The 72089-nt window shown below is 43.5% G+C and overlaps 1 protein-coding gene across 3 annotated transcripts; it reads left to right on the forward strand.

Annotated features, from left to right (window-relative positions):
- Window positions 1-8265: 8265 nt before the first annotated feature.
- On the forward strand, window positions 8266-60024 carry tmem168b (transmembrane protein 168b). Of its 3 annotated transcripts, none has more exons than XM_070900378.1 (6): window positions 8266-8498; window positions 13660-13743; window positions 30667-31921; window positions 34241-34383; window positions 45005-45279; window positions 58131-60024. In XM_070900378.1, coding segments are annotated over exons 2-6 (2223 nt in total). In that variant the 5' UTR covers window positions 8266-8498; window positions 13660-13741; the 3' UTR covers window positions 58679-60024. The 3 variants fall into 3 exon arrangements, with proteins under 3 accessions (XP_070756479.1, XP_070756481.1, XP_070756480.1); XM_070900380.1 differs by lacking the exon at window positions 13660-13743 and adding an exon at window positions 29697-29881; XM_070900379.1 differs by lacking the exon at window positions 13660-13743.
- Window positions 60025-72089: the final 12065 nt, after the last annotated feature.

Raw genomic sequence — 72089 nt, forward strand, 5'->3', positions numbered from 1 at the left:
ATCTCCTTGCCACGCATTGAGCCTTGTAGCTCTCCCAGCTCTTCATGGGGTCATCTCAGATCATTCTACTAGCCCACCGCATCACCCACTCAGATATTATTAGATGGGAGGATAAAGGACGGCACAGCGAGCAGTGCTGGTGATTCCTTAACATCAAAGGGTATAATCACACTTAACTTCAATCAACTTAAACTTTAACTGTCACGAAGGTGATGCCCACCATTGATGTATGACCTGCACACCCAGCAGTGTGTCAGCCTTGTAAATAACACCAACGTTCTTTCAGGCAAAGCGATCATTGATGAGCTCCTGACGTAAGGCTCTTGCAGCTATCATGCCACCATGGGCCCTTTCATATCGTTTACAGGAGGACGGGGGCATGGCTTCAGCGTCAGCCTGATTGTCTGGCCTGATGTCAGCATCCGCCTCCTCGTCCTCCTCTTCCTCTCTGGTGAGGTAGACTGTCAGACTTGTGTCCTTAGATGCTCTAGTAATGTGTTGTACTTGAACTGTAGTGACCGTAGTCCTTTATTTGTTAACTCCAGAGTGAGGATTACACCTGGTGGCCTGCCTTTTATGCTAAGCCAGACACACCTATACAGGTAACCTACAAGTCTCCCACTGCTGCGCCCTCTGGTGGCACACCAACAGTAGCCATGTAGGATACATGACATCACTCTCCCCTGAGCCTTTAGTGCAAATCGCCTCTGCATTGACTGTGCTCTGGGCTTAGCTCTATGTGGACTCTATCTTGTTGACCCTTGGCAGATCATTTCAATCTTGGGTGAGTGGTTGGTGCAGTAGAGTGCTGGTAGTTGCTGTTTGTGTGTGTCCCTTAACACTCTTCTCGCGTCCCCCCCCCACACCCACATACAGATTATGCCGGAGGCTCATAGCATTCATATACATTCAAGTATTTCAGTTCAGGAAAACATTGCATTTGTGGTTCTGTTGTGAGACAAGTACATTAGACTGGTGAGATGCCTTATTGATGCAGTAACCGGTGCATTGAGGACAGCCTAGTTCCAGAGCTGCTGCATTGAGTCCCTGAAGTCTGGTGGCGGCTCAGTGCCCAGTGCTGGCAGTGGGAACCCGGTTGGCTCGAGTTGCCTGCTCTTGAGGCTGTTGCCATCGTCCCTAGCGTCGGACAGGTTCACAGATGCCTGTGACCTCCCTGTCCTTTCGTTGCATCCTGGGTCGCTGCTGCTTCCTGAGGAGCTGTCGCCTGGCAGTGTACAGGGGAGTGCTGAATCACTGGCCTGGGTATTGTTTGGTTTAGGATCCTGGCTGGTCCCGGTCCCCTTTGAGGGAACTGTGGCAGGTGACCCTTCGTTTACAGGTATGGCCTTGGTGGTGATGAGGTCTGGGGACTGCGCCTTAGCAGAGTCTGCTCCTTCAGGTTCATTGCAGTTGGTGCCATCGGGTGCGTGAGAGGTGGAGCCAATCAGGGGCATGGTGTCTGTTGTGCATCTGTAAAGCATGCACTCCTATGTTCTGCCACCAGGGAGCTCATCCCCTGAAGTCACAAGAGATCCCAGCATCCCTTGGGAGCACTGTATATAAGTCAGCCCCTTAGGCCTGTTCCTCACTCGGGAGTGTCTTATTAAAGACTGAGGTCACTGTTACTTTAACCTCCCTGTGTGCAGCCTCATCTGTGTTAGGAACACAATAGTATCGATACCAGTGCCGTTGCCCTGCTGAGCTCGTTTGCTCTGCAGCTCGTGTGGGTTGGCTGCTTGTGGCCACACTCCATGGTGCATGACTCTGGTCCCCGGGATGCAGGCTACAGCATTGGGTAGCTCGCTGGACCTGTGTGCTCCCGATGGGTGTCTGCCCACTGCATTGGCTGCGTGCAGTTGAAATCCTGCATTGCACAACTTTTCATTACTTATGATGGACACTCTGTGGGTCCGATTGCGATCGTGCGACTTTTCCTCGTTGGTTGTATGTGCACAATTCAGATCATCAATTACACATTTTACATAATCACGTGACTTTTCCTCGCTGGTTGCATGTACACAATTCAGATTATCAGTTATACATTTTACATGATCACTTACACATTTTGTCTCTGACTTACAATTACTATTACATTGCTTGAGTGTGTGGAACTGTCTCTTTAATTATAGTGGGTTGCAGGCCTCCTTTAAGAGAGCCTTGCTTTCTTTACCCCAATCCCCGCTTCTCCGTTTGGTGCCACATGTTGCTCCATTAGCGCTGCACCTTGTGATCTGGCCGCGGTCGTCTTTTTCTTCAGTGCCTCACCTCGTGGTTTGGATGCTATCTTTCCTCCATCCACAATGTTGACTGCGGTGATCCTCTTCTCCCAGGATTCTACCACCGAAGCTGGGAAGTCGCCTCTGGATCCGATTTTCTTCCTCCAGAGTCCTGCCACTGGAGCCTGGAAGATGTGTTCGGGTCATCTCAGCTGGATCACCTCCATGCAGTCATGCTGAGTGGTCTGTGCCTTGGGTGCCGTGCCGGTCTGCTCGCCGGGGCTGGGTCCACCCTCAGGTGAGGGCTTGCTGGAGGGTAAAGTCTTCCCACTTCCAATGGATCTTCTCCATCTACCTTCTGCCGAGCTGCGTGGTCCATCACCTGCAACAATCCACAGAGGTAACTTGTGCACCGCGCCATCATGGAGTACCTTTACATTCGCGCTACTAATGACTGGGATGATTTCATCGGTGTAGGTGCACAACTTTGCCTGAACCGGGACCAACTTGGGTCGTTCAGCTTGATTGTCCCATAGCCTCTCAAAGGCTTCTTGATTCATCACTGACTAGCTCATCCCCATGTCCACTTCCACGAAGACAAGAACGCCATCTATCTCGACTTCCATCTTCAGCGCGGCACACTCGGTGGTGCAGGTGAACATGCTATGTACCTCCCCGTGGGGCTGGGCTGCCTCTCTGCCTATCGATTCATAATCCGCACTGGATTCCTGGTGATCTGCAGACTCTTCATCGACACAGTGAGTCATATTTCTCTTACACATTCGCCCTTTGTGTTGCAGCCTTTGCATACATAGTCTTTAAAGCGGCACTGGTGAGCCCTGTGATTCCCTCTGCAACGCCAGCATAGTGCTACTCGATTAGCCCCCTCGGCAGACTCCGAGTTAAGGGACTCGTGGGCCTGTTCTCTCTTCCCTGAGAGGGTTCGCGCTCTACAGTCTAGCCTCTAAACGGCGCCACTCTGTGCACAGTACCTGCCGGGTTTGAGTCCTGAGAGTGAATCATCTGCCAAGAGCCGCAGGTCAAAGTCATGAATGCCTGGCTCACAGAGATGGCCGTCTGCAGTGTGACTGTGGTATCTGCCGACAGTAGCTTATGAAGAAGGCCCTCATGGCCAATTCCAATGACAAATGTCCTGCAGCGCTTCGTTGAGGTGGATGCCGCCAGCCTCCTGAGGTCTGCGGCGTACTTCGCCATTTCCTGGCCTTCGGGCCGTCGGTGGGTATAGAACCGGTGTCTGACTGTGAAGATGCTCTCCTTGGGCTTGAGTTACTCATGGATCAGGGTTAGGAGCTTCTTGTCGTTTTCTTCCTCCGGAGTCCTGCCACTGGAGTCTAGAAGAGGCATTTTAATTGGCCAGAAAAAGAAGCAAACCTGAGGACTGGGAGAAATTTAGAATTCAGCAGAGGATGACAAAGGTATTAATCAGAGGGGAAAAATAGAGTATGAGAGGAAGCTTGCTGGGAACATCATAACAAACTGCAAAAGCTTCTATAGATATGTGAAGAGAAAAAGATTAGTGAAGACAAACGTAGGTCCCTTGCAGTCAGATTCAGGTGAAATTATAATGGGGAACAAAGCAATGGCAGACCAGTTGAACAAATACTTTGGTTCTGTCTTCACGAAGGAAGACACAAATAACCTTCCGGAAATACTAGGGGACCGAGGGTCTCGTGAGGGGGAACTGAAGAAAATCCTTATTAGATGGGAAATTGTGTTAGGGAAATTGATGGGATTGAAGGCCGATAAATCCCTGGGGCCTGATAGTCTGCATCCCAGAGTACTTAAGGAAGTGGCCCTAGAAATAGTGGATGCATTGGTGATCATTTTCCAACGGTCTATCAACTCTGGATCAGTTCCTATGGACCGGAGAGTAGCTAATGTAACACCACTTTTTAAAAAAGATGGGAGAGAGAAAATGGGTAATTATAGACCGGTTAGCCTGACATCAATAGTGGGGAAAATGTTGAAATCAATTATTAAAGATGAAATAGCAGCGCATTTGGAAAGCAGTGACAGGATTGGTCCAAGTCAGCATGGATTTCTGAAAGGGAAATCCATGCTTGATTAATTTTCTAGAATTTTTTGAGGATGTAACTAGTAGAGTGGACGAGGGAGAACCAGTGGATGTGGTGTATTTAGACTTTCAAAAGGCTTTTGACAAGGTCCCATACAAGAGATTGGCACAAAATTAATGCACATGGTATTGGGGGTAATGTACTGACGTGGATAGAGAACTGGTTGGCAGACAGGAAACAGAGAGTCGAGATAAACAGGTCCTTTTTAGAATGGCAGGCAGTGACTAGTGGGGAGCCGCAGGGTTCTGTGCTGGGACCCCAGCTATTTACAATATACATTAATGATTTAGATGAAGGAATTGTGTGTAATATCTGCAAGTTTGTGGATGACACTAAGCTGGGTGGCGGTGTGAGCTGTGAGGAGGACGCTAAGAGGTTGCAGAATGACTTGGACAGGTTAGGTGAGTGGGCAAATGCATGGCAAATGCAGTATAATGTGGATAAATGTGAGATTATCCACTTTGGTGGCAAAAACACAAAGGCAGAATATTATCTGAATGGCGGCAGATTAGGAAAAGGGGAGGTGCAACGAGACCTGGGTGTCATGGTACATCAATCATTGAAAGTTGGCATGCAGGTACAGCAGGCGGTGAAGAAGGCAAATGGTATGTTGGCTTTCATAGCTAGGGGATTTGAGTATAGGAGCAGGGAGGTCTTACTGCAGTTGTACAAGGCCTTGGTGAGGCCTCACCTGGAATATTGTGTTCAGTTTTGGTCTCCTAATCTGAGGAACGACATTCTTGCTATTGAGGGAGTGCAGTGAAGGTTCACCAGAATGATTCCCGGGATGGCAGGACTGACATATGAGGAGAGACTGGATCGACTGGGCCTCTATTCACTGGAGTTTAGAAGGATGAGAGGGGATCTCATAGAAACATATAGAATTCTGATGGGACTGGACAAGTTAGATGCTGGAAGAATGTTCCCGATGTTGGGGAAATCCAGAGCCAGGGGACACAGTCTAAGGATAAGGGGTGAACCATTTAGGACTGAGATGAGGAGAAACTTCTTCACTCAGAGTTGTTAACCTGTGGAATTCTCTACCGCAGAGAGTTGTTGATGCCAGTTCATTGGATATATTCAAGAGGGAGTTAGATATGGCCCTTACGGCTAAAGGGATCATGGGGTATGGAGAGGAAACGGGTACTGAGGTGAATGATCAGCCATGATCTTATTGAATGGTGGTGCAGGATCGAAGGGCCGAATGGCCTACTCCTGGCACCTATTTTCTATGTTTCTATGTTTTGCTGGTGCCAGCAAGTCCCTGATGCGGCCATAGACGGTGGGCCCACAACTGGTTCGCAGGTTAGCTCTGCGCTTATCAGCCAGTGTGGCTGGGTCGTCTCCTGCCAGGTCGTTTGCTGTGAAGAAATGTTCGAGCCTCTCCACAAAGGCATCCCAACCATCACCATCGGCGAACTGCTGCAATGTACTAAGGGTAGCCATTTTCGCGTGAAAGTTCGTAATCTCGTCGTCAGTTGTGTCCTTAGATGCTCTAGTAATGACTCCACGAGGCAATGTGTTGTACTTGAACTGTAGTGACCGTAGTCCTTTATTTGTTAACTCCAGAGTGAGGATCACACCTGGTGGCCTGCCTTTTACACTAGGCCAGGCACACCTATACAGGTAACCTACAAGTCTCCCACTGCTGTGCCCTCTGGTGGCACACCTTGTGATAGTACCAACAGTAGCCATGTAGGATACATGACGAGACTCATCAGGCAATTCTTGTCTCCTCCTGATAGCCAAGTTGTGTAGCATGGAGCACACCACCACGAATTGAGCTACCTGTTCAGGGTTGTATTAGAGCTTGCCTCCTGAGTGATCCAGGCATCTAAAGCGCTGTTTCAGCACTCCAAAGATTTTTTGATAATATTGCGAGTTGCTCTTTGGCTCTCATTGTATCGCCTCTCTGCCTCGGTGTGGGTATCACGCAGGGGAGTCATCAGCTACAAGGCAAGTGTTATGTATGCAACATTATGTAACCAGCATTCTACCGCCACCCAGAGGGTGTATCTGTTGGAGTCCCAAGGGATCCCAGCATCCCTTGGGAGCACTGTATATAAGCAGACCTCCCATGCTTGCACCAGCACTCTGGAGTTAGAATAAAGAGACTAAGGTCACGCTTACTCATGTCTACAGTACTAAATTACATTGCTTTATTCGAGACCTAACAGCAAGGCCATATCCTTTGTCCCCAAGCATCCAGCATTGACCTTGTGACTCATTGTTAAACAAGTCAGATAGAGTGCTCTCACACAGGATGTGAGCATTATGGATGCTGCCCTGAAATTGAGCATTCACTGCCAGTATAATTTGCTGGTGGTCGACAACCAGTTGGACATTCAGGGAGTGGAATCCCTTGCGGTTCCTGAAAACCTCAGCATTCTGAAAAGGTGCCCGCATCGCGATGTGCGTACAGTCTATTGCTCCCTGCACCATGGGGAAGTTTGCAATTCTGGAGAATCCTAGAGCCATCTCAGTCGGAACCTCCCTGGTCATAGGGAAGCTGATCAAGTCCCTCCTGTGTGCATATAGTGCTTCAGTGACCTGTCTAATGCAGCGATGTGTGGCTTGCTGAGAAAGTCTGCAAATGGTGCCAGCTGTGGCCTGAAAAGAACCAGAGGCATGGAACGACAGTGCCACAGTGACTTTGACCTCGATGGACAGTGCAGTTCTGATGGTGCTGGCAGGCTGCAGATCTCCCCTTATCAGCTGGCATACCTCAGTGATAATCTCTTTGCGGCAGCGCAGTCTCCAAAGACAGGTGGTGTCAGGCAAGTCGAGGTAAGAATGCTTCTCCTATTTGCGGGGGGGTGTAACGTCTGGTCCTTCTCATCTGTCTGTCACTTCGTACATTGGGCACATAATGCCGTGGAGCGTTCCTTCGTCGATGTCCAGTCTGCTGCATGAATTTGGTCCCCAAGAGAGGGTGAAAAAGGACAGGCCCCATTGCAGTAGCTCTATTTTCCACCGATTGCTCACAAACAAGGAATGTCCTGACTAACACATCTCTTCAATTCCAATCAGTCAAAGTGTGGTCAAGATGTTTTAAAAGATGTTCACATCAATTCCAACGTCCTGCAGAGTACATCCAAACTCCGTCGCGGTTGAAGCACAGCAACCTTTTAAAGGATGCAACATGTGATCTACAACATGGCATCCATAATGCTGTGATTCGTCCCAGTTAGTTCCACTTTTTGTGGATGTTTGAGAGTGATATTGTGGGCGATATGTGTGTGAGGTGATAAAATTGACGATGAGCGATCTCCATGGCTGCTAGTTTGGGTAAATATGCCCTTTACGACAAAAAACAGTGGGCGGGCGTTAATATTAAATCTCGCCGTTAATTCTGTGCAGAAAGTAACGCTGGGCGATAATTATGGGCTTTGAATTTGCCCATTCTGCTGATTCCGCCCCAAAAAAGTGGACGAGTGATAATATTTTTTCATGGCGTTAAGCACATGGGGAAAGTAACGCTCGGCGATAAGTTTCCGAAAAATGTATGTCAATTTCCATTTTGTGCCAAAATGGGGGATGTATGGGCGTTAACACCCATTTGATGTGCAAGTGGGCGTTAAGCAGGCAAAAAAAAGTGGAAGTTCTAGCCCACAGATTTTTACTACTCGCTTGGATTGCATAATAAGAGAAAAGTTGCATTGATATAGCGCTTTTCATGTCTGAAAGCGCTTTACCCGCAATTAAAGGGTATTTTGACGGAAAGAGAAGTTAAATCAGCGGCGCAACAGTAGCGGAGACCAGTTGCGCAACAGGTTAGCAGAGAGAAACAACTGCGGGCTAATCGGCAGTTTTAAATAATTGTAACTCAGCCATGAAAAATGCAAACATTCTTTTGCTGTGTGAGTGGTGAATGATTTGCTGTGCAAGGTTTGAAAGGCGCCCCACCCACGGTGGAGACACCAGGAGTCGATGTAGGCAGCTGCCGGACTCGCGCTTCCCTCGCTCGCTGGTGCGTCGTGTCCTGTGGCGGGAGCCGTACGCTGCGCCGGGCTCGGGCTGCGAAGATGGCGGCGGGCGCGGACTGAAGCGCTTTTTCAATCCCCTGCCGCTCAGTCCTCCGTATCGCGGGGGTGTCTCTGCCGGCACCGCCATAACCATTCCGGGGACAGGCACACCCTTGGGCCCGAGAGACGGCGAAGCCGGTGCGGGAGCAGCGCCGCGACAGGTAACCCGGGTGGTGGGAGGAGAGGCCGAGGGGAAAATCTCCCCGAGACTGGGCCCGGGTGCTGGCCGTCGCTGTAAATGGAGACCCAGCGCTGCCCGGCTGATTCGCCACTTGTTGGAGGAAATATTCCGTCGGGCGTCCCCTCAGCTGCTGCGTGTGTTGCTCCACTCATTCCAGCCGCCGTTTCCGCTTCTCAACCCAGGCTAATTACCCCCCCTCCCTTCCTCTTCATTAAAAAGTTGTGCGTGGACCTGCAATCGTGTCCGACAGCTGCACTTTCTGGAATTCAAACACCTTTCTCAACTCCAAATGAAGTTTTGGTTTTCCTTCCCCTCCCCGATTTTGTTTTGCAATCTGATGTCAGTAGCGTTTTAAAACAGGAAGGGACAGGAAATAAGATTTGAACGACTCGTCCGGATTGCATATAAGGAAGAGAAAACTTACATTTAGATACCGTTTTTCATGTCCTAAAACGCTTTACCGCCAATTAAATACTTGTAAAGTATAGTCACTATTGTAATGTAGGAAACGTGGCAGCCGATTTGCGCACAAGATCCCAAGACAGCAGTGATCAGATAATGTGTTTTGGTGATCATAGAATCATGAAGACATTTACGGCACAGATGGAGATCATTCGGCCTATCGTGTCTATACCTACTGAAAAGAGCTATTCAGCCTAATCCCACTTTCCAGCTCGTAGTTTACAGCACTCTGCATATCCAAGTACTTTTTAAATGTAATGAGGGTTTCTGCCTCTACCACCCTTTCAGGCAGTGAGTTCCAGACCCACATTACCCTCTGGGTGAAACCTCCATTCGCCTTTATCCTTCTACCAGTGAACAGGAGGTCCTGTTCAGGCCGCTCACCAACTTTCCACTGGAAATAGATGCCATGGCGTGGCCGCAGAGAAAATTTAAAGGAACCGAACACCTAAAATTAAAATTAGAGGGAACATTGGTTCCTCTGAGCTTCCCCCTGCTCTAGCCCTGAACTCTCATCATTCTCCAGTTTCACTCTGATCTCCCCTCTTGACCTCTCCATGTTCATCTTGTCCATGAGACCCACTTTCTGCTCCCTTGATCCTATTCTCACCAAATTACTGACAACCCAACTTCCTTTTCTGGCTCCCATGTTAGCTGACATTGTTAACGGTTCTCTTTCCTCAGGTACTGTCCCCCCTCTCCTTCAAATCTGCCGTCATCACCCCTCAAAAAAAAAAACAACCCTTGACACCACTGTGCTTGCAAGCTACCGCCCCATCTCCAACCTCCCCTTCCTCTCCAACGTCCTTGAACGTGTTGTCGCTTCCCAAATCCATGCCCATCTTTTCTGGAACTACATGTTTGAATCCCTTCAATCTGGTTTCCACCCATGCTACAGTACCAAAATGGCTCTCATCAAAGTCAGAAATGACATCCTTTGTGACTGTGACAAAGGTAAACTATCCCTCCTCATCCTTCTCAACCTGTCGGCAGCCTTTGACACAGTTGATCACTCCATTCTCCTCCAACGCCTCGCCACCGTTGTCCAGCTGGGCGACATTGTCCGAAAACACATGTACGCTGACAACACCCAGCTCTACCTCATCACCACTTCACTCGACTCTGCCACGGTCTCTAAATTGTCGGACAGCTTGTCTGATATCCAATGCTGGATGAGCAGAAATTTTCTCCAATTAAATATTGAGAAGACTGAAGCCATATTCACTATATTTCTGCTAATTAAAGCTCGGACTTCAAAGTTTCAAATAAATAGTTTGATATTTTAACAATTATTAATTGCACAGAATTGTCTAACATTAAGGCTACCCTTTTGCTTATATCTGGCCCTTCCAAGTTGGGATAATGGGACTGTAATTAGTTTCTCTGTGTCTGTGGGTGTACATCTGCCATGAGTTGCACATATAGCTTTGACATCCAGGCTGCCATTTAAGTTTATGAAAGTTTCTATTGTGTATAGTTTTACTTTCCGCTGCTTAAGTAGACACTTAATTCTTTGGCTTAGTGATAATTCACCGTGCATCGGAAGGCTGTAGGTTCAAGGTCCGCTGCAGGATTTGAGCATGCACTAAACTCGCGCTTTAGTGCAATACTGAGGGAGTGCTGCGTTGTTGGATGTTAAACTGAAGAGGCCCTGTCCGCCTGCACGGGTGGATGTCAAAAATTCCATTGAACCGTTCAGAGGCGAGCAGGGGAATTCTCCCAGTGTCCAGGCCAACATTCCCTGAACCAACATCACCAAGACAGATCAACTGGATAGTTAACTAATACAAAAGCAAAATACTGTGGATGCTGGAATTTGGAATAAAAACAGAAAATGCTGGGAACCTCAGCGGGTCAGGCAGCATCTGTGGAGAGAAAGCAGAGTTAACGCTTCGGGTCGATGACCCTGCGTCATGGATAGTTAACTACTTGCTATTTGTCAGACCTTGCAGTGAACAGATTGGTTGCTGCTTTTGCCTACATAACAACAGTGTCTGCACCTCAGAAGTAACTCAATGGCTGTAAATTTCTTTGGCACATCCCATGGATGTGAAAGGTGCTATAAATGTATGTTCTTTTGAAGGGCCGAATGGCCTATTACTGCTTCTGTTTTCTATGTTTCTGCCTTTTACAGGTGTTCATTGAAATCCAGTTCATTTTCACTTGCCTGATTGTCGTGGCCTTAACACATGTTGACTTATTTCAGAATGATTGTAAATAAGCAATGAACCTGTAATTGAAGCACCTCAAACCAATTCTAAATGCATTGTCTGGAGGGACTTTTCGTATTATGTATACAGTTTGAATAAAGTTCGAGTAGCAAGGTTAAAATGTTGGTATGATTCCTTGAACCATAGAGAAACACAAATGTAGGAACTTCCTTCTTTCTCTACCCCCAAGCAAAAAAACTTGTTCTGAATTTTTAATTCTTAATTAACTTCATAGAATGGAATCATGGAATGGTCACAGCACAGAAGAAGGCCCGTGCCGACTCTACGAGTCCCACTCCCCTGCCTGTCCCCGTAGCCCTGTAATTTTGTTTCCTTCAGATACTTATCCAACTCCCTTTTGAAAGATAAAATTGAGTCTGCCTCCTCCACCCTTTCCGGCAGTGCATTCCAGATCTTAACTACTCGCTGCGTAAATTTTTTTTTTCTTGCATCGCCTTTGGTTATTTTGCCAATCACCTTAAATCTATGCCCTCTGGTTCTCGACCCTTCTGCCAATGGGAACAGTTTTTTCTCTATCTACCCTGTCCAGATCCCTCATGATTTTGAACACACTTATCTTTGAAAATGTTATTTTGATGCGTTCTGTTGATCAAATTGTGATTTTAGTACGTTACTTAATGGAAGATTATAGTTCTTAAAGCACAGCAGTGTTGAGTTATTGTAAAAGTAGTTTCATTTTAATTTCCATGTGGAACTTCATGAGTTACTGCACTGAATATGATAAGGCTACCCTTTTACTTGCATCTGGTCCCTTTAAAATAGGGGGAGGGTAAAGGGAACACAGCTGTACAATCCCTCTGTGTCTGTCATGACCTTTAGCTTTGAGATCCAGGCATTATACATGCACAGTTGTAGACTGAGACTGAGGGATGGAATATCAGTGACATTGCCAATTTTTTTGCGATTTCAGCTGAACATGAAATAGTTTTTTTTGAAGCCAGTGACCCAGTCTGGGAGCAGGAAATAAGGTTTCTCCATTCAATAGGCAGTTATTAGTGCTCACTGTTATTAAAGTGTAAATCGGACTGCAACTTCTAGTGACCACACGTGCGCTGAAACCAGGAAGTTGTTGTCCCGAGTTGCCCTACTTCACCAAAAGCTGGTTAAGACTTGTCCATTCCAGTGTAAATAATGTTTTAATAGTGTGATAAGTCTTAATTACTGGCAAACAACCTCTCGGACACTAAAAATGAACTTTAATAAGTGTGGTGTCTCATTCCTTCAGATTTTAATTATTGTTTGGAATTTAGAAAAAAAAAGATTTACATTTACATTTAAAAACTTTTCCTTTTCCTTTTTGTCTCTCTCCTCTTTCTCTCTCTCTCTCAATCCCATATTTCTTTCCTTCTCTTTATTTTGCTTTCTGCACCTGACTTTGACATTGAATTAAATATTCTAACACTTCCTGATTCCAACTGTGCTGCTCATTAACGATTCTTCAATCTGATTGGTTAAGGAGATACACAATTGCTTAGGCTGTTCACATAAGCCCCAGATCTCCTGTAGAGGGCGCCGTACAACATCCCGTAGAAAGTCTGTGGGCAAGTACTAGTGGAATGAATGGTTGATGCCATTCGTTTGCCACTGTGAGCAAAATCCGGCCCATTGTCTTCAGCCCACGCCACAAACTCTGTTCCCTAGCCACTGATTTCATCCTCCCAGGCCACAGTCTCCATTGAACCAGACTGTTTGCATCCTCAGTATTCTATTTGATGTGGAACTGAGCTTCCGATCCCATATCCTATATATCACAAAGACCGCCTACTTTCACCTCAAATATCACCCGTCTCTGTCCCTGCCTCGGCCTTTGCTGAAAACTTCAGCCATGCTTTTGTTACATGTAGACTTGACTATTCTTATGCTCTTTTGCCTGATCTCCTATCTTTCACCCTCCATAAACTGAAGCTCAACCAAAACTCCGCTGCCCATACTCTAACTTGCACCAAGCCCTGTTCACCCATCACTCCTGTGCTTGCTGAACTGAATTGGCTCCTGGTCCACCAATACCTCAATTTTAAAATTCTTGTTCTCGTGTTCAACTCCCTCCATGGCCTCACCCCTTCCTCCCTCTGTAACCTCCTTCAGCCCTACAATCCATTGATACTGCATTCTTCCAACTCTGGCCTAATGTTCATCCCCCACTCCCTTCACCCACCATTGGTGACCGTGCTTTCAGCCGTCTAGGTCCCAAGGTCTGGAATTCCCTCCTTAAACCTCACTGCCGTTCCACCTCTCACTGCTTCTTTAAGTCACTTCTTAAAACCTATCTCTTTGAGTAAGCATTTAGTCACCTGACCTAATGTCTCCTTTGGCTTGGTGTCAGTTTTTATCTGACTGCACTCCTGTAAATGCCTTGGGATGTTTTACTACGAATATAAATGCAAGTTGTTGTTGTATATTACTAAGTCTGTACACCTGCTCATATTACTAACTATATATTCTTCTCAGCCAGTGTTAATGTAAAGGTGGCTTATTGATATATCCTGATTTCTGGTTGGGAAGGAAGGCATGGAGATCCTGCAGACATAAGATGTAGGTGTTTATAATCAGAAAACATTTCTTTAAAAATATATGTATAAAAATGAGAAATAAAAAATTTTAATACTACAGATTTCATTGTTGCACTAATGTGACAAAATGCAGAGTAATGCCATAGAGGTGCTGGTATTCTTGCAGTGAACCAAAATAAATGGTCATGAAGGTAAAATTTGTTTAGTAGCTTGTGATTACGTTATAAATGGAGTTCAAGCCGCTACTGCAACCTCAGAAACCAATGTAGGGCTTTAGAATAGTGCTATTAAAACCATGTTATTCAATGTTATCTCATAGCTGAACAATGCAGAACATGGTCGAAATGATTGTTCAGGCCGTAGTATCATAGGGGTCAAGTTTCGGGCCGCGCCTAAAATGGCGCAGCCCTGACATCGACGCCCATTTTTCGCGCCCAAAAGCGTGACAAAAACTTACCTTGGAATTCTCGACCTCCCTGCAGGTCCCTCGGAGCTCGGCGTGGCGCGCAGTGATCAGCAGGGGGCGGGACTAACTTAGATGCGAGGACGTCGTGCCGGAAGTCCTGCGCGTGCGAGTTGGAGTGCGCACGCGCAGTAGGTCACAAACATTGGCACTTGGCCATTTTTAAAGGAACTTGAAGAAAAGTGCTGATTTGTCTTGTGGACCTCTGGAAAGGCTTGGGGTTGAATCTTAGTGATTTTTTTGTGCCTGAAGGAGTGCTTTTAGCAGCACTGTTGAAGAAATCACCTGCTGAAATCAGTGAGTGCTGCTTTTTGCTGCTAAACTTCCAGAACAAGTGCTGCATAAGTGCATGCAAAATAAGGACTGTGTGTTTTGAAAAATAAGAGTGTCAATTCAATACAGCAATGGAACAACATCCACCAAGAACAAAGAATTTCTTGCATGAGGAAGTGGAGATATTAGTAAATGTCATCGAGCAGAGATGGGAGGAGCTGGATACCAGCAACAGAGGTCGCATAAAAGTGCCACCCAAAGAAATGAAGAAACGCTGGAACCAAGTTGCAGAAGATTACTGCGCAGTGGTGCACACCATGAGATCTGGAAGTCAGTGTAAAAAGAAATGGCACGACCTTGGTCAAGTAGTTAGTGTAAGTGATATTTTCATTTTTTAATGTAATCGTAATTGTCATGTGACTATCTGTATGTCACACCTTGCAGAAAGACGCACTCTCTCTAAAAAGTTATATTTTATTCTTTGCAGAAGAAATTGGCCCACAACAAAAGGGAAGCAACTCGAACAAGAGGAGGCACGCCCAATCTGCATCCACTGACACCCTTGGAACGGAGGGTAGCTGCTATGATGAGTCGTACATGGAGAAAATAAATCAGTACAGCACAAGCTGGGCCCGCACGCGAGGAAGAGGGCAAGTCCTGAAAATGCATCGTGGCCCTTCAAATCAACCTGCTGCCTGGCCTGCTATGAGAGTACTCATGCCACCCATCCTGCCCCCTCCCTTGCTGTTAAACATTTGACTGTACTGATATATTTTGCAGAACAAGATGATGATGTCAACCTTGAAGATCCAGAACAAGAACCAGTAGAACCAGATGCAGACGATCCAGACTGGATGCTGGCGGCGATGACTGAAATGTCTACAAGGGAGACCTTCCAAATTAATGTTTATGAGCCCACATTAAGGGGCATCAGAGTTTCAACCCCTTGCATAGGTTCTGGTTCCACCTTCCATGGTTTTGATTCCAATGTTGCGGGTCCCAGTGGTGCTGCTGGTGTAATGCAGCAGTTTACAGCCAGTGCCCCACCGTTCGAGCCTGTGCCTGCGCCTGCGCCTCCCACTCACATAGATTCTGGTTCCACCTTCCATAGTTTTGATTCCGACGTTGCAGGTCCCAGTGGTGCTGGTAATATAATGGAGCAGTTTACACCCATTCATCCACCATCCCAGCCCACGGCTCGCACTCTAGTGCTGCCATCTGGAACACCGAGCGTCCCACCTTCCCAGCCCACACCTCTCACTCTAGTACTGCCATCTGGAGCACCGAGCGTCCCAGCCCTCGCCTCCCAGTGTAGTGGTGCCGTTTGGAACACCGAGCGTCCCACTGTCCCTGCCTGCGCCTCCCAGTGTAGTGGTGCCGCGAGACAGACCCAGGCAGAGGAGAAGGAGATTGGAGACACGCTCTCCTGAGATGTAGCGTGCAACAGATTTGGCTCAGGTTGTGGCATTGGGTGTGGAGACCAATGAGCTTACCCAATCACTCATCGGTAGCGTCAGTGCAGTGGGTGAAGAGGTGACGGTACTGACGAGAGAAATAGCAGTAATGACACGGGAACTTAGGGAGGGAATGTCGGAGGGAGTGCAATCGACGGCACAGGCTGTCAGGGAGGGCATGCAAGCGACGGCACAGGCCCTCATGGAGATAGCTGCTGCAATAAGGACCCACCAATCAAATTACACCCCCATGAGGAAGTGAACATTCACTGAGATATGGATGAGACATGGTTGCAGCCTTTCTTTGCTGCTTTTGTTCTTGTTCTTGATGTAGCTGTAGTAGCGTTTTTCAAATTGAAATTGTTTTGTAAGTTTTGTAACTTTACAACTTTTAAGTGATCTTAGGGTTTTTAAGTGATCTTATAATGCTCTCACATTTTGAATCTTATTTAATTTTGCACCTAAAAAGTGATCTTGAAGTTTAAGTGATCTTAAAAATGTAAGATTTTTCACATTGAAATTGTTTTGTAACTTTTGTAACTTTCAAGAGTCATATTAAAAAGTAAGGTTTGATATAACAAATATTTTATTACAGTGACTTTAACTTTTCAATAAAATATTTTTTCATTAAAACTGAATCATGTTCCATTAACACAACACAACATAGGAACAACTCCAAAAAATAAACATGTCCATGTGCAAAGTTGTCGCTGAGCCCTCAAGCATCAGTAATTGAAGGATTCACGGTTGAGCTGCTGGCGCAGGGCTCAAGCAATCATTAAAGGAGCTCGATGGACGGCCCTCCTCCGACCTCGTGCTCTGGCATCAGGCACTTGCATGCTTTCCTGATCGTCGTCATCCTGCTCTTCCAAATTACTATCATCAGGCACTGGCCCTTCATATGGGTCTTCTGGTTCCAGTACCAGCTCCTGCTGCCTCATGATGGCTAAGTTATGCAGCATGCAGCACACAACAGTGAAGTGACCGACAATCTGAGGAGAGTATTGCAAGTGACCTCTGGAATGGTCCAGGCATCGGAAACGCTGTTTCAATATGCCAATAATCCTCTTAATAATGCTGCGCGTCGCAGTGTGCGCCATATTGTATTGACGGTCAGCTTCCGTCCGTGTCACGCGTAGGGGCGTCATGAGCCAGGTGGTCAGGCCGTACCCTTTGTCTCCCAGTAGCCAGCTCTGCACTTTTGGCTGCTGCCCAAACATGTTGGATATAACGCTGTCACGTAGGATTAACACATCATGAGTGCTGCCAGGGTATCTCGCATCGACTGACATGATGCGCTGCTTGTCATCACACACGAGCTGCACATTGATGGAGTGGAAACCTTTTCTATTCCTGTACTGCTCGGAATCCTCCACAGGTGCTCGCAAAGTGATGTGGGTACAATCAATGCAGGCCTGTACCTTTGGGAAGCCAGCAATCCTGAAGAAGCCCACAGCCCCCTCATGGATTGCTTGTGCAGTCATTGGGAACTTGATGACGTCATTCCTCCGCGCATACAGTGCAGCCGTGACCTGGTAAACACAGGCATGTATTGCACGTTGAGAGATGGCGTACACACCTCCAGTTGTAGCCTGAAACGATCCCGAGGCATAGAAGGCAAATGCAGCTGTTACCTTCACTTCAACAGACAAGGCAGTTGGCGTTCTGCTTCTGGGCTGCAAATCTGCTCTCAGCATATCACAGATCTCAACGATAACTTCGCTGCAGAAAAGCAGCCTTTTGACACAATCAGCCTCGCTCATGTCCAAGTACAAGCGCCTGGCTTGATATTGCCGACGTGGGTAAGGTCCCCTGCCCATTAGCCTGCGGGCTATGATGTTCCTGGTGCGGTGAGCTCTAATCAATTCTCTTCTATGCAGTGAATTGCTGGCAAACCATTGCATAATCCGTGGTGTTGACAATGCAGCATCCATACTGGAATTACAAATTTAAGTTTTAAACTGGCTAGCTGGCTGACTCTCCCTCCCGGTGCTTTGCATACCTACCCTGTCCCCTGGTCGAATGGCCTCGGCCTCCTTCGCAGCTCGATGGCTGCTTGCTGTTTCTTCGGCTGCCGTCCAGCCACTCCGCCACCCCCATCCCGTGGCCGAATGACCTCAGCCTCCATCGTAGCTCGAAGGTTGCTTCCTGTTTCTTTGACTGCTGTAGAGCCATTGACGCCGCCCCTGTCTCCTACATGGAAGGCCTGCCTGAAGCACTGCAGCTTGAAGGCTGCTGCTGCTTCACACAGGTAGGAATATTCAATATTTTTTATTTGCTTTGTTTATAATTTTTTATTCAGGATTGCTCTTTATTTGTATAAGTAAGACTGTTGAATGCTTGTAGAATTTAATTACTTCCCACCCGCCTCCCCTCCTCCCCCCCCCCCCCCCCAGCCACAGTTCCCTACACCTGATTTGTAACCTACGCCTCATTTCTAAAGTGTAGGCAAGGTTTTTCTGAGCGTACAAAAATCTACACTTAGAATGGAGTAAGTTAGTTTGGAGTAAGTATTTACTGCCTAAGCTTGCAAAACAGGCGTAAGTGGCCGGACACACCCCCTTTTGAAAAAAAAAATCTTCTGTTCTAACTCACTAGAACTGGAGCAAACTAAATGCTGAGAATTGCCATTTCTAAGATACTCCATTCTAAACCAGTTGCTCCAAAAAAATAGGAGCAACTTGAGCCGAAACTTGACCCCATAGGGTGGGTTAGCTACTGCTTTAGAATAGATGCTTTAAAAGTGCTTCAGATTTTTGAACAGCATTCAAACATATTCAAAACACTTGTTGGCTACTGTTTTTGTTTTATTTATGATAACCATATAGATCCATTCAATATGTGTTGTAAGTCAAATAGGAAACCAGGTGTGCAAAGCTGGTGTCTGGCAGGCCCATACAGCAAGATGGATCAAAAGCAAAAGTTAAAGAAAATAGAAAAAAATGCAATTAAAGAAGACTTGATCATTAGAATCCTATTCTGATTGGTTTTGTCCAAGGTTCATTCATTCTAATAGGACAGTGCTGGAACTGAGAGTAAAACAAACAGCCGTAAGGCAAGTATAAGCTTCATTGCAATCTGTAATTAATTTTTATACTTCCCAGTCCTGGGATGCTGATGTCAGTTGCAGCATCACCATTGCTGTTTGATTGAGATTGGTTCACACCACAGATCAGCATTTGAGCCTAGGAACTTCTTGATCTGTAAGACTGGGGCCTAGTATTTGGGGTAGTTTGTGGCTCCCGTTAGTGCCACCAGCAAATGACTTTTCGCCTGGCATGGCGCCAATAACGACTTGCGCCAACTTCCATAGGAGATTAGCGGCGGTGGTATCCCGTAGCGTCCCGCTGCGCTGGCGATGACAACATCATTACTGTGCACAGTGCCCCGTTATTGCCCCAGACCCTAAATTGGGTAGCAACACCAAGCGATGCCAGCAACAGCTGGGCGGGGTGTCGTGCCAAAGGCCCGGCACTCTGAATAATCGCTTCACGGACCCCGCTTGCGGAGCAATAATTAAAGGGGAGGTGTCGGGCATTGGAAAAAAAATCTGCAGACTTCTGCACCCTGTTGGCGCTTCGGACATGTATCCATGTAGTTCTGCTAAAATCTTGTATGACTTCACAAAAAATGGATGCATAATAAAAATAACGTGAGCTTCAAAAAAAGTGAATTGAAGTGAAAGGAAGGATTAATAAAAGCCTGTCGTTATTTTAAGTGCAACTTTTCTCCCTCTTCGAGGGTATTACATTTTTCAATCTATTTGTAAAGTTGAGACTAGACTCGTTTGAGTATTGTAAAGAGATTCAAAATTTGTGATAAGTGCAAGAGGTGGGGGAGGAGAATAGATGTTGACAATGGAGACATTACCAAGCTTTTGAGCTGTTTGATTTATGCAATCAAATGACTGCAGTGTTTTAGCTTAGAATTCACAATAGATTTTTAATCTGCTTAAGTCTTAAAATGTGGCAGTTTTTAGTACTAATAATACATTTGTTAAATGTATTTTCAGTAATTTTGTGTGAACTACAGAATTGATCATTTATAACCATTGAGTACACTTTTTATTCAATCTGTTACATTTTCCAAGTTTTTAGTGAGCTCTTTAATTCTCATCTAATCCAATATGGTATTTTAATTACTGCCTTGAATATTGATGACATCATTTAGTTAATAAAGTGTAAATATTTTAGTTTGAGTTCATGGCAGTTTTTAAGAAGTTTTATATGGCTCCATGTAGTTACATTTACACTGGCTTACATTTAACCCATCATGTCATGATACTACTTCGGAAGTTTATTTCAATATGCTGTTTGCTTACTGATGAATGAGACTACATTAAGAAAAGAACTTGTATTTTCATAGTGTCTTTCAAGTCCTCAGAACATTCCAAAGTGATTCACAGCCAATTAATTACTTTTGTTATGTACAACAACAACTTGTATTTATATAGCACCTTTAATGTAGTGAAACGTCCCAAGGCGCTTCACAGGAGTATTGTGAGATGAAAAAATTTGACACCGAGCCACATAAGTAGTAATTAGTGCAGGTGACCAAAAGCTTGGTCAAAGAGGTATGCTTTAAGGGGCGTCTTGAAGGGGGATAGAGAGGCGGAGAGATTGAGGCAGGGAGTTACATAAGAACATAAGAAATGGGAACAGGAGTAGGCCACACGGCCCCTTGAGCCTGCTCTGCCATTCAATAAGATCATGGCTGACATGATCATGGACTCAGCTCCACTTCCCTGCCTGCTCTCCTTATCCCCTTATCCCCTTATCATTTAAGAAACTGTCTATTTCTGTCTTAAATTTATTCAATGTCCCAGCTTCCACAGCTCTCTGAGGCAGCGAATTCCACAGATTTACAACTCTCAGAGAAGAAATTTCTCCTCATCTCAGTTTTAAATGGGCGGCCCCATTCTAAGATCATGCCTTCTAGTTCTAGTCTCCCCCATCAGTGGAAACATCCTCTCAGCATCCACCTTGTCAAGCCCCCTCATAATCTTATACGTTTCAATAAGATCACCTCTCCTTCTGAATTCCAATGAGTAGAGGCCCCAACCTACTCAACCTTTCCTCATAAGCCAATGCCCTCATCTTCGGAATCAACCGAGTGAACCTTCTCTGAACTGCCTCCAAAGCAAGTATATCCTTTTGTAAATATGGAAACCAAAACTGCACGCAGTATTCCAGGTGTGACCTCACCAATACACTGAATAGCTGCAACAAGACTTCCCTGCTTTTATACTCCATCCCCTTTGCAATAAAGGCCATGATTCCATTGGCCTTCCTGATCACTTGCTGTACCTGCATACTATCCTTTTGTGTTTCATGCATATGTACCCCCAGGTCCCGCTGTACTGCGGCACTTTGCAATCTTTCTCCATTTAAATAATAACTTGCTCTTTGATTTTTTTCTGCCAAAGTGCATGACCTCACACTTTTCAACATTATACTCCATCTGCCAAATTTTTGCCCACTCACTTAGCCTATGTTCTTTTGCAGATTTTTTGTGTCCTCCTTACACATTGCTTTTCCTCCCATCTTTATATCGTCAGCAAACTTGGCTACGTGACACTCAGTCCCTTCTTCCAAGTCGTTAATATAGATTGTAAATAGTTGGGGTCCCAGCACTGATCCCTGTAGCACCCCACTAGTTACTTGTTGCCAACCAGAGAATGTACCATTTATCCCAATTCTCTGTTTTCTGTTCGTTAGCTAATCCTCTACCAATGCTAATATATTACCCCCAACCCTGTGAACTTTTATCTTGTGCAGTAACCTTTTATGTGGCACTTTGTCAAATGTCTTCTGGAAGTCCAAATACACCACATCTACTGGTTCCCCTTTATCCACACTGTTCGTTACATCCTCAAAGAAGTCCAGCAAATTTGTCAAACATGACTTCTCTTTCATAAATCCATGCTGTCTCTGCCTGACCGAATTTTGCTTTTCCAAATGTCCTGCTGCTGCTTCTTTAATAATGGACTCCCAACATTTTCCCAACTATAGATGTTAGGCTAACTGGTCTATTGTTTCTTGCTTTTTGTCTGCCTCTTTTTTTAAATAGGGACGTTACATTTGCAGTTTTCCAATCTGCTGGGATCTCCCCAGAATCCAGGGAATTTTGGTAAATTACAACCAATGCATCCACAATCCCTGCCGCTACTTCTCTAAAGATCCTAGGATGCAAGCCATCAGGTCCAGGGGATTTATCTGCTTTTAGTCCCATTATCCTACTGAGTACCACCTCCTTAGTGATTGGGTTAAGTTCCTCCCCCCCTATAGCCCCTTGACTATCCACTGTTGGAATACTCTACCGTAAAGACTGATACAAAATATTTGTTCAGAGTTTCTGCCATCTCCATGTTCCCCATTACTAATTCCCCAGTCTTGTCCTCCAAGGGACCAACATTTACTTTAGCCACTCTCTCTTCCTTTTTATATACCTATAGAAACTCTTTATATTTTGTACTGGAGTTCCAGAGCTTACACAGTAGAGCCACAGTGAGCTCCAAAGGCTTCCTTCATGACTAAAGTACTTTATTCAACTATTTCCTGTACACTATTCGAATATAAAGCATATGTGTGGCTCAGAATTCACAGTAGATGTTATAGTCATGTCGTATTATCGATAGGTGAAAATGGAGTGAGTGAACATGGTGCAGAGGTTTCCTTTGTTTAAGGGAGTTGATGTGAATATTAGACATCTAATTTTTCAGTTATTCATGGAAAGGGAACTGGGAAAGCGAGGGTTGCTGTGATTACAACTGATGTTTGCTGTTGAGAGGAAATGTAAATATTTGTTCAACTCATTGGGCCCAAGTTTCGAGCCGCGTCTAGAACGGCGCAGTCCCAACCTGGACGCCCATTTTTCGCGCCACAAAGTGCGCCTAAAAAAACCCTCCAGATTCTCCACCTCCCTGCAGGGCCTCTGGCCCTCGGCGCAGCGCAGCAGGAGCTGTAGGGGGCGGAGCCAGGTCCCTGCGCCGAAAACAGTGCCGGGACCTCTGCACATGCGCGCTACAGTAGGCGCGCAAGTGCAGTAGCTCCAGGCGCCCGAAACTGTGTGGGAGGGGCCGAAGCACGCAGCCCCTGGCCCAATGGCCTCACTGGGGCTGCGTGAATAAGGCTCCTCCCACAGCCAGCTCCTGCTTCCTCCCGACCCGACTCGACTCCCGCTTCCCGCCTCCCGACCGGACCCGACAGCCGCTCCCCCCCCCCCCCCCCCGCCTCCGGACCGGACCCGACACCCGCTCCCCCCCCCCCGCCCCCGGACCGGACCTGACACTCCCCGGACCGGACCTGACACTCGCTCCCCCCCCCCTCCCGCCTCCGGACCGGACCCGACACCCGCTCCCCCCCCCCCCCCCGCCTCCGGACCGGACCCGACACCCGCTCCCCCCACCCCCGGACTGGATCCGACCTGACCTCCCTCCCCCGCGACCCGAACCGAACCGACCCAACGCCACCTACCTGTAAATCTGGTGCTGGGGACGGGCCCTGCCCGAAGTATCGGGCCCGGCCCGTTCAGCCTCCCTCCCCGTTCTCCTCCTTCCCCCCCCCCAATCTCTTTCCCCCCCAATCTCTTTCCCCCCAATCTCTTTTCCCCCCCCAATCTCTTTCCCCCCAATCTCTTTCCCCCCCCAATCTCTTTCCCCCCCCAATCTCTTTCCCCCCCAATCTCTTTCCCCCCCCAATCTCTTCCCCCCCCAATCTCTTCCCCCCCCCAATCTCTTCCCCCCCCCAATCTCTTCCCCCCCCCAATCTCTTCCCCCCCCCAATCTCTTCCCCCCCCAATCTCTTCCCCCCCCCAATCTCTTCCCCCCCCCAATCTCTTCCCCCCCCCAATCTCCTTCCCCCCCCAATCTCCTTCCCCCCTAATCTCTTCCCCCCCAATCTTCCCCCCCAATCTCTCCCCCCCCAATCTCTTCCCCCCCCCCAATCTCTTCCCCCCCCCAATCTCTTCCCCCCCCAATCTCTTTCCCCCCAATCTCTTTCCCCCAATCTCTTTCCCCCCAATCTCTTTTCCCCCCCAATCTCTTTTCCCCCCAATCTCTTTTCCCCCCTAATCTCTTTTCCCCCCTAATCTCTTTTCCCCCCTAATCTCTTTCCCCCCCTAATCTCTTTTCCCCCCTAATCTCTTTTCCCCCCTAATCTCTTCCCCCCCCCCAATCTCTTCCCCCCCCAATCTCTTCCCCCCCCCACAATCTCTTCCACCCCCACAATCTCTTCCACCCCCACAATCTCTTCCCCCCCACAATCTCTTCCCCCCCCACAATCTCTTCCCCCCCCACAATCTCTTCCCCCCCCCACAATCTCTTCCCCCCCCCACAATCTCTTCCCCCCCCCACAATCTCTTCCCCCCCCCACAATCTCTTCCCCCCCCACAATCTCTTCCCCCCCCCACAATCTCTTCCCCCCCCCCACAATCTCTTCCCCCCCCCACAATCTCTTCCCCCCCCCCCCACAATCTCTTCCCCCCCCACAATCTCTTCCCCCCCCACAATCTCTTCCCCCCCCACAATCTCTTCCCCCCCCACAATCTCTTCCCCCCCCACAATCTCTTCCCCCCCCACAATCTCTTCCCCCCCCACAATCTCTTCCCCCCCCACAATCTCTTCCCCCCCCACAATCTCTTCCCCCCCACAATCTCTTCCCCCCCACAATCTCTTCCCCCCCCCACAATCTCTTCCCCCCCCCACAATCTCTTCCCCCCCCCACAATCTCTTCCCCCCCCCACAATCTCTTCCCCCCCCCACAATCTCTTCCCCCCCCCACAATCTCTTCCCCCCCCACAATCTCTTCCCCCCCCACAATCTCTTCCCCCCCCACAATCTCTTCCCCCCCCACAATCTCTTCCCCCCCCACAATCTCTTCCCCCCCCACAATCTCTTCCCCCCCCACAATCTCTTCCCCCCCCACAATCTCTTCCCCCCCCACAATCTCTTCCCCCCCCCCCAATCTCTTCCCCCCCCCCACAATCTCTTCCCCCCCCCCACAATCTCTTCCCCCCCCCCCACAATCTCTTCCCCCCCCCCACAATCTCTTCCCCCCCCCCACAATCTCTTCCCCCCCCCCACAATCTCTTCCCCCCCCCCACAATCTCTTCCCCCCCCCCACAATCTCTTCCCCCCCCCCACAATCTCTTCCCCCCCCACAATCTCTTTCCCCCCCACAATCTCTTCCCCCCCCCAATCTCTTCCCCCCCCAATCTCTTCCCCCCCTTCTCCCCCCTCCCCCTTCTCCCCCCTCCCCTTCGCCCCCATCCCTCCCCCTTCGCCCCCATCCCTCCCCCTTCTCCCCCTTCCCTCCCCCTTCTCCCCCTTCCCTCCCCCTTCTCTCCCTCTGCTCTCCCCTCTCTCCCTCTACCCCCCTCCTCCCCCTTCCTTTCGCTGTCAGAAACACAGACACTGACGAACAGAGAATGAGAGACACACAGACAGACAGAGAGATAGAGACACAGACAGAGAGATAGAGACACTGACAGAGACACAATGAGGGGGGCATCCCAGCACGCTGTTGGAAGGCTCCCGGTGCTGCAGTCGGTAAGTAGAAAATGTTTTATTTATTGATTTAAAAAAAAAAATTATTTCTTATTAATTTTTTTTGATTGATTTATTGGTTGATTTATTGATGTATTTATCATTTATTATTGATGATGGCTCTTTATTTGTAAAACTGAAGTGTTTAATGTTTGTAAACTTCCCTAAAAACATCCCACCCCCACCATTCCCTACGCCTGATTTGTAACCTACGCCTGATTTTCTAAAGTGTAGACAAGGTTTTTTCGAGCGTACAAAAATCTTCACTTACTCCATTCTAAGTTAGTTTGGAGTAAGTTTTCACTGACGAAACTTTGAAAACAGGCGTAAGTGGCCGGACACGCCCTTTTTTGAAAAAAAATTCTGTTCCAAAGTGAAACTGTTCTAACTGACTAGAACTGGAGCAAACTAAATGACGAGAATTCCGATTTCTAAGATACTCCGTTCTACACCAGTTGCTCCTAAAAATCAGGAGCAAATCATGTGGAAACTTGGGGCCATTGAGTCTAATTAGGTTTCTATTTCATACATATGAGATAAATTACATATATCGTATTAAAAACAATTATCCCGGCATATTTGATCACATGCTATATACTTATCAATGCTATAACCAATTAGATCTTTTGGATGACTTAAACTGAGGCTCAGTCTGCCCCCTCAGGTAGATGTAAAAGATCTCACGGCACTATCTGAAGATGAGCAGGGGAGTTCTCCCGGTGTCCTGGCTAATAGTTTATCTTTCAACCAACATCAATAAGCAAATTATCTGGTCATTTATCTTGTATGTGGAACCCTTGCGCACAAATTGACTGCCACGTTTCCTACATTACAACAGTGACCACACTTGAAAAGTACTTCATTGGCTGTCATGTGATATGTGATGTCCTGTGGTCATGAAAATCTCTCTGTAACTGCTAGTTCTTCAATGTGGATAACATTGTCAGTATAGTCCAACTCATCATCATAGGCAGTCCCTCGAAACGAGGATGACTTGCTTCCACGCCAAAAATAAGGATGAGTTCACAGGTGTTTCGAATGAAGAACCCGAACTACATCCTGAAGCGTGGAAGATGCCTGTGCGTGCATTTTTTTAACGTGTGGTGACCTTTGCACACCAGCCACCACACGGGCTTGACGGAGCTAGATCTTGGTCCAGTGAGTGGCAAGGACTACCCAAGACAACTAGAGACCTGCTCTGCTGCACGGACCTAGTGCGCACACATACCGCAATGTGGGCTGGCCCGTGCTGCTCCTGGCACCGAACTCACGCCTCCCCTGGGCCCCGATCACATCCCTCCACAGTCTCTCGCCGCTCCTTCGCCCAGATCTTGCTGCTCCTGCTGCATCTTTTTTTTACTCATAATACACTCAGCAATTGTACACTATTCACAAATAATACAGAAATGCCCTCACGTCCTGCGAATTCTTCTCTGTGTTTCAGGACACCCCCGACCCTTTTGCTTTGTGAGTTTTTAAAAAAAAAAACATGGTAGTGGGGTAGTGGGGTAGAAATTAGTTTGGACAGCGCTCCTCGCGAGGGTCAGAACAGGGGCACTGAAGGGTTGGTGGGAGGGTGGCGGGAGTCCAACTGATAATGTTTCCGAAGGCCTATTTTAACTCCTGACAGGAGTAGACAGTAAGTCCGTGTGGGAGCCTTAGTTGAAGACTTTGAAGATTTTAACTGCTGGGCCTCATTTGAATGCACCTGGTCAGCTGCTCGAATAGTATATAATAACCTAAAGAAATCCCACCCACAACTTGCATTTCTGCCTGCTTCATGTTTGACGGTCACCAAGTTGTATAGACTAGAGCAAAGAATTTTGTAGAACCAACAGATCTTCCATGGCATTGCTGATATGTTTTGTTATTCGACTGAAGTGTAACTGTATAACTTAGTGTGTATGCCCTTTTAAGGCCAGAAGTAGTAATTGCTGTGATGTCCTGGCCCAATTAGTAGTTAGGTATTTTTGAGCAGAGCTTCCAAGTCAAATAGAGTTCAAAAAGGCTTTTCTGTTGTTAAGAAATAATGGTCCGGATTTTGTGGTGGGTAATGACGGTAAACCGGCAGTGTTCGCCATCATTACCTCTCTGAAACTGATGTAACTTCAGGATTTAGCACATGAGCAGCTAAACGTGGAATTCCTGATGTCGCAGAAATCCTGACGTTGTGGTCAGTCATTCACTGCTCCGACACAGGCTGCACTGTGGACCGGCAATCAGTGGAACTGACGAAAATGTAAGTTTTTCCACACTAATCACTCTTAAACTCCCCATTAAATGTTAAGCCTTGTTGGAATAGGTGTAACTTTGGTATTAAAAGCATATTGACTGCTAAACAACCATTCTGGCCCTGAAAAACTAATTTTATATTTGTGGGATGTCAAATTTCTCCATTATAAAAATTACTAGATTTTTTAAAAAGTTCGTTCATGATATTTCAGCTTCTACTGTAACCCAATGTGTATGTCCCAATCTTTATATCGCTCTCGTAACATTTTTTTAAAGTGCAGATAATCAGTGCTTTTCATTTCCTGGTTTGCTGTCTGAGATTCCTTCAATGTGATTGGCTGCTTAGGCAGTTTGATGATGTCACTGCAGCTCAACACTAAGAATTTCCTGTTGACAGCACAACAATTAAGTACACTTCATGGAAGCTAAAGTTTTGTCCACTGATCACGAGAGCTCTGTGGGCAGCTTTCTTCGAGGTCAGTGGCGATTGCCGTCGACCACAAATTATGTACTATTCTCTATACATTGGAAATGATTGGCTTTCTTTCTCTTATAAAAAACATTATGACACACATTTGTATATGTTACAGTGTGATAGCTGAAGTGTGACAGATGTATACCAGGATAAGACTTTCTAAATTATATATGTGCATATTAGAAAATCTCCTATGGAACTGCTAACAGTGAGTAAGAATACGCTGTTCTATAAAAACAGGAACATTAAACCATGTAAAATACATTGTCTGTTTTTTCTGAAAGTCTAGGCATATATTTTAAGACAACAAATTCAAATAATTGCTATTAGATGATCACTGGGTGAATTCTTACAGTGCTGTAAATATTAGTGGATCCCCCATTGCATTGCTCAAAATAAATCAGTGAGTACTCTGTTTTAAAAGGGCAAGAGCATTATACCATTATTCAGCTGAAATTGGTCTATCTCTTTACAGGCATAAGATCTAATTGCTGTAAGATCCTGAAGTGAATTAGAGGTTAATTGCTCTTAGAGAAATTCTGGCTTTTGAGGTCAAGGTAGTACTTTCTGTTTGCAGGGACCATTTCATAGAATCATAGAAATTTAGAGCACAGAAGAAGACTACTTGGCCCGTCGTGTCTGTGCTGGCTCTTTGAAAAAGCAGTCGTGTTTAGTCCCACACACCTACTTTTTGTCCATAACCCTGTAAGTTCTTCATCCTCAAGCACCTGTCCAACTCAGTTTTAAAATGATTTATGAAATTAGCTTTCACCACCTTTTCAAGTAGAGTGTTCCCGATCCTGATAACTCTCGAGTGAAAAATATTTTCCTTATCTCCCCTCTAGATCCTTTACCAGTGATGTTAAATCTATAATCTCTCCTCATTGACCCACTCGCCAGAGGGATTGTTCAGATTGAAAATAACTGTCTGTCTTTTTCTTTTTTTGGATTTTTTTTTTGAAATGTAGCTCCTGATATTGGGAAAGTTTTCTGTAGATTAGAAACGATTGATACTCTTTTTAAAAATATATATATTTTAAATGTAATACAAAAATTTTAATGACGGTGACATTTGAAGTGTGATGGGTGCATTTCAAAACTTTTATATAAGTTGATATGTATTATAATGTATGCAGTGAATAATCCACTGCAAAGTCGCATTTGTTCAGGTTGATAGACTTTATCTTACAATGTGTTTGCCAAAATGCAGTTTGCTATTATCACAATTGTCCATTGTACTACTGTTAAGAGTTAGCCAAGATTGATTTAGTTATGAAAACTGAAGCTAAATTCACAGACAGGAGTTCTTCATTATAATTGTAACTGTTCTTTTCTTTAGATATTTATACCATCGGTTTATCAACACTATTCTATCGTCATTGTTTTATTAAAGCTTCAAATCCCTTGTTCTCACCTACATTATTTTGTCAGTTCTTTTTTCGATTACCATACAAGCCATAAACTCTTCCCCAATAATTGACTTGACTCATTTAAGACTGTTCTTTGTGAATTTGTTTTGTCTTCTCCTCTTCAGCTGTGGCTCAGTGGGTAACACCCTTGCCCTGTGAGTCAGAAGGTCGTGGGTCCAAGTCTTACTCTAGAGCCTTGAGCACAAAAATGCGGGCTGACACCCCAGTGCATTGCTGAGGTAGTGCTGCACTGTTGGAAGTGTCGTCTTTCAAATGAGACGTTAAACCGAGTCTCCGTCTGCACTCTCAGGTGATGTAAAAGATCCCATGGCACTATTTGTAAGAGGAGCAGGAGAGTTATCCGCGGTGTCCTGGCCAATATTTACCCCTCAATCAACATCACTAAAACAGAGTACCTGAACATTATCACATTGCTGTATGTGGGAGCTTGCTGTGTACAAAGTGGCTGCTGTGTTTCCTACATTACACTTCACAAATACTTCATTGGCTGTAAAGCTCTGGGATGAACAGTGGTCTTGAAAGGCGCTATATAAATGGAAGTCTTTTCCTTTTTCAAGATAATTCAAATATTTACTAACCTTGTTGGATTTTTAAAAAACCTAAGAATATTGCAGTATAATTGCATCCAATTTCGTAAGATTGTAATATTACCACTCTTATCTCCAAAGTAATTCACCATTACAATTTCACTTTCCAACTAGCCAGACAAAATATTCATTGGGAGCAAATAGGAAGGATGCTGCCATCCAAAATACCCCATCACATGATGACATAATCCTTTCTTCAGAGAGAGATAACTTTCAGTGAATCATGTGATTGCACAAAAAGAACTGTAGAATGCCTAACAACTGATTCATCTCATTAAAGCTACAGTATTAACTCCTAGGTATCGTCACTAACCAATGTTTTGGTGACTGATACCTGAGAGTGAGCACACATGATAGAACAATAGTAAGGTTCAGTTGACATTTACCAGCTTCGTGTTTATGCCATTTTGTTACTGCCTTGCAACTGCTCCACTAATCCATTTATTCTGTATGTATTGTCTTTCAACAGTATTATTATTTTTTGTAGGACTTCTCACTTGTGCGAGTCTGGTTCTTCAGTAACAAATGGCGCCTTAGGAGATCATCGGCATCTCCACTCTGCAGAATCACCCGGAGTTCAGTCAGAGCCTTGTCAATCATATTACATGTGTAAATCACTGCGTTATTGTGTGAGCCACTGTCTTTATGCAGTCATGACTAAAGTGGAGGAACTTAACAGAGAAGCAAATATGCATACCTCAATTCGATACCTTGGCTACCTAGCAAATATAAGCTTGCTGGTGTCAATTTGTATGGGCCTATACGTCCGATGGGAGAAAACAGAAAATATATTACTGCTTGTCATATTCATCCTGGGACTTTTTGTGCTTGGTATTGCTAGCATTTTGTACTATTACTTCTCCATGGAAATGGCAAGTTTGAGCCTGTCACATCTCTGGTTTGGATTTTTGCTCGGCCTTCTCTGTTTTATCGATAATTCTAGATTTAAAACTGATGCGAAAGAAGAAGCCACCAAATACTTACTATTGACCAGCATTTTGATTAGAACTTTGTGGTCAGCGGTGGAGCGAATTTGTGGGTGTATCCGACACCGACCTGCCCTGTTAACATGTGCAGAATTTCTGGAGCTGGTTGGATTTGCCATAGCCAGCACTGCTATGTTGATGCCCAACTGCTTGAGTGTTGTCTTGCTTGTTTTCGCTTTGTCGATGTTGATTGTTGATCTACGGATGAAGTCTTTCCTAGCCGTTCCAAACCTGGTAGTCTTTGCAGTGATTACGTCCCTGTTGTTTTTTCCATCTTTGAAAATTAGCACTAATCCCTTTGCCTTGGCTTGTTATTTCAGCCGTTTGATTTGTGACCCACTACTGGATCTTTACTTCAGTGGCCTATCTGTTACTGAACGGTGGAAGCCTTACCTGTATGGCCGGGCACTGTGTAGACGAATCTCCATATTTCCTGTAGCATCTATTGAGCTAATATTCTTTATTCTCGCTGCATTAAAACTAAATAACTTAGACCGTTGGTATTTTCTGATACCAGGATTTTCTATATTTGGGATCTTCTGGTTAATCTGCCATATAATTTTTCTCATAACTTTCTGGGGTTTTCATACTAAGCTCGGTGAATGTCAAAAAATCTACTATACTCATAGGATAGACAATAAGAGTCTGGACTGTGTTATGGCATCCAAAGGAATGCGTCATTTTTGCTTGATTTCCGAGCGATTGCTCTTCTTCAGCCTATTATCCACTGCAGTTCTGGGTGCAGTCTCTTGGCAGGTATGTGATTATAATAATTTTTCTTTATTTGCCATTAGTGTGTCCATAAACACTGATTTACAATCCACTGTTTAATTGGTATCTTTCACATGTTTCAGGGTGTGAGCCACATATGTTGTATTATGTGAACTTGCACATGCATTATAAAGGCAGATACCAGCCTAGTAATTTATAACTACTTAAAAAATCTATATTGTGGTTAAAGTTAAGGGTCTGCGACAGTTATCCTAAAAAGAGACCGAGCACTGTGTGCTTTAGTTACCATGGAGTATTTTATTTAGTTTGAGAATCCCTATTCTAGCATTAAACATGCTTGAACATTCATTATCCCCATTGGTAGGTCTTTTATTTTAAATGTATACTGAAAATATAGTGGCATGTAGCCTTTTTAGAACTGGAGGTTTAAACATGTTAATAGTCAGTCGTAGCTAATTAAACCAGTTTGTTTTGTTAATCTATGAATTTTCAGCAACTTTATAAGTGAGGTATTTGTTCACTGAGGTGGGGAAGCAACGTGTGTGTTGACTTGCATCATTGTTCAAATTCTTGAAACCAGTTAAAGTGATATTGGGAGAGACCTAGTTTACCTCTGCCTCTTTGGTCAAGAAATGGTGCTTGACAACAGGGAGTCAGAAGAATAAACTAAATGGGGAAACTATTAAAATAATCTATGAATGGTGATGAACCTGGCAACTATCAGAATAAAAATTCAGTTGCCATTAAAGCTACAAGTCCCGGGCTAATGCTCACATCCTTGATCTAAGTTGCTATACCTCAGCAACTTTCCCTGTCCTCAGCATACTACCTAGTGGCCTCCCCTGGCCCTCCACTCCCCAACCCAGCTGCTTTTCTCTCATCCTTCTAGTGGATTTCCATGTACTCTGCTCATATTTGTGATGGCCTTTTAAGTTTACAAATATTGTACGATTTACTGATCACTGGCATGGGGGGGTTGGGCTTGCACTTTGAGCTCGTAAGCCACATAGAAACTAAATCTGAATTGCCAGCTATCGTCTAATCCTGGGCCTGAAAAAAACATTCTAGGAAAATTGGTATAAATAACAATATGAGTAACATTACACCAGATACTGTTTGAACAAGAAAGGTAGGCAGTGAGATTTGGCTGCCTCTGAGCTGCTGCCCTTTGGTTGGCCTATACAAAAAAAATATATACAAATGTGTCTTTTGTGAATTATTTTAATGCAAAAGTGTTTTTATTAAATTTGCAGGGGTGCGCTTTAATATTCTAAAACATAATTTTTGGTCAATACAATTAATTCAAAAATGCAGATTTTGCCCTGACCAATTATTTAAGATTGTTGTTCTGTTCAAATGAATAGTGAAATATATTTCAATATTTTACAACTGAATTAAGTAGCAGAAAAGGTGCTTTTATAAATTATTTTTAAATTTAAAAAGATTGCTTCCCAAGAATTTAATTAAATGCTGTTCATTTGAAAAACCTAACTTGAATTTATTTATTTGGCTTAAGGTACTAAATTTAAAAATAATCAAAGTACTTGAGATAAGAGTATTTTAAATGAATTAATTCATTTTCAAATAAGGCTTGCATCTTTTTGTATATGTTCAGTGGCCAGACATAACAAGCCATAAAATATGAAAGTACTATTTATGAACATGCTAACTGCAATCACTTAAGAGTCAAATGTCACATTTAAATAAAACCAAAACAGTTCATGCAAATTGCTTTAAAAGTATGATGATGCTTCGCTAACACAGCAATGCTCGTTTCATTTTTCTGTTTCATCTCTTTAAATTTATTTATTTACATCAAAGAAAATAAATTATGCTGTGAAGATAAATGGATTGCAAATGTTGCAATATCAATGTCAATGTCAAAAACTAGCAAGCATCACTGTTAAACACAAATGTGTTCCTTCTGCTTTCATTTGTAGATAATGCTTTTTTAAAAAATCAAACGAGCTTGATTAATAAAAATGTTGTGGCTTTTATGTAATTATTGTCCATTAGTTACACCATGGCAGCTTCATTGTTATAGCAGCCCAGTTGCCTGCAGCTGTGTGAGCATGGATACAATGGACCAGGTGCCATCTTGCACTGATGGATGGATACCCACCTGGGTCTTTATTAGTGGTGGTGGGCTTGGGAATGTAGTGATGTAGAGCTTATCTGGAGACTGATGGATATATTTTAAGATTGCAAATGTTACTGAACAAGCATTAATTTAGAATGAAATGTCACTTATTTGTATTTATTAATGATTAACTTCCTTGTATATTACAAATATCCTGATCTCTGAAGCTTCCTACTGAAATGTTTTGTCTCTGTTTACTACAGCCAACAAATGGGACATTTATGAGTGTGTTCCTCATTGTTTTACCATTGGAATCCTTAGCTCATGGTCTTTTCCATGAATTGGGCAACTGCTTAGGAGGAACATGTGTAGGATATGCAATTGTAATTCCTACAAATTACTGCAGGTATTCTTCTGTATTATAACTAATACTGTTAATAACCACAAGAATAGCAACTGTGTATGTCCTGACTTGATCAATGCATTTGCTGCTTGTAATTTTGTAATCGTAACATTTGCCATTCTGCACTACTTCTCCAGTCTGTTGACTGTTGCTCTGTTTTATTATGTTGCATTTAACCATCACTATATATTTCTTAACATTGATCAAAAATAGAATACTAAATTCTGTGTAACTAGTGTTTAGACAGTTTACAAAACTAGCAAACAGACCTACTGCTTTAGAAAACAGACTTGTTATATAAGGTAACATCTATGTTAGAAGTGTGTTACAATGTGGTAGCACATTAAGGCATCCATATGATATCCTATAATGACTGTAAAACTCAAGCAACTTAGCATCACTTGAACCCAGAGGTTTGTTCACACCTTTGAAACATATTCCTATACATGGGCTGGAGGTTGCAGCACTGACAGTTGTCACAGAAAGTTATAATTCAGATTCACATTTGTTGTTCTTTTAAAATTCCATAGATTCTCGAACGGTTCTCGTGCATTGGAAGGTAGCAAATGTAACCCCACTATATAAGAAAGGAGGGAAAGAGGAAACGGGGAACTATAGACCAGTTAGCCTGACATCAGTAGTAGGGAAATTGCTAGAATCTATTATTAAGAACATGGTTACGGGGTACTTGGACAATAATAATAGCATTAGGCAGAGTCAACGTGGATTTATGAAAGGGAAATCATGTTTCACGAATCTGTTAAAGTTTTTTAAGGTTGTAACTAGCAGAATAGGTATGGGGGAACCAGTGGATGTGGTGTATTTGTATTTTCAGAAGGCATTCAATAAAGTGCCATAATGGAGGTATTAAACAAAATGAAGGATTGGGAGTAATATACTAGCATGGATTGAGGAAAACAGAGAGTAAAAATAAACGGGACATTTTCGGGTTGGCAGGCTGTAACTAGTGGGGCACCGCAAGGATCAGTGCTTGCACCCCAGCTATTCTCAATCTATATCAATGATTTGGACAAGGGGACGAAATGTGATATATCCAAGTTTGCTGGTGATACAAAGCTAGATGGGGTTGTGAGGGGGATGCAACGAAGCTTCCTGGGGATATGGATAGGCTAAGTGAGTGGGCAAGAATATGGTAAATGGAATATAATGTGGAAGTTATCCACTTTGGTAGGAAAAATTGAAAAGCAGAGTTTTTTAAATGGTGAGAGATTGGGAATGTTGTTGTTCAGAGGGACCTGGGTGTCCTTGTACACAAATCACTGAAAGTTAACATGCAGATACAGCAAGCAAGTAAGAAAACACATGGTATGTTGGCCTTTATTATAAGAGTAACGATGTCTTACTGCAATTATATAGGGTCCTAGTGAGACCAGACCTGGAGTATTGTGTACAGGTTTGGTCTCCATACCTAAGGAAGGATATACTTGCATAGAGAGAGTGCAACGAAGGTTCACCAGACTGATTCCTGGGATGGGGGATTTGTCCTATGAGAAGAGATTGAGTAGACTCGGCTATATTCTCTAGAGTTTAGAAGAATGAGAGATGATCTCATTGAAACATATAAAATTCTAACACGGCTTGACCGGGTAGATGCAGGGAGAATGTTTCCCCTGGCTGGGGAGTCTAGAACCAGGAGATCACAGTCTCAGAATAAGGGGTTGGCCAATTGGAGATGAGGAGAAATTTCTTCACTTGGAGGACGGTGAGTCTTTGGAATTCTCTACCCCAGAGGCCGTGGAGGCTCAGTCGTTGAGTATATTCAAGGCAGAGGCCGATAGATTTTTGGAGATTAAGGGAATCAAGTGGCTTGAGGAATGGTGCAAGAGGGAGGGATTCAAATTCCTGGGACATTGGAACCAGTTCTGGGGGAGGTGGGACCAGTACAAACCGGACGGTCTGCATCTGGGCAGGACCGGAACTGAAGTCCTAGGGGGAGTGTTTGCTAGTGCTGTTGGGGAGGGTTTAAATTAATACGGCAGGGGGGTGGGAATTTATGCAGGGAGACAGAGGGAAGTAAAATGGGGGCAGAAGCAAAAGATAGAAAGGAGAAAAGTAAAAGTGGAGAGCAGAGAAATCAAAGGCAAAAATCAAAAAGGGCTACATTACTACATAATTCTAAAAGGACAAAGAGTGTTTTAAAAAAAAACAAGCCTGAAGGCTCTGTGTCTCAATGTGAGGAGCATTTGTAATAAGGTGGATGAATTAACTGCGCAGACCGCAGTTAACGGATATGATGTAATTGGGATTATGGAGACATGGCTCCAGGGTGACCAAGGCTGGGAACTCAACATCCAGGGGTATTCAATATTCAGGAAGGATAGACAGAAAGGAAAAGGAGGTGGGGTAACGTTGCTGGTTAAAGAGGAAATTAACGCAATAATAAGGAGGGACATTAGCTTGGATGATATGGAATCTGTATGGGTAGAGCTGTGGAACACCAAAGGGCAGAAAACGCTAGTGGGAGTTGTATACAGACCACCAAACAGTAGTAGTGAGGTTGGGGATGGCATCAAACAGGAAATTAGGGATGCGTGCAATAAAGGTACAGCAGTTATCATGGGTGAATTTTAATCTACATATAGATTGGGCTAACCAAACTGGTAGCAATACGGTGGAGGAGGAATTCCTAGAGTGTTTTAGGGATGGTTTTCAAGACCAATATGTCGAGGAGCCAACTAGAGAGCTGGCCATCCTAGACTGGGTGTTGTGTAATGAGAGAGAGTTAATTAGCAATCTTGTGTGAGGCCCCTTGGGGAAGAGTGACCATAATATGGTAGAATTCTTCATTAAGATGGAGAGTGACACAGTTAATTCAAAGACTAGGGTCATGAACTTAAGAAAAGGTAACTTCGATGGTATGAGACATGAATTGGCTAGGATAGACTGGCGAATGATACTTAAAGGATTGACGGTGGATAGGCAATGGCAGACATTTAAAGATCACATGGATGAACGTCAACAATTTTACATCCCTGTCTGCAGTAAAAATAAAACGGGAAAGGTGGCTCAACTGTGGCTAACAAGGGAAATTAGGGATAGTGTTAAATCCAAGGAAGAAGCATATAAATTGGCCAGAAAAAGCAGCAAACCTGAGGACTGGGAGAAATTTAGAATTCAGCAGAGGAGGACAAAGGGTGTAATTAGGAAGGGGAAAAGAGTAATCTTGCAGAGAACATAAAAACTGACTGCAAAAGCTTCTATAGATATGTGGAGAGAAAAAGATTAGTGAAGAGAAATATAAGTCCCTTGCAGTCAGAATCAGGTGACTTTATAATGGGGAACAAAGAAATGGCAGACGAATTGAACAAATACTTTGGTTCTGTCTTCACTAAGGAAGACACAAATAACCTTCTAGAAATACTAGGGGATCGAGGATCTAGGGAGAAGGAGGAACCGAAGGAAATCCTTATTAGTCAGGAAATTGTGTTAAGGAAATTGATGGGATTGAAGGACGATAAATCCCCAGGGCCTGATAGTCTGCATCCCAGAGTACTTAAGGAAGTGGCCCGAGAAATAATGGATGCGTTGGTGATCATTTTCCAATATTCTATAGACTCTGGATCAGTTCCTATGAATTGGAGGGTAGCTAATGTAACCCCACTTTTAAAAAAAGGAGGGAGAGAGAAAACAGGGAATTATAGACCGATTAGCCTGACATCGGTAGTGGGGAAAATGTTGGAATCAATTATTAAAGATGTAACAGCAGCGCATTTGGAAAGCAGTGACAGGATCGGTCCAAGTCAGCATGGATTTATGAAAGGGATATCATGCTTGAAACATAGAAACATAGAAAATAGGTGCAGGAGTAGGCCATTCGGCCCTTCTAGCCTGCACCGCCATTCAATGAATTCATGGCTGAACATGCAACTTCAGTACCCCATTCCTGCTTTCTTGCCATACCCCTTGATCCCCCCAGTAGTAAGGACTTCATCTAACTCCTTTTTGAATATATTTAGTGAATTGGCCTCAACTACTTTCTGTGGTAGAGAATTCCACAGGTTCACCACTCTCTGGGTGAAGAAGTTTCTCCTCATCTCGGTCCTAAATGGCTTACCCCTTATCCTTAGACTGTGTCCCCTGGTTCTGGACTTCCCCAACATTGGGAACATTCTTCCTGCATCTAACCTGTCTAAACCCATCAGAATTTTAAACGTTTCTATGAGGTCCCCTCACATTCTTCTGAACTCCAGTGAATATAAGTCCAGTTGATCCAGTCTTTCTTGATAGGTCAGTCCCGCCATCCCGGGAATCAGTCTGGTGAACCTTCGCTGCACTCCCTCAATAGCAAGAATGTCCTTCCTCATGTTAGGAGACCAAAACTGTACACAATACTCCAGATGTGGCCTCACCAAGGCCCTGTACAACTGTAGCAACACCTCCCTGCCCCTGTACTCAAATCCCCTCGCTATGAAGGCCAACATGCCATTTGCTTTCTTAACTACCTGCTGTACCTGGATGCCAACCTTCAATGACTGATGTACCATGACACCCAGGTCTCGTTGCACCTCCCCTTTTCCTAATCTGTCACCATCCAGATAATAGTCTGTCTCTCTGTTTTTACCACCAAAGTGGATAACCTCACATTTATCCACATTATACTTCATATGCCATGCATTTGCCCACTCACCTAACCTATCCAAGTCGCTCTGCAGCCTCATAGCATCCTCCTCGCAGCTCACACTGCCACCCAACTTAGTGTCATCCACAAATTTGGAGATACTACATTTAATCCCCTCGTCTAAATCATTAATGTACAGTGTAAACAGCTGGGGCCCCAGCACAGAACCTTGCGGTACCCCACTAGTCACTGCCTGCCATTCTGAAAAGTCCCCATTTACTCCTACTCTTTGCTTCCTGTCTGACAACCAGTTCTCAATCCATGTCAGCACACTACCCCCACTCCCATATGCTTTAACTTTGCACATTAATCTCTTGTGTGGGACCTTGTCGAAAGCCTTCTGAAAGTCCAAATGCACCACATCAACTGGTTCTCCCTTGTCCACTCTACTGGAAACATCCTCAAAAAATTCCAGAAGATTTGTCAAGCATGATTTCCCTTTCACAAATCCATGCTGACTTGGACCTAACATGTCACCTCTTTCCAAATGCACTGCTATGACATCCTTAATAATTGATTCCATCATTTTACCCACTACCGATGTCAGGCTGACTGGTCTATAATTCCCTGTTTTCTCTCTCCCTCCTTTTTTAAAAAGTGGGGTTACATTGGCTACCCTCCACTCGATAGGAACTGATCCAGATTCAATGGAATGTTGGAAAATGACTGTCAATGCATCCGCTATTTCCAAGGTCACCTCCTTAAGTACTCTGGGGATTTATCGGCCTTCAATCCCATCAATTTCCCCAACACAATTTCCTGACTAATAAGGATTTCCCTCAGTTCCTCCTCCTTACTAAACCCTCTGACCCCTTTTATATCCGGAAGGTTGTTTGTGTCCTCCTTAGTGAATACCGAACCAAAGTACTTGTTCAATTGGTCCGCCATTTCTCTGTTCCCCATTATGACTTCCCCTGATTCTGACTGCAGGGGACCTACGTTTGTCTTTACTAACCTTTTTCTCTTTACATATCTATAGAAACTTTTGCAATCCGTCTTAATGTTCCCTGCAAGCTTCTTCTCGTACTCCATTTTCCCTGCCCTAATCAAACCCTTTGTCCTCCTCTGCCGAGTTCTAAATTTCTCCCAGTCCCCGGGTTCGCTGCTATTTCTGGCCAATTTGTATGCCACTTCCTTAGCTTTAATACTATCCCTGATTTCCCTTGATAGCCACGGTTGAGCCACCTTCACTTTTTTATTTTTACGCCAGACAGGAATGTACAATTGTTGTAGTTCATCCATGCGGTCTCCAAATGTCTGCCATTGCCCATCCACAGTCAACCCCTTAAGTATCATTCGCCAATCTATCCTAGCCAATTCATGCCTCATACCTTCAAAGTTAGCCTTCTTTAAGTTCTGGAGCATGGTCTCTGAATTAACTGTTTCATTCTCCATCCTAATGCAGAATTCCACCATATTATGGTCACTCTTCCCCAAGGGGCCTCGCACAACGAGATTGCTAATTAATCCTCTCTCATTACACAACACCCAGTCTAAGATGGCCTCCCCCCTAGTTGGTTCCTCGACATATTGGTCTAGAAAACCATCCCTTATGCACTCCAGGAAATCCTCCTCCACAGTATTGCTTCCAGTTTGGTTAGCCCAATCTATGTGCATATTAAAGTCACCCATTATAACTGCTGCACCTTTATTGCATGCACCCCTAATTTCCTGTTTGATGCCCTCCCCAACATCACTACTACTGTTTGGAGGTCTGTACATAACTCTCACTAACATTTTTTGTCCTTTGGTGTTCTGCAGCTCTACCCATATAGATTCCACATCATCCAAGCTAATGTCCTTCTTAACTATTGCATTAATCTCCTGCTTAACCAGCAATGCTACCCCACCTCCTTTTCCTTTTATTCTATCCTTCCTGAATGTTGAATACCCCTGGATGTTGAGTTCCCAGCCCTGATCATCCTGGAGCCACGTCTCTGTAATCCCAATCACATCATATTTGTTAACATCTATTTGCACAGTTAATTCATCCACCTTATTACGGATACTCCTTGCATTAAGACACAAAGCCTTCAGGCTTGTTTTTTTAACACCCTTTGTCCTTTTAGAATTTTGCTGTACAATGGCCCTTTTTGTTCTTTGCCTTGGGTTTCTCTGCCCTCTTTTACTCATCTCCTTTCTGTCTTTTGCTTTTGTCTCCTTTTTGTTTCCCTCTGTCTCCCTGCATTGGTTCCCATCCCCCTACCATATTAGTTTAACTCCTCCCCAACAGCACTAGCAAACACTCCCCCTAGGACATTGGTTCCGGTCCTGCCCAGGTGCAGACCGTCCGGTTTGTACTGGTCCCACCTCCCCCAGAACCGGTTCCAATGCCCCAGGAATTTGAATCCCTCCCTGCTGCACCACTGCTCAAGCCATGTATTCATCTGCGCTATCCTGCGATTCCTACTCTGACTAGCACGTGGCACTGGTAGCAATCCCGAGATTACTACTTTTGAGGTCCTACTTTTTAATTTAGCTCCTAGCTCCTTAAATTTGTTTCGTAGGACCTCATCCCTTTTTTTTACCTATGTCGTTGGTACCAATGTGCACCACGACAACTGGCTGTTTTCCCTCTCTTTTTAGAATGTCCTGCACCTGCTCCAAGACAGCCTTGACCCTTACACCAGGGAGGCAACATACCATCCTGGAGTCTCGGTTGCGGCCGCAGAAACGCCTATCTATTCTTGACAAATTGACAAATCTTCTCGAATTTTTGAGGATGTAACTAGTAAAGTGGACAAGGGAGAACCAATGGATGTGGTGTATTTGGACTTTTAAAAGGTTTTTGACAAGGGCTCACACAAGAGATTAGTGTGCAAAATTAAAGCACATTGTATTGGGGGTAATGTATTGACGTGGATAGAGAACTGGTTGGCAGACAGGAAGCCAAGAGTAGGAATAAACAGGTCCTTTTCAGAATGGCAGGCAATGACTAGTGGGGTACCGCAAGATTCAGTACTGGGACCCCAGCTATTTACAATATACATTAATGATTTAGATGAAGGAATTGAATGTAATATCTCCAAGTTTGCAGATGACACTAAGCTGAGTGGCAGTGTGAGCTGTGAGGAGGATGCTAACAGGCTGCAGGAGTGGGCAAATGCATGGCAGAGGGAGTATAATGTAGATAAATGTGAGGTTATCCACTTTGGTGACAAAAACAGGGAGGCAGAATATTATCTGAATGGTGACAGATTAGGAAAAGGGGAGGTGCAACAATGTCATGGTACACCAGTCATTGAAAGTTGGCATGCAGGTACAGCAGGCGGTGAAGAAGGCAAATGGCATGTTGGCCTTCATAGTGAGAGGATTTGAGTATAGGAGCAGGGAGGTCTTACTGCACTTGTACAGGGCCTTGGTGAGGTCACACCTTGAATATTGTGGACAGTTTTGGTCTCCTAATCTGATGAAGGACATTCTTGCTATTGAGGGAGTGCAGCGAAGGTTCACCAGACTGATTCCCAGGATGGCAGGACTGACATGAAGAAAGACTGAATCGACTAGGCTTATATTCACTGGCATTTAGAAGAATGAGAGAGGATCTCATAGAAACATATAAAATTCTGACGGGATTGGACAGGTTAGATGCAGGAAGAATGTTCCCGATGTTGGGGAAGTCCAGAACCAAGGGTCACAGTCCAAGGATAAGGGGTAAGCCATTTAGGACCGAGATGAGGAGAAACTTCTTCACCCAGAGAGTGGTGAACCTGTGGAATTCTCTACCACAGAAAGTTGTTGATGCAGTTCGTTAGATATATTCAAAAGGGAGTTAGATGTGGCTCTTATGGCTAAAGGGATCAAGGGGTATGGAGAGAAAGCAGGAATGGGGTACTGAAGTTGCATGATCAACCGTGATCAAATTGAATGGTGTTGCAGGCCCGAAGGGCCAAATGGCCTAATCCTGCACCTATTTTCTATGTTTCTATATGAGGATAGTGCAGGAAAGTGGAATTGAAGTAGAAGATCAGCCATGGTCTTATTAAATGGTCGAGCAAGCTTAAGAGGCCAAATGGCCTACTCCTGCTCCTATTTCTTATGTGAATTTACAGTCTCAGCCATATCATTATGGGAAATAAAGCCAGAAAATGCACTGTAGGTCAATCAGCACCTCGAGAAAAGACGGTAACATTTTGGGTGTATTTATACTCTTCTTTATGTGGTGGTACATTGAGTGCAAGAGCTTCCCTGCAGAATTGAAGGGGGTGGGTGGTGGCGGGGGAAGTCCTTATGTCAACTATCATGCAGCTGCTTACAGAGCTGCATTACCAGAGCCCCCGGAGCACGTTAGTTTTCTGCTGTGATACACTGCGTGACTTAACGATAAGCAAGCACAAAAAGGGCAAAAACGAAGGCAACTTATTATAAAAAAATACTCTCCTGTATGTATGCTACATCTAACGATTGTAAACTAGAAGTAAGTAGTTACCCTACTTTGAAAATCAATTGGGTGGGGGGGGGGGGAAGAGATTGTGGCTTCCTTCAGACGAACACCTCTGACCCAAAGAGAATCTACGAAAATACCTGGTGGTCCCGGAAATACATAGGATTCCGTTCGGAGGCCTTCATTCGCTGTGCAGCGTACGGGAACATGTCCTCCAGATATGTATTCGTATCCTGGAATCACATGGGCCTGGAACACCAATCATTATCTAGTATTCTCATTGATAATAATGAGAGCTCTGTTTTACGAGCTCCCATTGCTATCAATGAGAATACCCACCTAAAACAAGAAAAACAACAGAATAAATAAAAAAAAACTCACATATTTAAAATGAATTGAAATTGAATGTAATTAAATGTTTTAGAAAAAAATATATTTTTGGAATTTTTTTTTATGATTTTAATAGGGTTAAAAATAAACTTGCCTTAATAGACAGGGTTTTTAATATGAAAATGAGTGATTAACTTTAATTTTTCTATGTTTTAAAACTCTTATGCTGGTAAAAGTAGGCTATACGCCTGCTTTTACCAGGTGTAAGAGTTTGAAGGACATTCGCTGGGCAAGAGTTGGGTAAATAGCCCAATTTCTGCCTTTCTGTCCTTCCAGGATATCCTTCCTGCAGAGATGTGTTGGAAGAAATTTACCAGGTCTGCAGCCGTGTCTCGGACCTTGTAGATTGGGATCATCTGGCTGCTGATAGAGATTGGCAAACACAATATTGTGAGTGGACTTAAACATTTTGGGGGAATTACAACATTTGAGAAGAGTGCCTTGATTCTTCAGCCTGCCCCACGGAACCTCTGGTTGGTGGAGCCCATGGGAGGTCCTGGCACCATGCTCTTTGGGCTTCCAGCAAACAGTTGAACAAGGAAAGAAGGCAGCCGGCTCCCCTTTCCCACCTCACTAACATAACTCTCTCCGACCTGCATGTATTGCAGGTGCAGCCAAGCTCACCTCTGAATGCCCCCAAAAATCCCCTTTTTCCTGACCTTTTATGAGTGATGGGGCAACGATTAGGAAAATCAGACTTTGTCTTCTGATTCAGTGTCTGTAAATTGATTTATTTTAAATTAAAGTTTGCTTTATGAACTATGTTGAAATATGGTCTGACCTGTAAGCATACCTGCACTGGAAGACTGGATGACCTCTATGAATCTGGAACCGTAGACACTTCCTGTAGTGTGCCACTCCAAACCAAATGTTTATACTTAAGTAACTGGAAGGAAACAAGATGTAGAGAAACTGAAGGAGAACCGGCAAAAATAATGAGACTTACAGGTTTAGGTGTTGCTTCAGCTAAAATGAGTGGATAATTCCATGTGTATGAATTCATATAAGCACTTATAGCACAGCTTTCAAATTGTCCTATCGTGAAGTATCAGCTATGAAATAACTTAAATGAATTGAGAACACGCAGTATGATGTTTTTAAAATCAAATTTTGAATAGCCTAGACAAACTTACTAGAGCAGCTAGTTAAATATTTATTTGTGTATTTTAGCGTTAATTTTTAAATGTCTTTTATGTTTTGTTTTCTTGTAGTCCTGATGGCCAGCCAACTCTCCTCCCTCCTGAGCATGTGCAGGAGTTGAATCTACGTTCTACAGCCACGTTAAGTTCTATCCAACGGTTTTTTGCCTATCACATGATAGAGACTTACGGCTGTGACTACTCGACCAGTGGCTTTTCATTTAACACTCTTCAATCCAAAGTAAAGGCATTTCTTGACTTGCGTACACCTGATGGACCCAGACATGACACCTACATCCTGTATTATAGTGGCCATTCTCACAGCTCTGGCGAGTGGGCATTAGCAGGTACTGTATGTAGACTAATGTGGTATCTTTGTTATTGCAGGTTTTAAAAGCTATTTAGCATATTAATAGGAAGGTCATCCTCATGTACAAAATGGTTTGTTTAACCTCGGAATGCTATACATATATGTGTGTATGTATGTATATATGTGTATAGTACCCAATTTGAAAACTAAGTCTCACAAAATGTTTTACATTAGGGCTTGAATGATTTAATCTATAGTCTTAATTTACTTTATCTGGTGCAATTTTCAAAGTGTTGAGGTGAATGACAGCTATTTTGGAAAGGTTCTAGAACACTGTTCAGTACAGCAGGTGGTATTTCAATAACTATGATCCTTTTACTCTTGGGTCACTTGAGTAGATGTTTATAAATTCAAGGCAGTCTTATGATGTGAGCTCTTATTCACCAGCGATTACTTTGATAAGTAAACACTCAGATGAGATTGTCATCTAATTTCCATGACCAGCTGTGTCCTTATATTATGGAATTCTGACCTTCAATTCCTCCATTCGATCCTAAAATAATTTTGTCCCTCTAAGCATTATTTAGCACTGTGCTTGAGATATTGAGGCAGATTTATTAAAAACACCATCAACAATATATATACGTTGTATGCAAGCAAATACCAGGGACAACACCCTGGTTTATGAGGACTTTTAGAAGTGGAGGAATCTTGGTGAACTGAGGAGAGATCTAAAAGGATATATGCTTTTTTAATTGTCATTGGTATATAAAGAAATAAATTACTTGTATTTACATCAGTTTAATTATTTTAATTCAGTAAGTTCAAGCATACAAACTCACAAGATACACTAGCTATCCATGGTGAATATACAAGGCATTTTTACAATATGATCTGGCAGTGATTTTAAAACTAAGATTGACTTTTTTTAAAACCTTAGGATTGAAAATGTGCTTATCAATGAAGAAGCTATTGACAGCAACTGCTTTGTTCTGTGAAAGGGAATTCTGTGGTGCTGTAAATGCATTTGTGATTTTAATGTATGGTAATGTAATTTGCAGTGTTAAATTAAATGGTTTAATCCCTACTGGATACGAAACTTGTTCACACATTTTCAGGAAACTGTCAAATCTCTATTTTTAGAACTCCAAATGTTGGCATCTTTCAGCTGTTCTCAATAAACTTTTGCTTCAAAGCTGCTAAAAGTACTTCCTTAGTGTGTTGTAAACTATACAGTGAAGGTAGTTCCAGTATCACACTTTATCAGCTATGATTGAGGAAAGAGCCCATATAAAATGACAATATATTAAAAAAAAATGTAGCTCTGTTTAGCTGCATATCTCTGTCAGTCAGAAGCTCCTTAAATAGCCATGAGATATATTTTCCTGAATTTAATTATTTTTATTTCACCTGTGAAGTTGGTTGTTATCTGTTCTATCCCAGCATAACAAGTGCAGAAATATGATATTAGAGATCATTACCATCACCAGGACCAGCCAAATGAACTGCAACGGTCTTTTCCTGATCTGTACATTGCTATGTTCCGAGTTCCAAGCATCATATTTGAAATGGCAGATGCTACAGTAATTGAACATATAATTGAACCTCTAAATCAGATTAACGTACTCACATGGGCCCAGTTTTATAAATGAATAATGCATAAACACCTATATTTGTTGTAATAGGTGATCAAATTTTATGCACTCTATGCCACTATTGACAACTTTAGTCCACAACAGAGGTGTTATAGCTTTTGGGTCTCACTGGTGCATACCACGAAGCCACATGGACCACGTGTAGAGGTAGACTTTTATCCTGAGTGTCCTTCAGGCAAATAGCCAGCAGAGTTGGGAGACCAGGTACATTTTAAAGGCGATATTAATATTTGGCTGGGGGGCTGGAGCAGATAACGAGTGCCATGGGGCAGCCTGGTGATTCTGGGCCACTGTAATAAGACATAAGACATAAGAATTAGGAACAGGAGTAGGCCATCTAGCCCCTCGAGCCTGCTCTGCCATTCAATATCACGGCTGATCTGGCCATGGACTCAGTTCCACTTACCCGCCCGCTCCCCGTAACCCTTAATTCCCTTATTGGTTAAAAATCTATCTATCTGTGACTTGAATACATTCAATGAGCTAGCCTCAACTGCTTCCCTGGGCAGAGAATTCCACAGATTCACAACCCTCTGGGAGAAGAAATTCCTTCTCAACTCGGTTTTAAATTGGCTCCCCCGTATTTTGAGGCTGTGCCCCCTAGTCCTAGTCTCCCCTACCAGTGGAAACAACCTCTCTGCCTCTATTTTGTCTATCCCTTTCATGATTTTAAATCTTTCTATAAGATCACCCCTCATCCTTCTGAACTCCAACGAGTAAAGACCCAGTCTACTCAATCTATCATCATAAGGTAACCCCCTCATCTCCGGAATCAACCTAGTGAATCGTCTCTGTACCCCCTCCAAAGCCAGTATATCCTTCCTTAAGTAAGGTGACCAAAATTGCACGCAGTACTCCAGGTGCGACCTCACCAATACCCTATACAGTTGCAGCAGGACCTTCCTGCTTTTGTACTCCATCCCTCTCGTAATGAAGGCCAACATTCCATTCGCCTTCCTGATTACCTGCTGCACCTGCAAACTAACTTTTTGGGATTCATGCACAAGGACCCCCAGGTCCCTCTGCACCTCAGCATGTTGTAATTTCTCCCCATTCAAATAATATTCCCTTTTACTGTTTTTTTTCCCCAAGGTGGATGACCTCACACTTTCCGACATTGTATTCCATCTGCCAAACCTTAGCCCATTCGCTTAACCTATCCAAATCTCTTTGCAGCCTCTCTGTGTTCTCTACACAACCTGCTTTCCCACTAATCTTAGTGTCATCTGCAAATTTTGTTACACTACACTCTATCCCCTCTTCCAGGTCATCAATGTAAATTGTAAACAGTTGTGGTCCCAGCACCGATCCCTGTGGCACACCACTAACCACCGATTTCCAACCCGAAAAGGATCCATTTATCCCGACTCTCTGCTTTCTGTTCGCCAGCCAATTCTCGATCCATGCTGATACATTTCCTCTGACTCCGCGTACCTCTATCTTCTGCAGTAACCTTTTGTGTGGCACCTTATCGAATGCCTTTTGGAAATCTAAATATACCACATCCATCGGTACACCTCTATCCACCATGCTCATTATATCCTCAAAGAATTCCAGTAAATTAGTTAAACATGATTTCCCCTTCATGAATCCATGCTGCGTCTGCTTGATTGCACTATTTCTAGCTAGATGTCCTGCTATTTCTTCCTTAATGATAGTTTCAAGCATTTTCCCCACTACAGATGTTAAACTAACCGGCCTATAGTTACCTGCCTGTTGTCTGCCCCCTTTTTTAAACAGAGGCGTTACATTAGCTACTTTCCAATCCGCTGGTATCTCTCCAGAGTCCAGAGAATTTTGGTAGATTATAACAAATGCATCTGCTATAACTTCCGCCATCTCTTTTAATACCCTGGGATGCATTTCATCAGGACCAGGGGACTTGTCTACCTTGAGTCCCATTAGCCTGTCCAGCACTACCTCCCTAGTGATAGTGATTGTCTCAAGGGCCTCCCTTCCCACATTCCTGTGACCAGCAATTTTTGGCATGGTTTTTGTGTCTTCCACTGTGAAGACCGAAGCAAAATAATTGTTTAAGGTCTCAGCCATTTCCACATTTCCCATTATTAAATCCCCCTTTTCATCTTCTTAGGGACCAACATTTACTTTAGTCACTCTTCCGTTTTATATATCGGTAAAAGCTTTTACTATCTGTTTTTATGTTTTGCGCAAGTTTACCTTCGTAATCTATCTTTCCTTTCTTTATTGCTTTTTTCGTCATTCTTTGCTGTTGTTTAAAATTTTCCCAATCCACTAGTTTCCCACTAACCTTGGCCACCTTATACGCATTGGTCTTTGATTTGATACTCTCCTTTATTTCCTTGGTTATCCACGGTTGGTTATCCCTTCTCTTACCGCCCTTCTTTTTCATTGGAATATATTTTTGTTGCGCACTATGAAAGAGCTCCTTAAAAGTCCTCCAATGTTCCTCAATTGTGCCACCGTTTAGTCTGTGTTTCCAATCTACTTTAGCCAACTCTGCCCTCATCCCACTGTAGTCCCCTTTGTTTAAGCATAGTACGCTCGTTTCTGACACCACTTCCTCACCCTCAATCTGTATTACAAATTCAACCATACTGTGATCACTCATTCCAAGAGGATGTTTTACTAGGAGATCGTTTATTTTTCCTGTCTCATTACACAGGACCAGATCTAATATCTCGCAGCCTAGCAGGTCTCCGCACCGGAATAAGGAAGATCTGTTGGATGGGGGTGGGGTGGGTGGGGGGGGGAGGGGTGAGGTGACTTGGAATAGTAGTAGCCAAAGCTGCTTTTGTGAAACCTGGAGGAACAGTTCTCTATTCAATTCAAACAAAACAAATCGGCAAATAGGACTGAATGGCCTGGGCTTTGAGGGCTGGATTACCAAGGCGCAGGAGCTGTACATCACCTGAGGGCTGCAGGTTGGACACATCCTTCTACAATATGTCTTGCCAGGAACTAATAGGCTGTCCTGTTATATAGCACCTGCTTGCACTGTGTATTGTTCAGAGTGCTGAATTTAATTAATATAAACGCAAAATTAAATGAGTCACAGATGGCTGGCCGATGAATTAAATTTAAATCCATCTGGTCGCAAAGGCTTGCATTGCTCAGTAGGTCATTTTAGCTTTGATACTGCCTGTCCCTTTTATAGAAAAACAAAGCACACTTGCAAAAAATAATAAAATGTCTCAGCGCACAGATGATGCCATTTTGGTTTTACCATAAGTTTCCCACCATTGTAACTGTCATCATCTGATTATTCATAGTTTGTCAATTTATGACTGTGGTGTAGGAAAGAGTACAAATCCAAACCTTGACAACCTCATAGGGAAGCCTGATCCCTGGCGGTGTAGCTGGGAGCAGAGAGAGGGTTGTATACATGGCACCAACAAAGAAAATGGGATATGGATTTCTATCACTACTAATCTCCGTACTATTTAGCCCCTTTGTTATGAATGTTCTCATAAAGTTGTTTAGTACATTGAATATTTTCAGGCACCCAGTATCAGCATCAAGTACTCCTAGATCATTACAACGCAGTTAGTCGTAGAGTAAAACCCCACCTTACTTCCCCCGGCCCCCCTCCCATGGCATGCCTCAATTCCCACCTTGAGCACCACCAATGAATTGGTGACATTTTTAATTTTCCACGGCTTCTACTCTAAATTAGAATAACTTTGTTTGCTTGAGCCAGCTAGGTAGTGGGGTGATACTGCCCAAACTAAAATCTTAGTGCTAATGAGGAACCTTAATAGCCAACAATCTATCTAGTGAGATTGGAATCTAGAGATGAAAGGCCAGGGGCCCTACTTACTATTTATGTTGTACAATAACATTTAAATAATTTAACAAGATCTGAATACTAACAATTTAGGAATATAGTTATGCCGGATACATCTTGCCAATCAAAACTTCATGTTATCTTGCTTTTTAAAAAAAAGTGCGCAAAGTGAATTGATCTCTGAAATTCCTTGAGTTGTGATCTTGCCATTTTACAATGGGATCTCATCCAATGGTGCCCTCCTGCACAGACCCTGCCAGGATTCGCAAGGTTGAAAGGAGGGCACTTCATTTGCATTCGCAGGCGAGTGCACCTCCAGTGCCAACTTACCTGTGGGGTTGGGGTTTCCAGGCCCTTCCCCTCTCCCTCTCCCTCTCCCTTCCCATCCCTGCCAGCGATCTCTTCAGAGTAGTTTTTTATTAAAACAATTTAAAAATTCTCCAGGGGTTTAGGTCGCTTGCCTGGCAACCCTACTGGTGGGGCCCACATATACCTTTGTGGAAGCTGCTGCATCTCCACTTACTAGGCATACTGGTCGCTGCTATTACGCCAGGTCCCCTTCCAGTGTGAGGAAAGGAAACTCCCAGCTTAGGATGTCCTTGCCCTTGGCTGTCATTTGCCTTGTAAGGGGCGGACAGAAATTCCATCTCTGATAGAGGAAAGACGAATCTCCCAGAAACAGCAGAGACCTGGCACAGTGTGGTGTCTACCATGTTCCTGCGTGTTCTGTGGGAGTTAAACCAGGAGAGTAGTGGAACCTCTCTGGTATTTCGGCCTCTTAGTATTTTGCAAAAAGAACAACACCCTTTACAATAAGTTCATTCAGCAAATATTACCAAACACTGACCAATCAAAGATTTTTTTCCACTACAAAATTTAATTATCCAATAATTTCAATTTAGCAATGTAAATAACATAAAGTAGAAATTTAGTGCTAAAATTTATTTGAATTATATAGTTTTAATTAAAGAAACAACTTGCATTTATAAAACACCTTTAACATCTTCAGGACATCTCAAAGCGCTTCATAGTCAATTAATTACTGTTGAAGTGTATTACTCTTGTGTTGGGATCCAATTTGTGGAAAGCAAGGTCCCACGATCAGCAGTGAGATAAATGACCAGTTAATCGACTTTGGTGGTGTTGGTTGAGGCACAAATTGTTGGGCAGGATATCTTCCTTGTTCTTCAAATAGCTCTATGCATTCTTTTATATCCATTTGAACAGAGTGGACGTGACCTCGGTTTAGCCTTTTGTCCAAAAGAAGGCACTTTGTCATTGCAGCATTCACTCAGTACTGGACTGAATTGTCAATTTAGATGATATTCACAGTAGAGAAAGAGGCCAAAATAACCTAAAAATATATCAATGAAAGTAACTTAGTGGATTTAATATAAATGCAAAAATGGTAACTGGGAAAATAATGGGACTTAAGATCGGCAAATGGTTTTTGCCCCAGGGTATTAAAAGAAATAGATGAGGAAATTGCATAATTTTCCAAAGCTCTAGATTCCAGAATTGTGCTTCAAATAGTGCCAGTTAGCCTGTTAACTGGAATTGTATTTGCACAACAAGATGTAACAAACAAATTTAAAGAGGTCATGCACAGAAATAATTACTGATTAATAGCTACAACTATAAAAGCTAATCCAAAATTTATCTGACATGTGGAAAAGCTTTATAGTTTTAAGTTACCCATCATTTCCCACAATATTTTGCAAAGACATTTTGTTATAGGTTACACAAAGCATTACTGGCAGAGAATGCTAAAACTGCTTACTGAATTAAAATTGAGTGCAAATAATGTTGTTTGATAAGGAAACGGAAATTTTCCAGTCTAGAAAATGCCTCTGGCATAATGACAGCGTGACTTAACATGCTAAAAATAACTTGCTTTTCCCCATTCATTTCAGTAGATGGATTAACTAAACATTTGATGGGTTTGTTATGTCTGTGTTTTTGTTGAGTAAATTAGAATAACCAAACCATGCGAATTGGCTAATGACAGTGGTTGGATTGGAAAGGGATCAGTGCATATAGCTATTGTTGTGAAGCTTTTTATTTTAGCATGGGTTTTATTTTTTTACTTTTCCTGAAAACCTGTTGTGTGTCCACCATTCCTTTCACTGCAGTTGAATCCAGGTGTTCAGCAATTTTTCCCTGATGTCATTCTGTAACAACTAGATTTGCTTGACGTGGCCTTGGATTTTTCTGTTTCTCCCCGTGTAGAAGTAGCTCCTTCCAATTTAATGCTTTCTCTAGATGACCCAGCTGAAATTAGAAGCTCGGCCTATGTAGAATCCTGGATGAGATCTTGTCATACCACTCTATGTTAGAGTTGTTTTGTGATACTGCACCACATGAATTATGCAGCTTTAAACAGTAAGATCCATTATATGTTGAGACTAATAGGTGAAGTGGAACTTTTTAGGAATACAGAAATCTGCAATTTTTGAAGATGTTGCATGGCAGATGGGCATACAAGTAGCTTCTGCAATCCCTTCCATATTATGACCTTAGAAGAGCTTTTTTTTCCAATTTTTGTAAAGGTTACTGTGACATGCTCGCCTGCAGCTGTTAGCTGAAAACGGCAAATATGAAGGGAATTCCGCCTTCCTGTAATATAACAGTTGCACTCTTGACATTTTTTTAATAATATCCTTAGGGAAACATTAACTAGTATTAGCAGCCCAGATGTACTTGGAATATAAAAATCCTAGAGCAGATGAAAGATGATGGGCCTGAAAAAGCAATCGGAGGCTTCCCACAGGCGAATGCCTCCGAACCGCAATAAAAGTACGAACCTATCTGATGGTCCCATTACGAAGACTCGTGTTTCTGGGCCTGCAGGCTCACGTATCCCAGGGGCACATGCTGTTCACAAGCGTCCCTGGGATCACATGGGCCGGCCCAACCAATGAGAAAAGGGGATCCTCCATTATGCTTACAGGGATGCCATTTACATACAGAATCCCCATAAGCTTAATAGGATTCACATAAAAACACACACTTCACACAAATTAAATAAAAAATAAATCGTTACCTGGTCAGAATTAATTAAAATATAATGTAATTAAACACAAGACAAAAGTAATGTTTTGAAAAATAAATGTAAACATTTTTTTTAAAGGATCCAACCAACTAATTAAAGTTTTCTTTTACGTTTAGATGATTTAAAAACATTATTTTACTATTTGATTAAACCCTTATGCTGGTAAAAGAAGGCCCTACTCCTCATTTTACCAGGTATAAGAGTTTTGTGGGCAGTAGTTAGGCAAATGCAATGGATCTGTTGAGCTGAAACTTAACAGATCGCAACTTCCGTGTTTTTGTGCATGTGCATCGCATGCGGAACCCAGAACCTGCGGGGCACTTATGACCGCCTATGCTGTGCGTATGCAGTCATAGGCCCGGGAAAATCCGGACTGATTTAACCAAAGTCATGCGTAAAAAAATGTGAATTTAACAACAGTATGGTTGATTTTAAATTGTGACCATATTTTTTTCTTAAAGTCTTAACAGATTTGTTCCCATATCTTGAATCGTTTTGAAAAATGAATTGAAACATAGCAGTCACTTATTAATGTAATTTATTCCATTTATTGTCAGAAACTAAAAGGCTGGTAGTCCATTGTTTGTTGTACGTGGGAACAAATGTGTTTCCATGACACTTTGTTTAAAAATGACTATCATTTCTTATAGCCTCAGCAGTAATCTTATTTACATGTGTAAGCAGTTACAGTTCATTACGAGCATTTCAATACAAATGTATTCCTCAAATCTGTTTCAAAAAGTTTATAGCTACATCGTGAAAGATTACAAATGTCTTTCAATGTAGTTCAATTGCACAAAACAATATAGACTTGATTCTGGAGTAAATAGAAATGACACAAAGGTCAACAGTATTGACAGACTGCCAGGAAAATGAGAAAGTAACTGCTACACGAACACATCACTTCATTTGAAATTTTATATCTTTTTTTCCCTTTGGGGAGGGTTAATTCATTAGGGAGTAAGTGTGATTTCAGATAACCTTTTTTGTAGCTTAAGCGTCAACTTCCTTCAGCTTGTCAGTTCATTTCCAGAGCTAACCATCACTTGAGTAACTTGTCTCAATTAATGCTGTAAGACAATTCAAATCTGACAATCCAAAAATGGTTGCAACATAATCCTTTTATTGTGTTTGATCAAGTCCACGCAGTATCTTCAAGCAGCAGACATAAAGAGAAATAAATGCAATTATCCCTGGGTAGAATACTCACTTTATCTTTGGGTAGAAACATAACCTTTGACGATCCTTTCGATCCTACAAATTATTAAAGAAAGCTTAAGATCTTCATAGGCCACTAGACACACATACTGTCTTAGATGATTCATTATGGCATGACATGTTTTATTGTGAACAGGACCTCCAGAAATGAGAGAATTCGTACAAAATACCAAATGCCAACTTGTTTACCATCCTAGCCTTTTGTCCCACTTTCTATCTCAAGACTGTCTTGGCTATATCCTTTCACAATGTGGTGACAAAAATAAGTCACAGGCGCAAATCACACATCTTGCACTTTCAGCAAAACCTAAATAGCAGATTCAGATCAATTGTACCCTGACACATTAACCCCTAAAACATCTTGGGAATGAACAGCTTTAACTTATTTCTCACCACGGTACAAAGCCACAAGCCATTTATAAGTAAAAAGAAAGCAAAAACATTTATATGAAACTAAACCAAATCCTACGTATATATGTAACACGATTAGGGTATCTTACAATGCTACAACACCCCATTGTGTCACAAAATACTTTCCCAAGATATGATGCTCTTAGGCCCAGCTGTTCCAGCATGGTACTTGTGCCACCTGTCGTGCTGACATGTTGAAACTTTGACAGCAGTGGTCAGTTCCAGTAAGATGCAGCTTGTGTATTTGTACCACTGCTGTAAGTTCTTCACTCACAGGTGAAGTTGAAAGTCTGCAGCATGAGTACACAAACAAAATGTTTGATTCACTTAGCAGTGAATCTTTCTGTCTCGAGTGTAAAAAGCTGATGCTGAGATTGACCTGTGTGAAATCTATATTCCTCTCAGATGCTCATAAAGAAAGATTAACAATTGTTGAGAGATTCTGGGCTGTGACCAGCTTTCCCACCTGACTGAAAGAGGATGCACATTAGTGACACCTGCAAAGGAAGAAATATAAAATAATGGCAGTATACATTATCCCTCGAGTCTGAGATTTATTGACTGACCGTATATGACCCTTCTATTTTACAATAGGGCTCTAAGAGCTGCAGGTAAATTGAATTTGGCGTCTCTATAGGAATCCTTAATCTTGCATGTCAATCTTCACTCAGAGCTCTGTATTCACAATATAGAATGCAATAGCAGTATAAATTACAGCTCCTGTAGAATTGGGGCTTGAGGCTTCATTGTCCACAATAATGAGCATTCCTGCTGGCTCAGCAACATCATATAGTAACAGAAATAATGTTATGGGTAGGAGAAGACTATTGCTCCAGTTAGTCTACTTTTTCAAACCACCTATCCATTTCCTTACTGTGGTTCTGGAACTAATGGCTCTGTATCCTCTTTGCTAATTGGAATTAATCCAATCCTTTCTTAAAATTTACTCTGAGGAAAGATTGTCTACCCAAGGACTTAACGCTCTAGAGAAGAAAACGATGAAGGGGGTTTGATGACTTCTGTCAAGTCCTCCTGTCCTCTGGAGAGTAAATTTCCAGGATGGACAATCCTTCCTCCTGATGCTGCCCACTAAGTTCAGTAATCACCCTCGGAGCCGTTCTCTCTGCTCCCTCCAGTAATTGTACATATTTCTTGTAATATGGAGGTGAAACTGAACACGACTCTCACCAAGGCCAGGTACAACTTCAACATTGTCTCTTTAGACTTATCTCCTTTAGCTATGTATTTTATTTGTTTTTTTTTCACTACCCATGGACATTGAACTGACGGTTTTCACTAACTATTCATGAAAGCCCCCAGATCTCTTTCCTGCTCTGTTACCTCAACACATTGACATTTAATATGTACTCCACATTTTTGCTTATTGTACCGAATCTCATGACTGCACTTATTCAGGTTGAACTCCAATGACCTCTCTGCCCATTGAGGTAGTCTGTCCAGATTATTTTGGATTATCGCAGATTGGTTTTCTTTATTGGCCGCTACCCAATTTTAAGTCATATACAAACTGAGACAATATTCTGGCTACCAAGTAATTTATAAACAAAATGGCCCCAAAACCAACCACTAATGGAATCTACTAGCTACCAGTTTCTATTCTAAAACTCTCATACATCACCACCTTTTTCTGTCAGGTTTGAACTAATGCTTTTCCATTTATCCTATTGGCATACACCTTGTGAGTCAGTCTGTTTTGATGAAACAGTATCAAATGCCTTCCTGAAATATTGCCTCAGTCTTATCCACTGGGTCTGTAACTTCCATTAAAGAGCTCCGGCATGTTGGTCCTTATGTTGCCCCCTTATGTTAAGCCTTTAGTATCAACCCTTGGAGTGCAGTACTTGGCACGTGTCACCAGATCCAAAGAAGCTATGAAATTTTATCATTCAGTGGTATTACATACCATTTTGAATGCAACCAGTGTGTACTTTGAAGCATAATCGTAAATATTAATTTCTCAACTAAACTGGTGCATGCAAGGATCCCTGTGAATTCTAGGATTTTTTGGGGGTGAATTGGGAAATATTGAAATCAATTTGTTTTTCTTTTTCTTTTTGAAATGTTAATTATTTCACTGAGCTTTCATCCAAGTATCAAAGCAAACAATATTTTGTGGTTTGGTTTTTATATTGAAGAAATTTGAGGCTCTAAACTGCTTGAACTGTTAGAATGTACTACTGTGAAGCTTGCGAAATGTAAGCCTTTTTCTCAATAAATATGAGTAAAGTATTGGTGCATCATTACAAATCAATAGTCAACTTGTTATGTATATTTATTCACTGGACAAATTCTACTGTATTTAGCACGTTGGTTAATAGTAAAGGCTGTGTGAGTCAATACAGCTGATCTGTGTATAAATGCAAACAAAATAACTGGAATTAACCAATCTATGAGCATACACTTGTGTTAGTATCATCCCAAAACTTTACTGCAACTCTGAAATATTTTAGAAATCTATTATTTTAAGTCAACAGCTAGAAAATTACTCTCTGCAATTTTGATGCCAAATTTAAAATCACTGAATATAAAAGTTTTAAGCAATTGAAAATAATTTTATCAGGTGAAGCAGAACCATAGGCACTTATAACAATAAATGAAACCACTACAACCTCTTGCCAGGGAATTGCAGCTTCCATTTGGATTACAAATTACAAGTGACATGTTTTGAGTAGCAGTGAGATACTATATCCAAATAGGTTGTAGAAGGAATAGTTGAACCTGCTGTTTCTGAACATTAAGCTTATTCTTCTGATTATTTTTATCAGGAGGGGAAACCTTGAGGCTGGAGACAATCTTGGAGTGGTGGAAAGAGAAGAATGCAGACTTCTGCTCCCGTCTGATAATTGTTTTGGACTGTGAGAATGCTCTTCCATGGGTTAAAGATGTAAGAAGAGTCGGTGAAACTTTTGTTGCTGTACAAGGTGCAGAACTGGCCAAAGAGGTTAATGTTGAGGAAGCAGACCTTCCACAGTTAGGTGACTTTACTAAAGACTGGGTAGAATATAACTGCAATCTTGACAACAACATTAGCTGGTCAGATAAAGGAAGAACAGTGATGGCTGTTTATGGCGTATCTAAATCCTGGAGTGATTACACTCTTCATTTACCAACAGGAAGTGATGTTGCCAAGCATTGGATGATTTACTTTCCTCGCATCACTTATCCTCTGATTCACTTGGCGGACTGGTGTGGTGGGCTGAACCTTTTTTGGATGTGTAATGTTTGCTTTAAATGTTTCAAAAGGTTGAAGATGAGATGGTTTCCACCCACAGTCCTAGACACAGGTCAAGGGTTTAAACTTGTGAAATCATGAGACATTGTCGTCGCATATTTAATACTTAGGATTTTGTACTGCACTTACAGGTATCCTTCCAAAGATTTTGGTGTAAAGGTTTGTAAAAGTTACTGGGTTACAGTTGCTGAAAAGTTACTGGTTTATCCCAAGCTTGCATTTCTTAAACTCAACAAATGTCAGGGTTCATCAAGGCTTAACACCAATTTTTATTTGTATATACAGGGTATGTGCTATTATATACTGCAATATTTCTAATAATATACAAAGCGTATACAAGGAGTTACTACATTAAGATGGCAAACGTTTTAGCTATTCTCCTGCACTGAGAGTTCAAGTCCGCTAACATAAGGAATGTTCTGACGGCAATTTAGAATAGAAAATAATGAACATTGGTTTCAAATCTCATCATTACCCACTAGAGAAGGAAAAATGAAGTGTGGTTACCAAATGTTGAACATGCAATGCCGCAAAGTAAATTCTTCAGAAAACATACTTTTCAAAAATTTTATTTGTTATTTACATCCCTAATTTAAAACCAAATTACATATTTAATTTAAAACCAATGTTCAAAAGCTCAGTCTGCAAAATATTTCTAAATTTGATTGTCCAATTTTATATTCTTTCTTGCTGTCAATTGACTTACTTCTTTGGATAGTGTCACCAGATGTAAAAGTAACCTGAGGATTGCAATTACAATCAACAATAATGTTGATACAAGACGAAGAGAAACTATAACACGTCACCAACCTTAATTACAGTAAAAATGACTTCTGCCTGCAGTTCTTCTGTTGGAAAGTTTGATTGCTGATACTTTGTAAATTTTGGTACTTTAATACTAATATGCAACATTTATCATTGGCATTAGCTTTTTGCTCAAGATCGCAATGGTCTTTTTGCCAAATGATGTCATCCAACAAAGCAATTCATTCAATAGTTGAGAGCGCAGTAAAATTGTGACTATTCAGTTTAAGGCCTATTGTCTTAACTAAGATATTATAATGAATCCCACTAGTTGTCAGAATGTAATTATTTGCTGCAACCAGAAATTGTGGGGACTTCCTTAATTACATATGCAATACCACATTGTTGTTACTGAGTTCTCAAAATGTTATGTTGTACGTGACTGCATCGTGTATGAAAGTGATGAGGCATTCTTTTAAAGCCACTTGATAGCTGGTGCTTTTTTTGTATCAACTGTACATCAAAATAAATTTAATTTCCAGTCATTTTCTAAAATCTATTTCTAATTGAGCTTATTTGCATGTGATTACTTTTAATATATTACTTTTAATTCATAAATCAAAAGGGATGCATCTGTGGCTTAAATGTATTATACTTTTGTGATGAATTACTTTAATTTTATCTTGTGCTCTATTATTTTGTCACTTTTATTTTATATTCATTTTGATGAATGGCACGTACATTATTTTACTGTTGTGAGAATTTATTTTTGTTATTTAGATATGGTTCTGTTACAATGCAAATAGATACTTTTAATTTCATTGTTCTATAGTTCCCTACAAAATCAACCAATAAACACCATATTTGCTGCAACTGTTTGCTGTAAACATCTAATCGCTTTAGTTAAATATTTTATTTATGGATCTGCCTACACCTCCCCGAGCTACAGTACACTACAGTCTTGTTATAATGTGTTACTTCAGAGCTAGTTATATAGTGCACCTGAGTTTGCAGAGTCAAAGGGTAAATCTGGAGGAAGGGAGTGATAATTGAGATGTTTTGGCACTAAAGCTGTATTCTTTATTACATCTTACTTTAAATGACTAGAAGAGTTTCTTGTATATTTTTCATAATGTTCATTCTCATCTGTGTAGATGACTGAATTTGTAAATTTTTGTCTGATTACATGCATGTGAAGCACCTTGAGATGTTTTACTACTAAAGATGCTCTATAAATGCAAGTTGTTAATGATTTTTCTCCCCTACCCCTCCTCGTCTGAAGGAAGTAGTTCATGCCATGATTGCCAGTGGACTTTTAAACAGCAGGGCTCATCACAGAGCATGTTCGTATTCTCACTCAATCTGCAGTGGATGCCCCAACTGAGATTCTCGCCCCACTCCCTCCAAAGTCCTGAGATGCAAAGGGAAATTATACCGCCTCCTTACTCCGACGTGGATCTATTTTGTGTGTCAGTAAAAGTCACTCTTGAGGTCTCTGCATATTAGATGTATGATGTCAAGGAAGCATCTCGTAGACATTTTGCCCGTGACATTAACTTGGGTTAATACTTCAATAGTTTCTCCAAGTATCTTTTTCTTCCTGAAAGGAAATGTTTGACCATCACAGCACAGCTGAGATTGGCCACTCAACATTTGGAAAACCTTGGGCATAAACCCAAGATCCTCCACTCTTGGGTATAAGGAGGACAAACCTGAATGCTGAGTAGGAGGGAAAATTAAGAATGTTAGGGTAGGGGCCCAAAGTGATGGTTGAAGTCTTCCAGAGGGAAGGAGTATTGTGACTGAACAAGTAGCTGCCCATGGTTGAGCAGAAGACGAGAGTAGCCCAGTGTTGGAGGATCTTGGGAAGCAGGAGATCAATTTGAGGTGAGGCAAGGCCTTAGAGGTATTTGAAAACAAGAATGAGAAGCCAACTTGCTGGGACATGGGGAGACAATGGAGGTTGATGAGGACTGGAGTAACAGAAGTGCGGGACTTAGAATTTTGTACAAATTAAGGCAGGGGGCTGGCTCGAAGAGTGTTGAAGAATATAAGCTTTGAGGTGCTGATGGCATTGACTAGAGTTTTTGGAAGAGGGCTCTGTTGCAGAAGTGAAAATAAATGGTCAAGACCATAGGTGCTGATAGAAGTTGAAAAGGTTTAAGCTGGAGAAAGTTTTGGTTCATCCAGATTTTGATGTCAGAAGCAGTTGGAGAGTAGCAACAACCTTTGGAACAATGGAAGGGGAAGAGAGGTATAGTCAGGTGTCATTAGCATTGGAAATTGATCCCCTGTTTCCAGTGATGTAAATAAGTAGTATGTGAAGAGGAGTCCAAGGATGAACCCCTGGGGTACACGAGAGGTGACTGTGTGGGCAGAAGAGGTGAAGCGGGTGGAGTCAATGTAGTGCCTGAGTTGCAATTGTTATGATTGGAAGCAGGAGAGAGCAATGCCAGGAAGGTGGACTGCAGAGAAGACACATTGGAGGAAGATGCAGTGATCAACAATGTTGAAGATGCCAACATTGTCTAAGAGGGTAAGGAAGGACAGATAACCAAGGCCAAAACCACACAGGATGTTATTTATGATTTTGACTAGTACATTCTTAGTATGGTTGGTAGTCCAAAACCATTTTGGAGGCTCTCCAATTGAGTGAGGTGGGATCATAATTGCGAAGCAATGACCAGTTGCAGGAAAAGAATGTTAATAATGGAGTGGTTAGGAATTGTTTTTTTTTAAAAGGGGGTTAGAATGGTCTTGAAGGAGGTAGGGATTTAAGAAGGAATGGAGAGCGAGAAACTAAGGAGGAGAGAGACGAGCAGAAGCAAAGATGGAAAGGCACAAGTGAATGAGGAGACACTCCAAAGTGAAAGGTGTGGTCCAAGGATTCCAAGAAATGCAAAATAGTTCAGGAGTTGAGGAAAGATTGGATAGGCTGGGGTTTTCTTTGGACTAGAGGAGGCTGAGGGAAGACTTAATTGAGGGGCCTAGATAGAGTGGATAGGAAGGATTTATTTCACTTAGCAGTGAGGTCAATAACCAGGGTGCATAGATTTAAAGTAATTAGTAAAAGGGGAGTTGAGAATTTTTTCACCCAGATGGTGGTGGGGGTCTGTAACTCACTGCCTGAAAGGGTGGTAGAGGCAGAACCCCTCTGCTTTCAAAAGATACTTGGATATGCACTCGAAGTGCCGTAACATACAAGGCTATGGACCAGGAACTGGAAAGTGGGATTAGGCTGGATAGCTCTTTTGGCCAACACAGACACAATGAGCCAAATGGCTTCCTGTGAAGTAAATTTCTATGATTCTAGTATTTAATCATTAGGATTATCAGATATGGCCCACCCTCTAGTTATCACAAATATCCAGCCCAATGTTCAAAATGGTGGGACACCCCTATGCTCCAATGCACAGGGTATCTCTGTAAGTACTCAACTTTTAAGATTGAGCTGTTCATGGAATATCTGTTATTCAATTACAGATTAGCACCTCTGTCTATAAACGCAATTAGTCACACAGTAGAGGTCAACCTGGATTAACTGCTTAACAAAACCATTTAATTGATCTGAAAGAAAGGCCTGCATTTCTATAGCGCCTTCCACAACCTCAGGATGTCCTAAAGAAATTTACAGCTGTTGAAGTACATTTGAAGTATTGTCACCATCACGAAGATACTCTAATATCCTGGCCTCTTGAGCATCCCTGATTTTCATCACTCCACCATTGGTGGATGCCAAGGCCGTAAGTTCTGGAATTCTCTCCCTAAACCTCTCCACCTCGCTACCTGCCTTTCCTCCCTCTAGACGCTCTTTAAAACCTATCTGACCAATCTTTTGGTCATCTGCCCTAATATCTCCTTATGGACAAATTTTATTTTATAATGCTCCTGTGAAGTGCTTTGGGACATTTTACTAAGTTAAAGGCACTATATAAATACAAGAAGATGTTGTAGGAAATGCGTTGGCCAATTTGCACACAGCATGCTCCCACAACAGCAATGTGATAATGAACAGGTCATTTGTTTTAGTCATGTTGATTGAGGGATAAATATCGGCCAGGTCACCGGGGATAACTCCCGTGCTCTTTTTCAAATTAATGCCATGGGATCTTTTACGTCCACCTGAGAGAGCAGACGGAGCCTCGTTTTAACATCTCATTGGAACGGCGACACTTCCAACAGTGCAGCGCTTCGTGAGCACTGCACTGGAGTATCGGCCTAGATTTTTGTGCTCAAGTCTCTGGAGTGGGACTTGAACCCACAACCTTCTGACTATGTACATTTTTTAAACAAATTAAAATTTCAAATAACTGATAAAACAGGAACTAAGAGAATGTTAATTGTGCCTTAAATAGTGCTATAATTGTGTTAGAATATCAACTTTGCTGAAAATATTAAAATGTTCATTCATTTTTGAATAATGTACGGATCAATTTTATACATAGCACAATGAAACCTATAGTTCAATTTATATGCTATATTCAATTTATATTCAAATTTGTATGTTTCCGTCATGCCTCTGTAGAACTGTGCAATTCAGTTTTCTGTTAATACAAAGTATATGAGGAATGACGAAATTCTGTTTTTAATTGTTTTGGATGGTGTTGACTCTTAACTAGTGGGAAAATACGCAATATTTTACAATTCCCTACAATGCATTCTTTTTATATCAAGCAAAACTAAAATGATAAAACTTTTCAAGGGTTACTTTTTGAGTATGTGGAAACTGTAATTCACTGAAAGAAATTCCACTGTTATGCTGGAAGGAAGCTCCTTTTGTGACATACTTAAAAAAGATATTTGATGGAAAGTCAAGAAAAAAATCCCATAGCAACAACTCTACAAGTATCTCCACTCCAGTAGCAGTAATAATCAGACGGGGAGTTCCTCAATTTCAACAGGTTATCCACTTTGGTGGTAAAAACAGAGAGACAGACTATTATCTGAATGGTGACCAATTAGGAAAAGGGGAGGTGCAACGAGACCTGGGTGTCATGGTACATCAGTCATTGAAGGTTGGCATGCAGGTACAGCAGGCGGTTAAGAAAGCAAATAGCATGTTGGCCTTCATAGCGAGGGGATTTGAGTACAGGGGCAGGGAGGTGTTACTACAGTTGTACAGGGCCTTGGTGAGGCCACACCTGGAGTATTGTGTACAGTTTTGGTCTCCTAACTTGAGGAAGGACATTCTTGCTATTGAGAGAGTGCAGCGAAGGTTCACCAGACCGATTCCCGGGATGGCGAGACTGACATATCAAGAAAGACTGGATCAACTGGGCTTGTATTCACTGGAGTTCAGAAGAATGAGTGGGGATCTCATAGAAACGTTTAAAATTCTGACGGATTTAGACAGGTTAGATGCGGGAAGAATGTTCCCAATGTTGGGTAAGTCCAGAACCAGGGGTCACAGTCTAAGGGTAAGGGTTAAGCCATTTAGGACCGAGATGAGAAGAAACTTCTTCACCCAGAGAGTATGGAATTCTCTACCACAGAAAGTTGTTGAGGCCAATTCACTAAATATATTCAAAAAAGAGTTAGATGTAGTCCTTACTACTAGGGGATCAAGGGGTATGGTGAGAAAGCAGGAATGGGGTACTGAAGTTGCATGTTCAGCCATGAACTCATTGAATGGCGGTGCAGAATCAAAGGGCTGAATGGCTTACTCCTGCACCTATTTTCTAATCTAATCATTAAACATCAACCCGATTATACTTAAATAGTATTTATTGTGTATAACAAAGAACTGAAAGTATCTAATTTTTTTAAAGTTATTAAACTAGGTACAATATATCTTTTGATTAAGTGCACAAAGTTGGTGCTGTTTCCAATGCCAAAAGTTGATGAACTTGTAAGGACCATTTCAGTATGTAGAGGCAATATAACTAACAGTTACTTTCCTTTGGTCAGCAGTGACATAACAAGGCATGTACACAAAGCCCAGAGACTGACCTGTCTTTAGAAATATGAGGTTTCTGGAAACCTTGATCTATATTTCTGTGACGAATTATTATTTTCCAATAAGCCGAGGATTTTCCAATTCCACTCTGATGGTGGTTTTCATACTCTCGGCTGTTGGCTAAGCTCAGAGTTATGGACAAACTGCTGGGAGAAGAAAGTTTTGAAACTTTAAAAATGTGCTGCTGCTTTTGCTAGCCTCAATTATGTTTTTAAACTAGTCCCTTGTTTTAAAAAGCTTGAAATTAATAATTTTTGTATTACTGTAGCAAGGTAGCACACATACGAGTTAAAGTAGTTGATGCATAAACAGACATGCTAATTATTTGAAATAAAAACACAAAATGCTGGCACTACTCAGCAGGTCGGGCAGTATCTGTGGAGAGAGAAACAGTTAACGTTTCAGGTCAATGACCTTTCGTCAGAACTGGAAAAAGTTAGATTTTTAAGCAAGTGTGGAGGCAAGAGGGGAGGAAAGAACAAAAAGGAAGGTCTGTGACAGGGTGGAAGGCAGGAGTGATTAAATGACAAAAAGTATGATACTACAAAGCAAAAGGAGATGGTAATGGAACAAGTAAAGAAATAAAAGATGAATCTAGAAGAGGTGTAAATGGGAATGGCAAAATCATCAACAACTGTCATCTGAAAAAATAGGGGCAGAAGTTATGGTCTGAAATTGTTGAACTCGATGTCAAGTCCAGAAGCCTAATTAAAAGATGAGGTGCTGTTCCTTGAGCTTATGTTGAACTTCGTTAGAACAGTGCAAGAGGCCGTGGACTGAGAGATCAGTGTGGGAGTGGAACGGGAATTAGTGATAGGAGACCGGAAGCTTGGATGTTTACGGACTGAATGGAGGTGTTCTGCAAAGCGCACCCAATCTGCAATCTGCATTTGGTCTCCCCAATGTAGAGGAGACTGCATCATGAGCAGCGAATACAGTATACTAAATTGCAAGAAGTACAAGTAAATCGCTGTTTCACCTGGAAGGAATGTTTGGGGCCCGGGACAATGGGAAGGGAGTAGGTAAAAGGGAAGGTGTTGCATCTCCTGCGCTTGCATGGGAAGGTGACGTGGGAAGGGAAGGGCAGATTGCAGGTGATTGAGGAGTGGACAAGGGTGTCACGGAAGGAGCGGTCCCTTCAGAATGCTGGGAGGGGAAGATGTGATTGGTGGTGAGATCATGCTGGAGGTGGCGGAAATGGTGGAGGATCTGTTGAATGTGGAGGCTGGTGAGGTGAAAGGTGAGGAGAAGGGAAAGGGGGAAAGCAGGTGTGGGAAATGGAACGGACACGGTCGAGGGCCATGTCAATCACAGTAAAGAGGAATCCTCGGTTGAGGAAAAAGGCAGACATATTGGAAGCACTAGTATGGAAGGTGGCATCGTCAGAACAGATGTGACGGAGAAACTGGGAAAATGGAAGAGAGTCCATACAGGAAGCGGAGTGGCTGGAAGTGTCGTCCAGGTAGCTTTGGGAGTCGGTGGGCTTAAAGTGGATGTTTGTCAATAGCCTATCCCCAGAAATGGAGACCGAGAAGTCAAGGAAGGGAAGAGTCGGAATGGACCATGTGAAGGTGAGGGAAGGGTGGAAATTATAAGTAAAGTGAATGAAATTTTCCAGTTCAGGGCAAGAGCAGGAAACGGCACCAATACAGTCATCAATGTACCAGAAGAAGAGGTGAGGGAGGGGACCTGTTAATGGATTTTGGGAAGGAGGTACAGTAGAAACAGGCTGTGCGGGATTGGGGAACTGTGAGGTTGATGGCAGTGATAGGAAGATCTCCAGAGGAGCTGAGGTCAGTGACAGTCTTGGAAATGAGGGCTTGATGTTTGGTAGTGGGGTCACGATCTAGGAGGAGATGTCAGAGAGCTGCCGTTCAGCCTCCATAAGGTAGAGATCGGTTTGCCAAACAGTGCCACACTTGTCAACAGGTTTAATGACAATAGTGGGGTTGGATCTGAGAGAATGGAGTTCTGCAAGTTCAGAGGTAGGTAGGTTGGATGAGTGAGGGGAACAAAGAAATTGAGACTAATTATTTAACCAGCCTCCATCAATTTGACTTGTAGAAGTAAACCACTCGTTTCAATTTGTCTTCATAACCATACAAACAAAGCTGATTATTGAGTATTATCAATAGTTCTATGGTGTTAAAATTGGTATATGGATATTGAACTTTAACTGGTATGTGTGTGCTTTCAGTATTTAGATACATAACCCCAAGGTGGTTCTCCCTGGATCAGGAAGGTATATGCTTGCTTTTTTGGAAACAGGAGGTGGGTGGGGTGGCTTGACCCATCCACCTCCACGGAGGTGTGTGGGGGGCCTGACCCATCCACCTCCATGGCACGAACCTGGTATTGCAGTACTTCCAGGAATGGTGCAGTGGCTCTAGGCCTTTTGGCTAAGAGCATTGGCGCAGAGTGATCCTTGATGTGTGCAAGGTGACCTCTGGCGTTTGTGATTTGACAAAGAATTGGAACGATTGGCTACGAATTAAAAAAAATTAAAAAAAATTAGATACAAAGTAGAATGCTACAGTGAGGCGGGAGACTGGATCAGTTTATGAATGCTTTTTCTGGAGACTTTCCGACTTCTTCAGTGGCTAGACATTTGTCACCATTCCAGGGTCTGTGATGGAAAATAAATAAAAAGGTAAAAGAACAGGTTTCTAAAGAATAGTTTAAATATTTCAGCACTTTGCACCTGTGGGCAACATGGTGCCATCCAGTGTCCAGGTATACCGACCACAGGGAAGTGGAAGGTGGCCAAGGTTAGTGGGAAACTAGAAGATTGGGAACATTTTAAACGACAGCAAAGAATGACTAAGAAAGCAATAAAGAAAGGAAAGATAGATTACGAAAGTAAACTTGCGCAAAACATAAAAACAGATAGTAAAAGCTTTTACAGATCTATAAAACGGAAAAGAGTGACTAAAGTAAATGTTGGTCCCTTAGAAGATGAGAAGAGGGATTTAATAATGGGAAATGTGGAAATAGCTGAGACCTTAAACAATTATTTTGCTTCGGTCTTCACAGTGGAAGACACAAACACCAAGCCAAAAATTGCTGGTCACAGGAATATGGGAAGGGAGGACCTTGAGACAATCACTATCACTAGGGGGGTAGTGCTGGACAGGCTAATGGGACTCAAGGTAGTCAAGTCCCCTGGTCCTGATGAAATGCATTCCAGAGTATTAAAAGAGATGGCGGAAGTTATAGCAGATGCATTTGTTATAATCTACCAAAATTCTCTGGACTCTGGGGAGGTACCAGCGGATTGGAGAGCAGCTAATGTAACGCCTCTGTTTAAAAAAGGGGGCAGACAAAAGGCAGGTAACTATAGGCCGGTTAGTTTAACATCTGTAGTGGGGAAAATGCTTGAAGCTATCATTAAGGAAGAAATAGCGGGACATCTAGATAGGAATAGTGCAATCAAGCAGACGCAACATGGATTCATGAAGGGGAAATTATGTTTAACTAATTTACTGGAATTCTTTGAGGATATAACGAGCATGGTGGATAGAGGTGTACCGATGGATGTGGTGTATTTAGATTTCCAAAAGGCATTCGATAAGGTGCCACACAAAAGGTTACTGCAGAAGATAAAAGTACGCGGAATCAGAGGAAATGTATTAGCATGGATAGAGAATTGGCTGGGCTAACAGAAAGCAGAGAGTCGGGATAAATGGGTCCTTTTCGGGTTGGAAATCGGTGGTTAGTAGTGTGCCACAGGGATCGGTGCTGGGACCACAACTGTTTACAATATACATAGCTGACCTGGAAGAGGGGATAGAGTGTAGTGTAACAAAATTTGCAGATGACACAAAGATTAGTGGGCAAGCGGGTTGTGTAGACACAGAGAGGCTGCAAAGAGATTTAGATAGGTTAAGCGATTGGACTAAAGTTTGGCAGATGGAATACAATGTCGGAAAATGTGAGGTCATCCACTTTGGAAAAAAAAACAGTAAAAGGGAATATTATTTGAATGGGGAGAAATTACAACATGCTGCGGTGCAGAGGGACCTGGGGGTCCTTGTGCATGAAACTCTTTTGAGTTTACCTGCGAAAACATAAAACATTAAAGAGTGCCACCCGACCTGGGTGACACTCCAGACATTTACAAGGCCCTTTTTTTTCCCCCCCATTTTTTTTTTGTGTTTTTCTTTTTTTTTTTTTTGGGCACTAAATTCACAATTTTCCCCAGTGCCCCCTATAAAAGGGAAGGGGGACACTAAAAGCACCGGCAATTAAAACAAATTAAACTTAAAAAACGTAAAATCAAATTAAAATTTGGTTGCCGGGCGTGATGATGCACTCCAGTCCCTCCGGTGCCCACCTCTCGCGGAAGGCCGCGAGCGTACCGGTGGACACCGCGTGCTCCATCTCCAAGGACACCCTGGACCGGATGTAAGAGCGGAAGAGAGGCAGGCAGTCAGGTTGAACAACCCCCTCGACCGCCCGCTGCCTGGACCGGCTGATGGCACCCTTGGCCGTGCCCAGGAGCAGTCCTACGAGGAGGCCTTCGGACCTACCCGCTCCCCTCCGCACAGGGTGCCCAAAGATCAGGAGAGTGGGACTGAAGTGCAGCCAGAATTTCAGGAGCAGCCCCTTCAAATAGTGGAACAGGGGCTGCAACCTTGTGCATTCAATAAAAACATGGAACACGGACTCCTCCAGACCGCAGAAATTGCAGGCGGCCTGGGAGTCCGTGAACCGGCTTTAAAATTTATTGCACGGCACTGCTCCGTGCACCACCCTCCAGGCCAAGTCCCCGATGAATAGTGGGAGGACCCCTGCGTAGAGTGCCCTCCATCGGGGACCCCCGCCTCCTCCGGACGGCAAGATGGTACGCCATGGCGTGTCCGGACGGCCGTCGAGGATGGCAAAGTTGAGGGTGTGCAGGAGCAGCCCATACAGGAAACCCCTCCGCGCGGAACTGAAAGGCACGGAGGGGATTTCCCCGAGGCGGCTCAAGTTGTGAGGCGCCGGCCCCCGAGGGAGGTTCCGGGGTTTGGCGCCGATGAGGAATTCCGTCCGGACGGGGGTCAGTTCGGACGGGATCTCCCCCCGTGCTTGAGCCTCCTCGATGCACCTAACGGAGTCAGGGCCCAGAGCTGTTTTTAGCGACTCGATGGCATCGGCTGCGTGGCGGACGTTGGCAGAATTTAGGCGCCGCGCCAGCGTGTCTGGCGCCATCCAGCCCGCTCCTCCGCCATCGAGCAGGTCCCTGACCCTGGTCACCTCACCAGCCACAGCCCTCTCTTCCGACCGCCACATAAAGCCTCGGCCGTGGAGGTACGGATTCCCGAGCAGCGGTTCCTGCAGGACGGCCGCCACTCCAGCCGGCGGAGAGCTGCGCTTGGTGGAGACTTTGTTCCAGACCCTGATGAGTTCCCTGTAAAAGACAGGCAGCTCCCGGAGGGCGGTCCTGGCACCCCCCAAGTTCACAAACAGGAGCTGCGTGTCATAATTGAGGTCGAGCTGCTGGCGGAAGAAATACCTCGCCAGAGCGCACCACCTAGGAGGGGGCTCGACGTAAAGGTATCTCTGCAGGGTCTGAAGACGGAAAGTCGCGAGCTGGGCGCTGACGCACACCAACGACTGACCGCCCTCCTCAAGCGGGAGACTCAAGACCGCGGCAGAGACCCAGTGCTTCCTGTTGTTCCAGAAGAAGTCCACCAGCTTCTTCTGTATCTTGGCGACAAACGCAGGGGGAGGGGTCAAAGTGACCAGCCGGTACCACAGCATTGCGGCCACCAGCTGGTTTATGACTAGCGCTCGACCCCTGTAGGACAGCACTCGGAGCAGTCCTGTCCAGCGCCCTAGGCGAGCGGCGACCTTGGCCTCCAGCTCCTGCCAGTTCGCCGGCCAGGCTCCCTCGTCGGGGCTAAGGTAGACTCCCAGATAGAGGAGATGGGTCGTGCTCCAGGCAAAAGGCCTGAGCTCCTCCGGCAGGGAGTCCACCCGCCACTGACCCACCAGGAGTCCGGAACATTTCTCCCAGTTGATCCTGGCGGAGGACGCGGCCGAGTAAATCTCCTGGCACTCACGCATCCTCCGCAGGTCAGCGGGATCCTCTATCGCGAGGAGCACGTCATCGGCGTAAGCCGAGAGGACGACCTCCACGCCCGGCCCTTGCAGAGCCAGTCCCGTCAACCTCGTCCGCAAGAGGCGCAGGAAAGGCTCCACGCAAACGGCGTATAACTGGCCGGACATGGGGCATCCCTGGCGCACCCCTCTCCTAAAGCGAAGGGGCGCCGTCAAGGACCCGTTAACCTTAATCAGACACTCCGCGGCGGCGTACAAAAGTCGGATCCGGGCGACGAAATGCGTCCCGAACCCGAAAGCGCGCAGAGTTCCGAGCAGATAGTCGTGATCCACCCTGTCGAACGCCTTCTCTTGGTCGAGGGATAGGAAGGCGACCGACAGACCAGCCTCCTGGGAACAATGGATGAGGTCCCGGACCAGATGGATGTTATCGTGGATTGTCCGGCCCGGGACCGTGTATGACTGGTCGGGGTGGATCATGTGGTCCAGCACGGCACCAAGGCGAGCAGACATCGCCCTGGCGAAGATTTTGTAGTCCGTGCTGAGGAGGGAGACCGGGCGCCAGTTCTTGAGGCGGAGATCGTCCTTCTTAGGCAGCAGGACGATGACTGCCCTGCGCCAAGAGAGGGGCATCTCCCCGGTCGCCAGACTTTCCCCCAGGACCCGCGCGTAGTCGCTCCCCAGGACGTCCCAGAACGCCCTGTGGAACTCCACGGTCAGCCCGTCCAGCCCCGGGGATTTTCCCCT

This window comes from Pristiophorus japonicus, chromosome 15 (genome assembly GCF_044704955.1).
Source record: "Pristiophorus japonicus isolate sPriJap1 chromosome 15, sPriJap1.hap1, whole genome shotgun sequence".
Classification (NCBI taxonomy): Eukaryota; Metazoa; Chordata; class Chondrichthyes; family Pristiophoridae; genus Pristiophorus; species Pristiophorus japonicus.

Coding starts and splice junctions, on each gene's coding strand:
- tmem168b (XM_070900378.1), top strand. Junction 31,922..34,240: donor TGGGTGCAGTCTCTTGGCAG/GTATGTGATTAT, acceptor TGTTTACTACAG/CCAACAAATGGGACATTTAT. Junction 45,280..58,130: donor TGGCGAGTGGGCATTAGCAG/GTACTGTATGTA, acceptor TATTTTTATCAG/GAGGGGAAACCTTGAGGCTG.